We start from the raw sequence: 72,089 nt of genomic DNA on the forward strand, positions 1-72,089 counted from the left end.
TGCGTACCGCAAAAAAAAAAAAAAAAAAAAAGAATAGAGTGTAGATTACAAAGCATAGAATCATGAACTTAGAAGAGATCAATACAATGTACCAAATGTACAGAGAAAAATAGACTGAGGGGTAAAGATGGGGGAAAGAACAGGATCTCAAGAACCTGTGAACAGTAACAAAAGCACTAACATTCATGTCATCAAAGTTCCAGAATGAAAAAAGAGAGCAAGTAGGACTGACAAAGTATTCAAAGAAATCATGGCTAAAAAGTTCCCAATTTTTTAGAAGACATAAACACAAATTCAAGAATCTGAACAAACCCAAAGAGGAAAAACGCAAAGATATCCTTGCCAAGACGTGTCATAACTAAACTTCTGAAAAGTAGAGACTAAAAAAATCTCGAAAGTGGACAGGAAGAAACGATGCATTGCTTATTGAGAAACACCAATTCCAATGACAGCATATTTCTTGTCTAAAACTCTGGAGTCAGAAGCATTGACATAACATTTTTCAAGTGCTAAAAGAAAAGAACTCTCAGCCACAAATTCACACGTTTTATATCCACTTTCTTGTTTGACTTACGTTAATGGAGTACTAACTCATCCTTCTATATCCGGGACTGCCATCACCCTTCTCCAAAAATCTAGTCACAGTATTTCCAGAGTGATCTTTCTGAAAATGAAACAAATGTTTCTTATAAAAATACCTGATTGTGTTATGAAACTTTTCTCTCTTCTAAGTTACCAGTTAAAATCCTTCAATGGATTCCCATCTTTCTTGGAGTAAAACCTCACATCCCAACTCTCTTTGTCCTTTTGGGCTGCTGTAAGATTATACTGCAGGTTGGGTGGCTCATAAACAGCAGGAATTTTTTTCTCACAGTTCTGGAGGCTGCAAGTTCAAGAATAGGGTGCCAGTATGGTCAGATGAGGGCCCTCTTCTGAGTCACAGACTTCTCATTGTAACCTCACATGGCAGAAGAGCTTAGGGAGCTCTGTGGGGTCTCTTTTATAAGAGCACTAATACCTTTATCATTTCCCAAAGGCCCCACCTACTACTACTATGACCTCCGGAAATTAAGATTTCAACGTATAAATTTGGAGGGGAACACAAAGACTAGACCATAGCACTTAGTATACATACATGGACCATTCATGGTCTGGCTTCTACCACCCTCTCCATTGTCTTCTTTTCTTACACTCCAGTGAGCATTTCTTTTTTTTTTTTTTTTTTTTTTTTTTTGTGGTACGCGGGCCTCTCACTGCTGTGGCCTCTCCCGTTGTGGAGCACAGGCTCCGGACGTGCAGGCTCAGTGGCCATGGCTCACGGGCCCAGCCGCTCCGCGGCATGTGGGATCTTCCTGGACCGGGGCACGAACCTGTGTCCCCAGCATCGGCAGGCGGACTCTCAACCACCGCGCCATCAGGGAAGCCCCAGTGACATTTCTTATACTGATTATGAATGGAACTCCTTTCTGGACTGATCCTTAACCATTCATTTTCTGGCAAACATGAATTTATCTTCTCTTTTCCTCAAAAATTCACCCTTCCTTCATGTTACATATCCATTTCAATTGCCTTCTACAGGAAGCCCTACTGATATCCCCCATATACTACTGTCCACAGCATGAATTAAGGTCTTACCGTGTCTTTCTATATCACTCTGTAATAATTTTTACGGTAACTATGGATTTTCTTACTTGAGTGTCACAATACATTGACTTCTAGGTGGCACGATAATGATTTTAGTAACAGTAACACTGGTGCCTAGTTTAACCCACGGCATACTTTAGGTGTTCAATAAATGTTTGTTGAATGAGTGAATGAATGAATGAATGGATGGTCAGTTTGAAATCTTAATCATGTTACTTTTCAAAAATCTGTTAAAAAGATACCCACAGTTTTCCAGAAGATTAGGGACTTAGGATCTTCAACTTGATTTAATAGAGGAAATTTTTACTCATACATCATGCTTAAATACCTCAAAGTAAAACCATTAACCCAGGAATTTAAGGTTACCCATTTGGACTTGCAAGCCAATAATTAGTATCTCCTGCCCCGACTGTATTAGATGGTTTCAATGCTCCACTCATATCTCCCCAGCACTCATCATTCCAGTATATGCTGATAGACTCATGCTACCACCTGCAATTATCCACCTTAGGGCAGGCCAGAAATGTACAGGAGTTAATGTATCTGGGTGTAGCTTTCAACCAAGGACAGAGGGGACTGGAAGATAAGTACTTCAAGTTTCTCACCAATTCTTGGGATAACTCTGAGACATGTTCTATAGAGTTTCACAGAACTCCCCTGAAGTACTGGCAGCAGTTTCCTGCAGGAGTAATTTATTCAGTAATGCACCTCTGTTGGCTTCCTTCCATGCCTCCATTCTCAATTCCCACTCCACTTCTGAGTTTTCTGGAAGCACCTCCCAGATGAACAGTTTGCATTCAAATTATTGCCTCAGGTTCTGCTTCTAGGGGAATTCAATGTATAGCCTCCTAACAATCCAGTGCTCCTTACAGAGCCATCACTGGTACAAGTACCAAGGCATGGCACATTATGTATCACTCCTCCTAAATCCTAATATTTTTAAACAGATAGGAAAGAGCATGACCTTGAAGAGAAAAATCATTTATATGAGAATGGCCAATGGATAAAGGGAAGGAGAGACAGTGCCATTTGTTTTCCATTAATGATAGTGTGAAATTTATGGGCAGATGGTCTAACAGGTGTGACTATAATTTGAGGAGCCTGCTCCCTTGGCTACAGAAGACTGCTATTGTTATTATTATGGAAGCACAAACTCATGACTTTATTGCTTCACTTGATGTAGCCTTTTCCTTTACCCTTAAATCTTTCTACATCGCTGAATTGCAGCCAATAGATTTATTTTCTCCCTATGGCTCCATCACAAAAAAAAGACACACATGTGCACACACACACAGAGTTTTGTGTATGCCAGTGCTAGAAAAGACAAGCTCATGGTGCATGTATGCAATGGGTATTGTACATTACAGGTCTCTGTGAAATAGTCTTCTGCAGGTTCCTATGTTTATTTTATGAATAATTAACTTTAGTAAAGTTAATTTCCTGAAGATCTTGATGAAGACTGAAGAAAGGAAGTAAATTTTAAAGAAAAAGACTTAGAAACTTGCCCTTTTTGCCCTTTCTTTGTGTCTTAATGAACAAAGGATAACTGGGACTTTTTTGAAGTCTTTGCTTGAGTTGAAGACACAAAATGCAACCTGTACTCTTATCATAATATGTTCAGTTTATGAGTACACAAACTTATAAACTGTGAATTTCCCTAAAGTTATTATACCATTTAGAAGATGTTTGCTGGGACGTTTACTTAAAACCAAACAATTGAGGTCTATATGTCCAAATAATTTCCTTCTCTCTTTCTGTCTCCATTTCAGTTTCCTGAGTTTCTGGGAAGGCCTGGTTTCCCCAAAGGAACGATTTCTGGTAGAAGTCTGAAGGTCTGACCCAAGAAAAATAATCCAGTATAGCCAATGAATTGAGGACGAGAAGTTTTCCAATCAGGTAGGAACATTTAATCTCATACATTGCAATCACCTTAAGTAAGGTGTGCTGATAGCTGGATATGATTTAACTTCTTGGAAAATGATGCATATATAACCTGCCCCACAAGGAAGCTGTTCTCAATTCCCTTAGTGGTTGTGGTGTTTATCAGAGAGTGCCTTGGGGGAAGATGAATACAATAACAGTATGATGCTTTTCTTTTCATTTTTAGCTCATTGTTGCCAAGTCCCCTTGGTGACCTTGGTGCCTGTGGTTTAATCCCAGGAGGCTAGACATGTGGAACAGCACATTAACCCTTTTTAGTATTTTCTCCCAAGACAAATCATTTTTATAGGTTGTCTCCATGGTCTTCTAGTTGCTTATCAAACTTAAGCATCAAGTCTTCTAAGTGAGCAATAGCCCCTGTGAGTGTGAGGAAATCAGCTTGGTTCTTATTGGGGCACATCTTGGTCTTGGCACAAAGTGAGTTCACATAGGGAGTTAGAAGGAGGAGAATGGGGCATGCGAAAGGGGAGTTCTGTGTTCTCATTTACCTATGCATGTTGAAACTCCACTAACAGTTTTATTTTCATTAGCAATTTGTGATAAAAACTTAGGGTAGGGCTTCCCTGGTGGCGCAGTGGTTGAGAGTCTGCCTGCCGATGCAGGGGACACAGGTCCGTGCCCCCGTCTGGGAAGATCCCACATACCACGGAGCGGCTGGGCCCATGAGCCATGGCCGCTGAGCCTGCGCGTCCAGAGCCTGTGCTCCGCAACGGGAGAGGCCACAACAGTGAGAGGCCCGCGTAGCACAAAAAAACCAAAACTTACGGTAAAGGGAATAATGAAGCTGTCCCACTATATGGCACAACAAAAGATAGTAGTGACATCAAAATCAGGGCCTGTCCATCTCATTTGCAGTTATATACTCAGTGTTTAGCATAGCATTTGATCCCTCATCAGTATTCAATAAGAAGATGCGTGTTGAATGACTTAAGGATGAATGAATGAATGAAAAAAGTTAATATGGTAGAAAATGTGTTTTATCCTTGTATTTTCGTGTGTTGACTTCTGTATTTCAAGACCCAGCACTGTAACTGACACATAGAATATAAGCAGTAAAATTTGCTGAAAGAATGAATGAGTCCCCACAATTCTAAGAATAATTTTAAGACCAACACAGACCCCATATCTGCCAAGGTCTATGACAGAAGTATCCAGAGAAGAAAGCCTGATCTCAGCTAGTGGTAGAGCTGACAGAATTTATCTAGTTTTAATAATTTACAGCTCATCCCATTACATTTAGGCATAGTACTTACATGAGCCATACAATTAAATGTTGACTGAAAAAAAATGCACAACCTAAAAGTTGAGAATTATGTTTTATTTGGAGGACATACTGAGGACAAGTCAGGAGACAGCCTCTCAGATAGCTCTGAGGGACTGTTCTGAAGAGGTAAGGGAGGGCACAGGATATTTAGGGGTTTTTGCAAAAAAAAAAAAAAACCCGGTAGTTGGAACATCAACATCTAGCTCCCCCAAGGTAGACTGCAGTGTGTTACCCTTCCCTCGGCCTACCCTGGGGCACCCTGAAGGGCCTACGGGTCTGAGTGTGGCCCAGCAAGCCCAGGGGAGCCGGCGGGTCCTCAGAGTTCTTGTCCTGAAACTGGCGCTGACGCGACGGGGCCACGAGTCTCTAGACACTTACTGCTGTTAAACGAATGCAGAACTGCGACTAAGGCCTCAGGGAACCTGCTTCACGCCTACCCTTCTGGATGCCAAATCAAGACCTTACGTCGAGGCTAGGGCCCCCGTTGAGATTCCCCTTAGCTCTAGAGCAGGGCAGGAAGAGCTGCCACCCAGGACCTGGAAGCACCCTCTTTCTTTCGAGAAAACTCTTTTTTTTCTCAGAGCCATGCCTGCAGGGTCTAGAAACACGGCAACAACAGTGTTTTTCAGGTTTTTTCCGGCTGCAAGAATGGAGCTTTCAAAATGGGAAAACCAGGCTTTTCGCTATAGACGCCATGTGTAGATTGACACGCAGCCTAAATACGTGTGTTTTCTAACAAGTAAAAGAGACACAAGCTACCCACTGTGCCCTAAACTGAATCAACTTTTTAAAGCAGGGTGTTCTGCGACTAGCGAACGGCCTCAATGAAGGAACGCCTTCGGTCGGCCGAGGGGCCAGTGTATCTTCCAGTATCCGGCAGTGTTACACGAAGAACTGTTCTTTAGTTGAAGTTGCAGTGCAAGCTGAATTTCCCCTTGAGGTATGGTGACCTCAGGTATGAGGTCCGGGGAAGAATTGCCTTCCTCCCCTTTGAAGTCCCAAACCACTACACCCAACATGTTTGTCTTTAGTTGAAAGTGGTATTTAAGGTGAGGATTTCAGCCATTTGGGAGATTTACTGAGTTCTCCTGGGTCTCTTCCATGTATACATATTATTAAATTTTGTTTGATTTTCTCCTGTTAATCTTAATCTGTCTCATGTCAATTTAATTCCTAGACTAACCAGAAAAATCTAGAAGGGTACAGGAAACTTTCTTCCTGCCCAACAGGCATTATAGTGCAGGGCACATTGCCTGCCTTTGAAAGCATCTGAACTTCTACACATTGAGAACCCTCTCCTTTCCATGCCCCTTTACCATAGGCATAAAGATTTCTGTGCACATCGAGGCTGAGAAGAACTCCTGAGTCCATCATTGTTTCTCCAGGCAGTCATGAAGACTGTCAGAGAGGAAGAACTTTTCCTCTGCCCTTCTGTAGGCAAATGCAGTAGGGGGTCCCCAAAGAAAAAGAATCAAATATAACTTTTTGACATAAGAGAAGCCATTTTAAGCCTAAATCATTTGTGATCTCAGCCTGGTCATGATGCTTGCTCTTGAACAGGTCTCAGTAATTAATGATCTTGTGAAATAAAATGGTCCCTTACCATCTGGTTCTATAAGAATGAAGTCACTAGCCACTGTAGTCTCTGACCTTGACAAAAAAGTAATCACTTGATCTAAAAGAGAACTGGAAATTTTTCTTTGAGCCAAATTTGAGGATTATAACCTGGGAAGAGCATCTCAGAAAACTCTGAAAACTGTTCTGCCCATTAGAAACCCAGGGAGGTGTATAAGTTTTTTTTGAGACAGAGGGCTGTACATCAAATGACATGTTATTGAACGTTTACATAATTCAGATCTAAGTGCCATCCTGCTGGTCATGTAACCCCTTACAAGGTCAAGAAGAAATGTTATCTCTTAAGGAGGGAGTTGTCTTGTTGATGTTAGGAGAATGTTGCTCTTTATGGTTGAGCAAGTGTCCCTGCCTATGGGGGAGGTTTGGTCAATGTATAATGCAGATGCACAATGCACAGTGTGGGGAGAGAGGAGACCAAAGGGCAGAGCAGAGTTTATGTTTAAATTTCTCTTGTCTTGCCATAAAATATAAATTTTGTTTCACAACCTTCAACACACCCTGAATGAAATTCAGGACAGAGATCAGGAATGAGGCAGTCTATGCTCTGGGAAAACCCGGCAGAACAGGCCTTCAGATAGTTAGATATTTTCAGAAGATTTTATGAGCCCAGTTTCTTTTATCTTCTCATATCTAGAAAAGCACTAAAATCATTCATGGAGACATCTGCTCCTTGTGACTAGCAGCCACCATTTCGTGACTAGCAGCAAATTTCTGCCAAAATGTGTCCCTGATTCCATGTGTCCCCCTTCACCAAAATCACATACATGCTGACCTTCCCCCTAACTCTTTCGAGCAGTTCCTCAGAGCTATCTGAGAGGCTGTTTCCTTGGCTATAGTCCTCATTTTGCCCCAAATAAAACTTAACTCACAACTCTCAGTTTGTGCTTTTTTTTTTTCAGTTGACAGTTTAAAACTTTCCCAATTTGGCTGTTCAAGGAGCCACCGTTTTGGGAAAATCCCTGGTGTTCTCCTTACTTGCTGCAAGTAATAAAGCCTTCCTTCTCCTGCCCTTTGGCTTGGTTGTGTCTTTTGGCTCAACAAAAGAAGTGTTTCAGGTAACACTTTTAGCTGGTCTAAGAATTAAATTGACGTAAGACTGATTAACAGGAGAAAATAAAACAAAAGTTTAATAATATGTATATCTAGGAGTCATTTTTGGCCTAAGCCATTTTGCAATGTAAGCCTGGCCAGGATGCTTGCCGTTGAAAGGGTCTCAGTAATTAATGATCTTAAGGGAACAAAATAATGCAGAATCAAAGGACTGTTTTCAGGTAAAAGAAGTAACAATAACAAAGATAATTGTAAAGACTCCCAGTTCTCTTTCAATGGTAAAGATTAGCCTGATCAACTGGGAACATAAGGAATGATGATATTGACCTTTTCTGACCCTCGTGACTTCAGTCCACTAAAGCTTGGACTCTGTGGACCACCCAAACCCCTTCATGAATATGCATATACCCTTAGCTTAAAAATTCCCCAATTTTGCTGTTCAGGAAGACACCGCTTTGGGAAAGACCCCCGGTGTTCTCTTTACTTGCTGCAAGTAACAAATCCTTTCTTCTCCCAATCTTTGTTTATGTTGTGCCTTTCAGCTTGACACCCACCAAGAGGCAAACCCAGGTTTTTGGGTAACATTAGCTCTTTGGCTGGCAATGAAAATGACATAAGGCAGATTAACAAGAGACAATTAAATTATTATGTGCACATGGGGAATTCACATAAGTATGAAGAATTCCAAAGACAGCAAGACAAGGTGACATATATATATTCTTGACTAAAGAGAAGTGAAACTGAGCAGGACCCTGTGGGGCTCCTGGGCACTAAAGTCTTTCTGTGTCCCCCATTTCTTGTTTGCAGGGACTAGGCTTCAGCCTCCACAACCTTCCCTGAATTCCAAAGGGTAGGGTCAAATAGTTGCTAATCAGGGAAGGGAGGGGCTGCAGAGACAAGGGAGGAACTGTCAAGAAACAATAGTGCAGCTTTTGGGACAAGATCCTGGTTCTGCCTCAAGGGAAACATATACCAATAACTGAGCTCTTCTACAGAACTAAAATCCCCAACAAATGGAAGATGTTAACTACTTGATGAAGCATCCTTCATTCTAGAGAGAAGGTCACGGTTTGATAACCTTGAGAAGCATAGAAGCTCATCAGGAGACCACCTGAGGGCAGATTAAAGGATTGCAGGCCCTGAACACACCATAATCCTTATCAGCAACCCTGACCTTGAACCATTGCTATAAAACTCCTCACCAAATCCCCCCAGGTTGGGACACATAGTTTTGAGGGCATTAGCCTGCTGTGTCCCCCTTTGCCTGGCAACACAATAAACCTATTCTTTTCTACTTCACCCAAACTCTGCCCCCGAATTCGATTCCATACCAGTGCACAGAGGCCAAATTTCGGCATCAGAAGGAGGTATGGGTCTGAAATTTCAAGGGGAAGTAAGGTAATTCACAGGAAGTTAAAAAGAGTTAATGTTTGGTAAGCAAATGTTTGCTGATCCATCCAAAGACAATGAGACACAGAGAGAATTTTTTTTTTGTGGTACACGTGCCTCTCACTGTTGTGGCCTCTCCCGTTGCGGAGCACAGGCTCCGAACGCACAGGCCCAGCAGCCATGGCTCATGGGCCCAGCCGCTCCGCGGCACGTGGGATCTTCCCGGACCGGGACACAAACCCGTGTCCCCGGCATCGGCAGGCGGGCTCTCAACCACTGCGCCACCAGGGAAGCCCCACAGAGAGGATTTTGATCAAATGGGCTTTTCAATGTTCCTCCTGTTCTACCACACCTAGTATTATACTACATTTATCTCTAGTGATAGCTTCTTCTTGGGACAGGCCTCCTGTCTTAAATTATTTTAGGCAGTAAGGGGGAATTTCAAAGGCTCTTCCTGAGTCTTGGGCCTTGATTGTTTTCAGCTCAAAATAATCCACATGCCATAGTGGCACGTCTTGTGGTGGCCTGCACTTAGACCCATTGGCTCCCACGTGCAAATGAGAACCATGCAATGACTCAGGGAGAGCCCTGAGCACATTATTCAGATAGACACCAACATGATGCAATTTTTCTTCGGTGTGTTCAGTGAGAGAAAGCAATCCAAGAGGCACTGCCCTTTTACTTTGGGGGAGGTTGAAAGTCCCTTCTTGGAAAGGAAAAATAAGTACTTTTAGAGCATTGAGAAAACCTAAAACCTGTGAGTCAGTTTTTTTAAGTGCAGAGTTAATTTTACCCAAATGTGTTTTCTTAAAAATTGCAACCAGTCAAGATCAGTCTCTTCGAGGGGTGTACCAGCTGTGATATTTGCTGACTTTACACTGTTCTGAAGTTGAGGACACCTTCCCTCTACTCAGTTAGTGTTTATTTTTATTAACTTTCAAAACTGTTTTAAGTAGGAGATCTTTTACTGGAGCCTGAGGATTGATAACGTTAACCCCTGTGACACTGCTCTGTTACCTCACATCAACCAAAGAATTGTGCAGGAGCTGATCACATACCCTGTGATTCCCCTCTCTCACCTGGTATTTAAAAATGCTTTCATGAAACCCATCAGGAAAGGGGGTTCAGGTGTTTTGAGCACTAGCTGACCTGAACTCCCTGCCTGGCACCTGCAATAAACGCTGCACTTTCCTTCGCCATAACCTGGTGTCAGTAGATTTGCTTTACTGCACATGGGAGAGCAGACCCACGTTTTTGTCATCAACATATTTTTATATATTATTATATATCGTAGGCAATGGAGATATTTTACTTCTTTCCTATTGTGCTGTTTTATTTTTTAACTGAGTTAACCATGAAAGTCAATTTTTGTTGATAGAGGAGAAAAGGTACAAATTTATGAGCTATAGTTAAAAATTTAAAGCTTTTAAAATGCTTGTTATTTTTTTTTTAATTTAATTTTATTTTTTTGCTTTATAACAAATTTAATCAGTTATACATATACATATGTTTCCATATCCCCTCCCTTTTGCGTCTCCCTCCCACCCTCCCTATCCCACCCCTCCAGGCGGTCACAAAGTACCGAGCTGATCTCCCTGTGCTATGCGGCTGCTTCCCACTAGCTATCTACCTCACGTTTGGTAGTGTATATATGTCCATGCCTCTCTTTCGCTTTGTCACAGCTTACCCTTTCCCCTCCCCATATCCTCAAGTCCATTCTCAGTAGGTCTGTGTCTTTATTCCTGTTTTACCCCTAGGTTCTTCATGACATTGTTTTTCTTAAATTCCATATATATGTGTTAGCATACAGTATTTGTCTTTCTCTTTCTGATTTACTTCACTCTGTATGACAGACTCTAGGTCTATCCACCTCATTACAAATAGCTCAGTTTCGTTTCTTTTTATGGCTGAGTAATATTCCATTGTATATATGTGCCACATCTTCTTTATCCATTCATCCGATGATGGACACTTAGGTTGTTTCCATCTCCGGGCTATTGTGAATAGAGCTGCAATGAACATTTTGGTACATGTCTCTTTTTGATTAATGGTTTTCTCAGGGTATATGCCCAGTAGTGGGATTGCTGGGTCATATGGTAGCTCTATTTGTAGTTTTTTAAGGAACCTCCATACTGTTCTCCATAGCGGCTGTACCAATTCACATTCCCACCAGCAGTGCAAGAGTGTTCCCTGTTCTCCACACCCTCTCCAGCATTTATTGTTTCTAGATTTCTTGATGATGTCCATTCTGACTGGTGTGAGATGATATCTCATTGTAGTTCTGATTTGCATTTCTCTAATGATTAATGATGTTGAGCATTCTTTCATGTGTTTGTTGGCAGTCTGTATATCTTCTTTGGAGAAATGTCTATTTAGGTCTTCTGCCCATTTTTGGATTGGGTTGTTTGTTTTTTTGCTGTTGAGCTGCATGAGCTGCTTATAAATTTTGGAGATTAATCCTCTGTCAGTTGCTTCATTTGCAAATATTTTCTCCTATTCTGAGGGTTCTCTTTTGGTCTTGTTTATGGTTTCCTTTGCTGTGCAAAAGCTTTGAAGTTTCATTAGGTCCCATGTGTTTATTTTTGTTTTTATTTCCATTTCTGTAGGAGGTGGGTCCAAAAGGATCTTGCTGTGATTTATGTCATAGAGTGTTCTGCCTCTGTTTTCCTCTAAGAGTTTGATAGTTTCTGGCCTTACATTTAGGTCTTTAATCCATTTTGAGCTTATTTTTGTGTATGGTGTTAGGGAATGATCTAATCTCATACTTTTACATGTCCCTGTCCAGTTTTCCCAGCACCACTTATTGAAGAGGCTGTCCTTTCTCCACTGTACTTTCCTGCCTCCTTTATCAAAGATAAGTTGACCATATGTGCGTGGGTTTATCTCTGGGTTTTCTATCTTGTTCCATTGATCTATCTTTCTGTTTTTGTGCCAGTACCACACTGTCTTGATTACTGTAGCTTTGTAGTATAGTCTGAAGTCAGGGAGCCTGATTCCTCCAGCTCCGTTTTTTGTTCTCAAGATTGCTTTGGCTATTCGGGGTCTTTTGTTTTTCCAAACAAATTTTGAAATTTTTTGTTCTAGTTCTGTGAAAAATGCCAGTGGTAGTTTGATAGGGATTGCATTGAATCTGTAGATTGCTTTGGGTAGTAGAGTCATTTTCACAATATTGATTCTTCCAATCGAGGCGCATGGTATATCTCTCCATCTGTTTGTATCTTCTTTAATTCCTTTCATCAGTGCCTTATAATTTTCTGCATACAGGTCTTTTGTCTCCTTAGGTAGGTTTATTCCTAGATATTTTATTCTTTTTGTTGCAATGGTAAATGGGAGTGTTTTCTTGATTTCACTTTCAGATTTTTCATCATTAATGTACAGGAATGCCAGAGATTTCTGTGCATTAATTTTGTATCCTGCTACTTTACCAAATTCATTGATTAGCTCTAGTAATTTTCTGGTGGCCTCTTCAGGATTCTCTATGTATAGTATCATGTCATCTGCAAACAATGACAGCTTTACTTCTTCTTTTCCAATTTGGATTCCTTTTATTTCCTTTTCTTCTCTGATTGCTGTGGCTAAAACTTCCAAAACGAAGTTGAATAAGAGTGGTGAGAGTGGGCAGCCTTGTCTTGTTCCTGATCTTAGTGGAAATGGTTTCAGTTTTTCACCATTGAGGACGATGTTGGCTGTGGGTTTGTCATATATGGCCTTTATTATGTTGAGGAAAGTTCCCTCTATGCCTACTTTCTGCAGGGTTTTTATCATAAATGGGTGTTGAATTTTGTCAAAAGCTTTCTCTGCATCTATTGAGATGATCATGTGGTTTTTCTTCTTCAATTTGTTAATATGGTGTATCACATTGATTGATTTGCATATATTGAAGAATCCTTGCATTCCTGGAATAAATCCCACTTGATCATGGTGTATGATCCTTTTAATGTGCTGTTGGATTCTGTTTGCTAGTATTTTGTGGAGGATTTTTGCATCTATGTTCATCAGTGATATTGGCCTGTAGTTTTCTTTCTTTGTGACATCCTTGTCTGGTTTTGGTATCAGGGTGATGGTGGCCTCATAAAATGAGTTTGGGAGTGTTCCTCCCTCTGCTATATTTTGGAAGAGTTTGAGAAGGATAGGTGTTAGCTCTTCTCTAAATGCTTGATAGAATTCACCTGTGAAGCCATCTGGTCCTGGGCTTTTGTTTGTTGGAAGATTTTTAATCACAGTTTCAATTTCAGTGCTTGTGATTGTTCTATTCATATTTTCTATTTCTTCCTGATTCAGTTTTGGCAGGTTGTGCATTTCTAAGAATTTGTCCATTTCTTCCAGGTTGTCCATTTTATTGGCATAGAGTTTCTTGTAGTAATCTCTCCTGATCTTTTGTATTTCTGCAGTGTCAGTTGTTACTTCTCCTTTTTCATTTCTAATTCTATTGATTTGAGTCTTCTCCCTTTTTTTCTTGATGAGTCTGGCTAATGGTTTATCAATTTTGTTTATCTTCTCAAAGAACCAGCTTTTAGTTTTATTGATCTTTGCTATCGTTTCCTTCATTTCCTTCATAGACCTAGAGTCTGTCATACAGAGTGAAGTAAGTCAGAAAGAGAAAGACAAATACTGTATGCTAACACATATATATGGAATTTAAGAAAAATGCTTGTTATTTATAATGAGATTTATATAATAGAGAATTAGGAAATAATTCTGTATTTAAATGGTTCGATTGTGATTGTGGAACATGAAATTGGTAGTCCACAGGACATATACTAAATTTTCACCCTTAGTGATACTGTATTTCTACTGTCCATGTCAAGCTAAAATGTTGTTTTTCAACAATCTTTAGCAAACATATCTTAGTTTTATTATTCAGAGGGAATATAGGAGCTCAATTTGATATAGGGAACTTGAGCATTCCATCAACATGAATTTGAAGAATACACTAAGAATATCTTCTACATTACATTGGAGTAGTGAATTCCTGGTAATTATTTAGGGAATTCTTTTGAAAAATATAGTCACCAGGGGCCGATAATTGAATTCTATTGAAATATAGAGATAGATATTAATAAGAATGGAAAATCATATTTTCATTTTATATTGCCCATATCTTCATTTTATTTGTAGGTTTTGAAAGTTTGCAAGAGAAAGATATCAGAATTTATACTTCATTCAGCAGAATCCCTTGGACCAAATGATCACACACTCAGAATACATAAGTGGAGACATTACTGACTGTGGCCCAGGAGACAAGGACAAGACCTAGAAAAGACACAGTAAATAATGGAGGGAAAGAAAGATTGGAATAGACAGGCATTTCTCTTAATGAAAAATGTTAACAGTAGAATCCTTGAGGGAGAATCTTTGAAAACATTGGATTTCTATAACAATAAAAAATTGAGTCCCAAAGTACAATGATGATACAATGATAACAATAATGAATAAATAGGATAAAGAAATTATATGTTAACTGGCATACATTCCAGGCGATTATCAAACTCCTGCAGAAACCAGGGCTTTCTGGCCTTTAATTCCCCTTGGGCAGAACCGCAGTGCCCCTGTCCCCAGCCCTCAGCCATCACCTCCAGGACTACAGAGGCAGAGTCCTGGCCCTCAAGTCAGGCTGCCTCACTGACTTGAATGCCCATGGAAAAGGGAACATTGATCCTGACCTGAGACACAGCCCTCAGATGTTTGTAAGCTGGAAAGTCTGCATCAGACTTCCTCCTTGCATCTCTCTAGGGTGAACTAGGGAAAACAAAACGTCCCAAAACCCTTTCCCACAGAAGAAGTCTGGGAAAAAACACATGACGATCTTGGCCTTGGTGCCAGGTGAGGCTGATATAACTAGAGCACACCTTCTCCTGGGTTTGGTACCAGAATCCAGGGCCCTGGTGGGAGGACCTGGGCTCTGCCCTGGGTTCCATGGACACAGACAAGCAAGTGTGATCTCAGCAACCTTCAAGGACCCAGATGTGAGAAAGAGGCAATGAAGACACGATGGCTGCTTCAGGGTGGCTTGGTGTCAGCCTAGAACAGCTGGACTCCATAAGGAATAACACACTGTGGAGGGAAATAATAAAGAATTTATAATAGGAACAGAAAATAGTTTTATTTGAGCCAAGCTGAGGGCTATAATCTGGGAGGCAGCCCCTCAAAAGGCTCTAAGGAGCTTCTCCACTGAAGCATGGTAGTCTTGTACTTTATCAGAACAAAGAACATACATCCAACATGACAGGGGTCTATTCCTTGAAGATTTCAAAAGAGACAGATTGAGGACATGTCTAGTGAGACAGTGGGATCCTGGCACGTGGGAAAGGAGCCTCGTCTTCGAGAGGGTGTGAACACGGGCATCGTAAGAAGGGAGTCACTTATCCTTCTTTTTGAATCAGGCATTTCTTTTCCTTAATGGTTAAAGCAGATGTGCTCTGTGTGCTTGACAGGCTCTTTCAGTTCACACAGAGTTTACACTGAACCATGTATAAGCCTAAATGACTTCCCCATACCCCATTACGTGAAAAATTTCTCCCTCAACACTATAATTTGGGGCTTGACTGATCTTGGCGATAAACCAGACACATAATACCCTCAGCTCTCCAAGCCTCTCCACCTGCAGATCCTGCTGTATCCTCCCCCCAGGGCACAGCACCACAAGAGGGTGTCGGGTGAGGGGTTTGGGACTCAGAGAACTGACTCCCGAAAGTGTTTCTGTTTTCCAAGATAAATAACAATACAGTTTGGATTCTAAAAATCATCCAAATAAGTGAAAAAAAAAATGCTAGACCAACAGTGAATCACAGCGTTTTTCATAAGATAAATGAATGTTATATAATGAAAGAGTAAATAGAGCCCAGAGGCTTTACTATGTAAAATTAAAATGGAGTTCAGTAGTGTTTAAAACACATCCAAAGGTCACATTTATGAGCTGCAAGTCCAGCTGTATTCCACAAGAATTTAGGCAAATGCATGAAAGATGAGTTATGAGTAAAGCACTATCCCCAAACTGTGGGTGTGGGGAAACTCATCCTAGCACTTTGTGCAGAACTAATACATGGCAACCATATCTGGTTTCAAAACTGATATTTTCTGCAACTAAAAAGGCAGAAATAAGCTAAATAAGCTACCTATCCCCCCTTTGTCCTTCAGTTATTAATTAAGACTCCTATTTCTTCCTCTCTTATCTATTTTTTAAATTCCAATTTCAAATGCCAAAATATTCAGCTATTATATATGATATTGTTCTCTTAATTTAGTCTCTACACAGCCTGAAATTTCTTTTTAATTTCCCTATTATATAATTAGTTTTATATTCATCAATTATGTGATATTTCCAGCAGGTACTGAGCTTTTATGCTCCAAATGTATGCCCTTCCATACTTTAATGCACATAAATATACTTTATACTTTTACATCAATTTAAAAGGTAATCTATTGAGTGCAAATTCTGTCTTCAGCATTTTGTTGGGGTCAGCAGTGGGGAGAGAAAATGTAGAAGAAGGAAAAGACATGGCTTATTGTTCTCAGAAGAAGTTACAGAGAAACCTCTGACTTCCTTATCAAAAGGAGGCCCATTTCTTTTTCAATGTCTTTTCTTTTTTTTTTTAATTTATTATTTATTTATTTATTTATTTATGGCTGCATTGGGTTTTCGTTGCTGCGCGTGGGCTTTCTCTAGTTGCGGCAAGCAGGGGATTCTGTTCGTTGCGGTGTGAGGGCTTCTCATTGTGGTGGCTCCTCTTGTTGCGCAGCACGGGCTCTAGGCTCATGGGCTTCAGTAGTTGCAACATGCGGGCTCAGTAGTTGTGGCTCGCGGACTTAGTTGCTCCATGACATGTGGGATCTTCCTGGACCAGGGCTTGAACCCGTGTCCCCTGCACTGGCAGGCGGATTCTTAACCACTGTGCCACCAGGGAAGCCCTCAATGTCTTTTCTATTGACTTCAAATCTATCGGGCTTTAAAATTATTTGTGTGTGTGTGTGCTCATATTCTGACTGTCTCTCACAGCAGATTGTGAGTTCTGTGAAAGTGAGGCAGGAGATAGATGGGCCCCAGGGTAAGCAGCAGGAGTTCATTCCCTCTGGACAGAAACTCCAAAATATCAATAACAGGGCAATCGAGAAAGGAGGCTGTGCCCTGCCCAGATAAGAGATAAAAGACTAGATGTTCCTCATTCTCGTAGTCAAGGAGACCTTCCCAGCTACACATGTGCAGAAGGGTTCCTTGGAGGTCAAAAAGGGAGAGGGCACCACCCCATAGTAAGTGATGTCAACTACCCATAGGCCTCTTCGCTAGAATCCATCTTGGCTAAGAGATGCACATGAACACGGGAGGACCCTGAGGTATACCAAATATGGACTCAGAACCAGGCAAAGCAAGATGATTGGTCAAAGGAAACCTGGAAGAAATTCCCCATAAAAGTGATTCAAACTACCATGTGAGCGCAACTCTCTCTCTGAGCCCGCCCATGTGTCTATCCACATGTATTCTTTGTCCTCCTAATAAACACTTTACTTGTTTCACTACTTTCCATCTCTGTGGAAATTCATTTCTACACAGCAGACAGGCCAGGACCTTGTCACTGGCCACTAGTCCCTGGTGGTCTAGTGGCTAGGATTTAGTGCTTTCACTGCCCCGGCCTGACTTCAATCTCTGGCCAGGAACCAAAATCCTGCTTCAAGCAGCTGCAGGCTGAGGCCACCTGAGATGAAAACAGGGCCAATGTTTATCTTGTTTAAGGTCATGTCTTGTTAAAAAACAAAATTCAACTGAGTAAATTTGAAAATCTGATTGGCCTTATTTGATGCTTTATGAATTGGGCAGCATCTCATCTAGTAAATAGAAGAGCACTTTGAGAAGTTACACAGAGTGGAAGGTTTTTATAGAAAGGAGGGTGGGCAAGAAAGTCTTAGCAAAAGAAAAAAAGGTTATTTGGGACCAGTACTATCTTCTCTTTGTAGGGAAGGGAAGCCTTGAGTTTTATCTTGCAGATTGCCTCTTCTTCTTGGGTTGGGGGAGATGGAGAGGGCCCCTGTGATAGATTACCACATTGGTGCTGACCAGAAGATTCCAGATTTCAGAATTAAGATAACATTTCTGGTGAAGGTCGAAATTGCAAGTAGGTTAGGTATTAAATATATGCATGGTATCGTGGGCTTCAGCACAAATGAAACCATTTTGTGTCAGTGGTTTTCCTCCTTAATAGTCCCTAATGCAGAACTAGCAGAAACACAGCAAAGATTTGTGAAAAAGTAAATGAGTGCCTAACTCAATTGGTCAACTGGTGTAAAGAATGTGGCATAAGAATAAAAAGATCTAGAGAGCAGATGAAAGAAGCTTTTGTTTATATTTTTAAAAGGAATGTCTTCTGTGTTTTCAAATTACTGCAAATCTAATCAGCAATGTTGATGTGACTATTAAAAATGATGCTTTTTGAAAGGTTAGAGAAAGGAAAAACAAGAAAAAAATAAGGATGTTTGGCATTCTGGATGTTGGCTAAATGGCAATTTAATCACTAAGAACATGTTTTATTCTATTGTCATGATGTATATGTAATATATGTAAACATATATTTATATGTCATACATAATATATATTTCCTTTTAATCACCCCTACTGGGGTACAATTTACATACAACTGATAGCACTCATGTAAAGTGTATAGCACAGTTAGATAAATTTTGACAAATATATACAGTTGTGTAATCACTACCACAATCATGATACAGAAAATTTCCATTACCCAGAAAGTTTCCTTAGGCTCCTTTGTGGTCAATCCTCACCTTCCTACAAAAGTGATATGATGATTTGCTTTCAGTGACTATAGTTTTCCCATTCTCAAATTTACATAAATAGAATCTAACAGTGTGTATTTGGTTCCTGCTTTCTTTCACTCAGCATGTTTTGAGATTCATCCATGTATGTATATTAATATTTCATTCCCCTTTATTGCTGATGTGAATTACTCATTCACTTGATGATGAACATTTGAGCTGTTTACAGTTTGCAGCCTTAACCTTTATGAAACCATCGGGATTTCCATTAGAATTCTTTAATTTCTTACCCAATTCAATGGTATGATTTGAAAGTTATCAGAAACCTGCACTTGTCAGAAAGTCTTTAGTATGAATCTTCCTGAAGATGAAGCTTTTTTTTTTTTTTTTTTTTTTTTTTTTTGCGGTATGCGGGCCTCTCACTGTTGTGGCCTCTCCCGTTGCGGAGCACAGGCTCCGGACGCGCAGGCCCAGCGGCCATGGCTCACGGGCCCAGCCGCTCCGCGGTGTATGGGATCCTCCCAGACCGGGGCACGAACCCGTATCCCCTGCATCGGCAGGCGGACTCTCAACCACTGCGCCACCAGGGAGGCCCAAGATGAAGCATTTTTGCAAAAGCATCTATGAATGATAAAAAGACTTAAAAAGACACAGTTAAAGAGCTGGTTAAAATGCAATTGACAAAAAAATTTTTGTTTACTTCTGTAACATACAAATTTGACATATTCAAATTTTAGAAATTTTATTTAATTTCATATAACATAAGAATATCTATATTAATGATATTTAGTATAATCTAAATGTATAACCTAAGAAGGTTGGAGATACATTTATCTCTAATCAATTGACAGTGCCTCCCATAATATACCAAATAATCCTAATTAGTTTAATATCTCTCTTTGAGATGACTTAGGGGTCCTCTGAAACATCCCAAAGCTATCCAGAGGTCAAAATATCTTTAATTAGGATTCTATCCTTGAGAAGTTTATCCAAAATGTTAAAAAGTTTCAAGACACTTGGTCAAATAGGATTACAGATCACTGTGAAACAATGCTTATCCATTTAACCAAAGTTACAATGAAAGATTTTAAAAGCAAGTACAGAAAGTTATAACAGATTATTTAAAAGGTAAAGAAAATTTACCATCTGTAATCAAAAGCAAATCAATATTCCAAGAAAACTTTTTTCTCTTAACAGAGAGAGAAAAAATTTTTAAGTTTTTGTACCACTTTACTTTTAATCTTAAAATTCATTTACTCAATTAAATTCATTCTAATCTTAGTGAGTCCTGACAACACATAGAATTTCTTTCTAAAGATTACTTTTTCCCCAGAAATCTACAACTTTCTATATTCATATTAACTTGCCCTTTATTTTATTTCCTATTTAGAAATACCCAGCTTTAAGACAAAATTACTTCCTTTTTCTTTAACAAAATAAATTCCTATTCTTCATACCTTCTTTTAATGAAAACACACATCCTATTACCCTGTATACTAAAATGTTCTCCTTATTTCTAGTGGCTTTAATTACATATTTAATTAGAATTCTCAAGTCTTAAAAACCTAAATTCCTAGTGAAAATTAAGAAGTAAGCAATTATGAGCTGTTCTTTACATTAGCATTCTGTAGATTGGCAAATTTATAAATAAATGCTATTTATAATTTCTAAAAATATGTGCTTTCTTATGGAAAATGTCTCAGTGTGACACCAAACATATTTATTAATAGTCTTAAATATCTTTACTTTCTCTGTAAAAGGAAGCCAATGTTTAGTAATTAATATTTCAGTATATTATTTTATTTGGAAAAGACTTCGATATTCAATGAATTCTCATCATTTAGCTTAATTTAGTTAAACTCTAAAATTTCAAGTTACTAAAACGTCCAGAAAAGCTATTTTTAAGTAGACATTCCTAAAACATAATTATTCCCAGAGTTCACCTAACAACTCTTGTCTCATTTACCTCTATTTTATTCACTTGTTCTCAAAAATTATGTTTAGATTACCCAAGAAAACTTTATGAGACATTAGACCAAGTCAGCCATTATCCCAAATTTAATATTGAATATTTTTCAGATCACATGAATCTGAAATTCATTCAAGTTAGTTTCTTTTATATTTCTGAGAATTTCTGTAAGTGCTTAATTTCCTTTAAGTCAATTAAATAGAGCTCATTTACAAACTAACTTTGATAATACCATCCAAAGGAAAAGAGATATATTTATAATGTACACATGGACATACATACATTCCAGACAAACAGAGATCTCACAGTTTTCCTGCCTGAGTTTAAAAAGGACTCTTTTCCCTTTTTTCCCCCCTCAGTCTCAGGAATTGGCGATGGTATAGACAAGACAAGAGTGAGTGAGAGTACATTAGAGCCCAGGGTAGAACATTTACATTTCAAAGGCACAGGGGGAAAAATGTAAGTTCCTCCTAGTAAGATTTGTTTCCTTCTGGTCAGAATAGTGAAGAGATACTTTTAACAAGCCAGCTTTTTCATTCGCAAAAACAAGTTTTAGAATGTCAAAAAGTGCCCCATCTGGGTCATTATTCTCCAGAGCCTAAAGAATACTGTGACCACATGGTTTTAGAAAAATATCACCTTCTCCTTTTCATGGGTACGAGCCCATGAAACTAAGAGCTAAGAATTTCCCGATTCTGCAAAATACACCGTAGGGAATATAAGATGAAACAGAGCTCTGATTACCCATTCTCAGTTGTTTATGGCTGGTAATCTTAAAATCTCAAACAAACAAACAAATGTAGTGTCTCAGGGTTTCAAACTCCTCAGCCCAAAAGGGAAAATCCCACCAAATGGTTAGCCACTGACAGACCCAAATGGCTAAGAGAATGAATACCCTGGTATTATCACACACAAGTTCCACTACTTACTAGAGAAATCTCAACCAGCAAAGCATGTGTCTTTTTCCCTTTACCACAGAAATCAAAAGTGCCATGGGCCAATGATGCCTGGTCAGTGGCAAGTGTTCAGGGGCATCTCTGAGACAAAGGTGCTCAAGCAGCTGCTGAGTAGTATCCATGAGCTGCCACTGGTCAGGGGCCAGTGTGCTATGGTTGAGATGCCCACTAGGGATGGTGGCCCCTTCATGGTTGCCCAAATTATTGCCAAACCAAACACAGATTCACTCACCCAATGCAGAGCAAAGCCAATCTACTGATACCAGTTGTGGTGAAGGAAAGTACAGTGTTTATTTGCAGGATGCGAAGCAAGGATAACAAGCAGCTAATGCTCAAAAGACCCAAACTCCCTGAAGACTTTTGGGCAAGTGTTTCTAAAGACAACATTAGGAGTGAGGGTCTCAGGGTGAATTATCAGTTCATGGACATTCTTTTGATTAGTTGGTGGAGAGGTGACAGGGTGATATTTTGGGAACCTTAATCATCAGCCTTCTTGTTCCAACCAGTCTGGGACCTACATGCTTGTGATCAGCATGTAGTCAAATCCTCCATCAGGTGGAGAGCCTTAGTGTCTACAAAAAACGCTCAAGTGTCGTGGTCCATACGTGGGTTGGAAAAGAATTTCCAGGCACAAGGCAGAATGTAAAGAAGATAGAATTTATTAGAGGAAAGTGTCTCTGCCAGAACAGCAGGCTGACTTCCTAGTAGTCTGGGGGAGTGGATCCCAAACATGTGCTATTGATCAGTTTTTATAGCCAGAAAACAAAGGAATGCTCCAAGGTGAAAATTTCGTTTACTAATTGGTCGAGGCACATATACTTTCCTTCTATAGGGTGGCAGTGGGACAGGGAAGATGCCTTTTCTTATTTGGGACAGGTCTCATGGCCCAGCTGGGCTCAGGAATTTCATAAGCATCACAACATGGTGGGGAGGGCAATTAAGGGTCTGATAAGGGGTGTAACGCTGACACTTTTTCAGAGAGGGTTGTCCTTTGTCCTTGAAGCACCATTGTCCTTGGAGCACCACATCAAGGATATGTGTCAGACTGTTATCTATACCCCTTGAGGAGAAAGGGATATAGACAACACTGTTTTTCAATCTATTGTTACTTTTCTTGCTTGACTGCTTTTCCTTTGTTTCTGAATTTTGTCAGTTCTGTAATCATTAACTGCTCTCTGGAAATCAAGGGAGGCCTAGGAGACTAAAGCTTTGTTCTACAAACAAGAAGCAGGGAACACTGGGAGTCTGTCACTGGGAAGGCCCCACAGGATCCTACTCAGTTTCACAATCATGAATAAAGTTGTTTCTATGAACGTTCATGTACAAATTTTGTGTGGACATATTTTTCTAATTTAAATTCCTAGGGGGTGAAATTAGGGGGTTGTATTAATGCCGAACTGTTTTCCAAAGTAGTACATCATTTCACATCTTCTTCAGGAATGTATGAGACTTCTGGTTGTTCTCCATCCTTACTAACATTTGATGCTATCAATCTTTTTAATTTTAGTCATTCTAGTAGATGTGAAGTTATTTGCATTGTGGTTTTAATTTTTCTTTGATGACTGATAATGCTGAACATTTTTAAATGTTGCTTATTTACCATTCATGTATCTTCTTTGGTTAAGTGTCTTATTAAATTTTTTGCCCAATTTAAATTAAATTGTTTGTCTACTAAGTAGTGTTTTAGTAAAAGCTGGAGAAGAAGCAAGTTTGGCTGGATTACAGAAAACAAGGGGGAGAGTGGTAGGAATGAGGCCAAGAGAGACATGGGAGAAGGGGAGAACAGATCAAAAAGGACTTTGAGGCCTTGGTGAGAACTTTGGATTTATTGTAATTAAATTGAATTCACTGGATGATTTTGAGTATAGAGTGGCACAATCAGGCTTAAATTTTAAGGGACCACTTTGGCAGCTCTGTGAACAGGCCAGAGGAATGGGAGTAAACACAGGATAGACCAGGAGGTTATTGCAGCAGTCAGAAAGAGAGAAACTGGTTAGTTGCAGTTCTGAATGACCTTTCCCCTCACTCTTGTTCCTGACATTCCAAACTGCATAATTTCAGATATGGAAGACTGAGAAATGTCCTGGATTTTCTCAACAGAATAGTGACTTACTCAAGGCCTTTAAGTGGAACACACTCTACTGAGGGTTGAGAGAAAGCTGACAATAGTGGCTTGCTTAGCTTAACTCAGTGGTTATGGTTGTTCGTTGTGGTTGCAATATTATGGTTGTGTGACTCTTTGGTTAGTATTCACTTTCTCCATCTTGGAATATACGTTTGATGAGGATGGAAAAATTATCTCTGTTTTTAACTCACCACTGTAGCCTCAGTTTGAGCACAGTGTCTGCCAATTAGCATTTAGTCAATGGGTTTTTTTGTAGGGGAGTGAATGTGTGTATGTGTGAGGGAGAGAGAGAAGAGGGGCAGAAACAGAGAGGGGAAGAGACAGACATAGGGACAGGGGAACAAGTCCATATTGCAAAAGAACAGGACAATATTTTCTGTGAGTAGAATGCTCAGAGCCTGTGTACTGTGTTCTTTTCTACTTTCTCAGGTTAGATTTATCACTTCATAAATTTTCTTTATCTTATCCAAAATGAATCTACATTTTTTTTTCTTATAAGTATAAAGAAAAAGATTTTTTGGGGGGGGAATTTTTAATGTCTCACTACAATTCAAGTGCCATACATGTCTCTTTCTATTATTTGTATATCTTGAAAATATACCAGCATTATTGTCTAACACAAAGGAGGCACTAAATAAAATTTTTTCTTTGAAACATTGGTACTATAAATTATAAGAGACAGGAGCCATGTTTTCACAGCTCTGTTTCTTGAGCACCCAGCCCAATGGTATTGTGGAGATGGAATAACAATCACCATGAGCACAGGTCAGTGCTGACAAAGGGACTTGCTTTCTCTCTAAACCATTTGACTTTGTTGGTGCCCAGGGCAGGATGCTCCAAAATATGCCTCAGTGGAATATTACTTTGAATTAAAGTTACTGAAGAAATGACTGATGCAAGAGAGACACACTGACCTTCCTATCTGTCTCCATGAAAGCAGGAAATTAGTATCTCATGTGAATGGTGCCCTCCCTGTACCAGGAGGTAGAAAGACATCATTAGCACCAGAGATAGGGAATGCAGGGTCAAGAAGGCTGTATAAACCTTGTTACTTCTTTAACTCAAGAAGGTTGGCAGGGACATTTCTTCCTCCTCAACAGCTGACAAGACAACCAGGAGGCTGGCTAAACCCTGCTTCCCACCACAAGACTGCTGCAGCTGAGAGATCCTAGGACACATGACAAAGGCCAGCAGAAGGTAAAATTTCTTCTCTCCTCAACTTCCCAGGCCTGTAAGGTCTGGTGGGAGGGAAAGTGCTTAAGAGTCTCCTTTTCTCTATCTCTAAATTTAGATTAGCAGAAGAAAATACTTATGGAGCAAGATCCTTGTGACATAGAAAATCTGGTTTATGGAAATGAGTAATCTCGTCTCAGTTTTTCTTAATCCTTTCCTCCCAGAGACAGTCACTGTTTTTCTTTGTCTCTGTCTCCTGAGTCGTGTTTCATAAGAAGAAAGAACCATAGGGCAGAATACAGGCATAGGCCCTATAAGCCTGCTGTTTGAGACAGCCTCACAGACTGGTGAGTTACCAGTTCTCTCTAGTCCAGTGCCTATTAAGACAAACTTTGCTGTCAGTCCTCTATATAAAAACTGGATGAGATTTTTCCTTCTGTATTTTTCTGTGTCCTGAGAGTTTGACTTTTTGTCCAGTGAGAATATTCTCTCTGGTCTCCACCATCTGGATGGTGTATTTACTGGGGTGCATCTGGTAACCAGTTGAATTGACTGGGGTTCTGAGACACAAAGTCATAAACAGCACACTCTAGTCTTGTTGTGCCAGCTGTCAGAGGAGTTTGTCCTAAGGGGACCCAGTCCATAAGGGGCCTTTGTTGTTTCAACCTTCATTGCCTTGTTAGTGTTGGAAAAGTCCCATTCCAGCAGCATGTGCCTGATGTCACAGATTAGTAGGTTTGGGATCAGAGGTGCCTCAACTTCCCAGGAGAGACCAGGGACACAGTTTGCATTATACCACCCTTACTGCCTGTGCAATGAAGGCCTTTGCTTTCTTAGATTATCCTTGGAAATGAATTTTCACATTATAGGGGCTATATCATCCGTGCCCTCTCCATCTGAAAGTATGCTTATTTCATCCATGGTAAGGATTTATTCTAAGCCTGAAAAGTTACCTCTGGGTCGTTCCATAAAAAGGCTTACTGATTTGAGTCACTATTTGAAATTAATGAAAGGTCTTACTCCTCAATGGCCAGATGATGGATCCTTTAAATTTGCTGTATTTAAAAGATTCCCTTTTTGAGAGCTCTCATCATAAACAGCTGTCATATTGGTATTTATGGAAGGATCAAATTGAAAGGAAAAATCATGTATAACAGCTAGCCTTAGGGAATCGTTATTAAGATGAAATAACAGAAATTAAAGATCCAACATGAATTCCCCTTTTTAAGAAAAATTTTAAAAATTGCCCCATCTCCTCAACAATTCCTTAGGCCCTCCTACAAATAATTAGGAAAAGATCAGTTGGAAGCCAATATTCAAGAGCTAATAGAAACAATTATCTTTGTCTTCCAAATCTCTACAAAACCAGAAATGCAACTTAGGAACAAGTCAAGGCCCATTTATCTTCACCAACCCTGAAACCTATTCCTCTCAAATTCTTGTAGATATTATAAAAGTTGAGGATAATTGGAGCAAAATTGTCCTGTACTTAAGAAGAAAAAGTTTTTAAAATAATAATTACCCTGAGACTTATGATAATAGATAAATACACTCCAAAACTCACAGAAGAAAATTTACACTTTTTTCTCTGTCCCTTAAACTTATAAATCTTACCATGTCTTTGAAATGTAAACACAGCCACATTGCCTGAGACTGAGCCCAGATTATCTCAATTGTTAGAACCTGAAACTAAAATTTAAAGAAAAAAAGGAAAGAGGGTTTTTTTTAAACAAAAACCACCAGAAAAACCCTCTCTTGCTCAAACTCTAAATCACAGTCTCCTTAGAATTGTTTATCAAGGGCAAGTACACTTAAAGGGCAAGAAGACTTAAAAGTCTTCTCCATAAATAATAAAAGACTGTAGCTATCTGAGTGAGTAAACTTAATTTATTCCAACAAGCAATATAAAAATTCTCAAAAATATAACAAAAACGAATACAAATATTTTTCAAATTCACATGATCTAGGATAATTTTTGGTAAGTAAAATCTAGTTCAGGTTTAATGGTTTAATTAATACAGACATATCTTAAGAGTTATCAGCATTAAGTATAATAGCTTTATGCTATGTAGTTTTACTAAAAGTCAAATAAGCTCATGTTATCTCTTACAAAATTTCTCAGAAAAAAGTAATAATAATAATAATTTAAGATGATGGCTAACACTACTTTAACATCTTATGAAATTGTCATGAGTAATCTGAGGGATTGTTAAGAACAAATTAAGTAAATAGACATAAGATAAGAATTCTTTTAGGTAAACTTTTTTTAGCAATAATTGTTTTTGCTATGTCAACTTAAATAGTTTTCTAAATGTCTTTGATAAATTGTACCCTTAGAGTTTTGCTAAGTTAAATTAAATGAATTGAATGTCTAGATCATTTCCAACTAAGACAAAATACTGAAATATTAATTGCTGAACGAGTCTAAGTTTACCTACTTTTGACCTCGTATTACACACTAAATATGTTTGGTTCTATTAGTAAACATGTCTTGTGCTTCATTAAAAGCTTGTACTATGAAGTAGAATATGTTTCTAGAAATTATGAAATGTATTTATAAGTTTGCCAAGCCACAAAATACTTACACAGTTCATAATTTTTAACTTTATCTTTACAAAAAAATTAAAGCTTCAAAGGATTAAGAATTGTAAATAATAGATGTGGTTAAAGCTACTAGGAATTATAAGGAAATTAGAATATATTTTGGGGTAAGAAAAAGTGTAAGGTATGGAGATGTTTTTGTTAATGTAAAAACTTTGTTAAGTGATTTTTGTCCTAAAGCTGATAACTTCTAAATGGGAAAGAGAACAAGGGACAAATCCAAATGGACAGAGAAAGTTGTAAGAGGTTTGTTAAAAAGGAATCTTTAGAAAGGAATTTTATGTGTAGTCAGATCTAAAATTGGAATGAATTTAATAAAGTGATTGAGTTTTAATATCCAAAGTAAGCTGGTAGAAAATTAAAATTTGTTTTTTCTCTCTTTTTGCAAAATTTTCTTAATTATTGGTCTGCTCTTAATGAGAAATTGTAAACAAAGACTTTTTTTTACATTCAATGTAATCTGTCTAGCAAAACAAATATTGTACATTTCGTCTTTATGAATCTTTGATAATTTTGAAGAAAAACTGAGTGCTTTCAATATTAAAAGAGCTAAGTCTTTTTACACTATTTAACTATCTGTATTTACATGTGAATCTTTGTCACTTTGATTAAATTGATAACTAAATATTAATTCACAGTGACATATGATCATATTTGACAAAGTGTTTTAAAACATTTTTATTTTTGAAAAAGTAGATTCTCCCCCAAGTCAAATTCTAAATGAAGTTTTATTGACCTGGAAATAACGTTCAGGTTTTCCAGAGGCCCCTTGGAACACCTTAAAAGATTTGTTTTATCTTATTAGAAAAGAGAGCTATGAAACTCATTAGGCTTATTTGGTATGTTACTTACATGGGAAGCATTGCTAAATAAATGATCATAAACTCTAGGTTATATCATAAGGGTGAATGTTATTAATATAAATGTTCTCAAAAGTATATGAAATTCCTAAAATTGGATATGTCCTAGTATAATGTTATCAGTCATAATTCTAGTTATTATCTTAAATGTTTTGTGTCACAGAGATAAATTTTCTTGTCAATTCCATTAGAATGAATCAAATTTTTAGTAATGGATATTTGTCTTTTATTACTTAGACAATGGTTTTACTCAGATGCTTTTACAAAAGCTTCCTGGAAATGTGTTTCATGTTCAGAGAAATTCATGGAAAAGGATCTAACAAGTATTCTAGAACACAAGTTTCTGATGAATTTCAAATCATTACACTGAACTGAGTAAGAATTTACAAAACCCTAATGGAGAAATTGATGGTTTCATAAAACTTCTAACAAAAGATCAAACAAAACAAGAATTAATTACATGGGACTAAGTAAACTGAAGAAGATGGTTATGATATTTTATGATTTTAAAAATAAATTTATTTATTTTATTTATTTTTGGCTGCATTGGGTCTTTGTTGCTGTGTGTGGGCTTTCTCTAGTTGCAGCGAATGGCAGCTACTCTTTGTTGTGGTGCGTGGGCTTCTCATTGCAGTGGCTTCTCTTGTTGTAGAGCATGGGCTCTAGGTGCATGGGCTTCAGTAGTTGTGGCTCGTGGGCTTTAGTAGTTGTGGCTCAATGGCTCTAGAACGCAGGCTCAGTAGTTGTGGCACGTGGGCTTAGTTGCTCTGCGGCATGTGGGATCTTCCTGGACCAGGGCTTGAACCCATGTCCCCTGCACTGGCAGGCAGATTCTTAAACACTGTGCCACCAGGAAAGCCCCATTTTATGATTTTTTTTTCGTGGTATGCGGGCCTCTCACTGTTGTGGCCTCTCCCGTTGCGGAGCACAGGCTCCGGACGCGCAGGCTCAGCGGCCATGGCTCACAGGCTCATATCAATCAGTGTGATACACCACATCGATGAATTCAGTAGAGTCACAGAATACAAAATTAATACACAGAAATCTCTTTCGTTCCTATACACTAAAAACAAAAGATCAGAAAGAAAAATTATGGAAGGAATCCCATTTACCATCACATCAAAAAGAAAAAATACCTATGAATAAATCTACCTAAGGAGACAAAAGACCTGTACTCTGAAAACTCTAAGATGCTGATGAAAGAAATTGAAAGTGACACAAACAGATGGAGAGATAGACCATGTGCTTGGATTGGAAGAATCAATACTGTCAAAATGACTATACTACTTAAGGCAATCTACAGATTCAATGCAATCCCTATTAAATTACCAGTGGAATTTTTTTTTTAAGATTTTTTTCATGTGGACCATTTTTAAAGTCTTTATTGAATTTGTTACAATATTGCTTCTGTTTTATGTTTTTGTTTTTGTTTTTTTTGTTTTTGTTTTTTTTGGTTGCATTGCATGTGGGATCCCAACTCCCTGACCAGGGATCGAACCTGCATCCTCCTCATTGGAAGGTGAAGTCCCAGCCACCGGACCACCAGGGAAGCCCCCACCAATGGCATTTTTCACAGAACTGGAACAGAAAAATTTAAAATTTGTATAGAAACACAAACCCCCAAATAGCCAAAGCATACTATGAAAGCAAAAATGGAGTTGGAGGAATCAGGCTCACTGTCTTCAGACTATATTACAAAGCTACAGTAATCAGTATGGTACTTGCACAAAAACAGAAATATAGATCAATGGAACAGAATAGAAAGCCCAGAAATAAACCCACACAACTATGGTCAATTAATCTATGACAAAGGAGGCAGGACTGTACAATGGAGAAAAGACAGTCTCTCCAATAAGTGGTACTGGGAAAACTGGACAGCTACATGTAAAAAAATGAAATTAGAACAATTTTCTAACACCACAGACAAAAATAAACTCAAAATACATTAAAGACCTAAATGTAAGACTGGATATTATAAAACTCTTAGAGGAAAATCCAGGCAGAACACTCTTTCACAGCAGCAATATCTTTTTGGATCCACCTCCTAGAGGAAAGAAAACAAAAACTAAAATAAACAAATGGGACCTAATAAAACTTAAAAGCTTTTGCACAGCAAAGAAAACCATAAACAAAACAAAAAGACAACCTACAGAATGGGAGAAAATATTTGCAAATGATGAGACTGACAATGGAATAATCTCCAAAGTATACAAATAGCTCATGCAGCTCAATATCAAAAAAGCAAACAACCCAATCAAAAAATGGACAGAAGATCTAAACAGACATTTCTCCAAAGAAGACATACTGATGGGCAAAAAGCACATGAAAATCTGCTCAACCTCGCTAATTATTAGAGAAATGCAAATCAAAACTACAATGAGGTATCACCTCACACCGGTCAGAGTAACCATCATCAAAACGTCTACAAACTGTAGACTACAAAAATGTTGGAGAGGGTGTGGAGAAAAGGAGTCCTCCTACACTGTTGGTGGGAATGTAAATTGGTTCAACCACTATGGAGAATATTATGGGATTCCTTAAAAAACTAAAAATAGAACTACCATATGATCCAGCAGTCCTACTCTTAGGCATGTATCTGGAGAAAATTATCCTTCCAAAAGATACATGCACCCCAGTGTTCAGTGCAGCACTATTCACAATAACCAGGATATGAAAGCAATTTAAATGTCCATTGACAGATGAATGGATAAAGAAGATGTGGTACATATATACAATGGAATATTACTCAGCCATAAAAATGAATGAAATAATGCCATTTGCAGTAACATGAATTGACATAGAGATTATCATACTAAGTGAAGTCATTCAGAGAAAGACAAATATCATATGATATCACTTATCTGTGGAATCTGAAAAAATGATACAAATGAACTTAATTACAAAAGAGAAACAGACTCACAGACTTAAAAAACAAACTTATGGTTACTAAAGGGAAAAGGTATGGGGAGGGATAAATTAGGAGTTTGGATTCACATATACACACTACTATATATAAAATAGATAATCAACAAGACCCTACTGTATAGCAAAGGGAACTCTACTCAATATTCTGTAATAACCTATATGGCAAAAGAATCTGAAAAAGAATGGATATATGTATATGTATAACTGAATCATTTTGCTGTACACCTGAAACTAATTCAACATTGTAAATCAACTATACTTCAATATAAAATTAAAATTAAATTTAAAAAAAGAGATTAAAAAAAGAAGTGTCTTCCAATGCAAGGATCAGATCAAAGAACATGAATGGAATATTCCTACTGGGACGATTAGGAGGATAACACATCCTTGGTAGGTGCAGAGCCTGTTCACTTACCCTCTGACTTTCCTTGTTCCCTTTCTCTACTACATCCAATTAAGCAGATAAAAACTTTGAGAAAGCTGCCTCTTCCTTCACCAGTGCCAAGCAGGACAAACTCAAAGAGCCATTTGTCTGTCTGTCTTCCTCTGATGTTGCTTCTTCATGTCTGAGCTATTGGGAGGAGAGAGAGGCAATAAATTCTCTTAATAAAAGCAAAAAATAAAAATAAAAAATAAGCCTATATGGTCAGTCACAATCCTTGCTATACTTATATAAATAAGACCAAGTTTTTTGAATCTAGACTTATTTTGCAAACAAATTTGTCTTAATTTGGCTATCTTTGATAGAAATGAGGGTGATTTTAGAGAGAAAAATTATCTTTCGATAGAAACCAAAATACATATTGTGGATATTAGATTCTAGTGCTATTAATTTTCCTTGAAGTTTTGTTAATTACCTGAAAACTGGACTATATCCTGAATTTTTCTAGTTTCCTCCACTACCTGACTACAACTCTCCAAACTAGTGTTTCCAAATTTTCTCCCACCCTTTTGACTTGGAATAATTGAAACTAAAACTGCCTTTTTTTCTGAAGTCCTGCATACTGAAGGTAGATATCTTAATATAAACTTCAGAGAAATCTCCACAGCAGCTCATGTTTAGACAGTCTTCTTCGTTCCTGTTGCTATATGGACCACTCAGAAAGTTTACCTGAACATCTGATGGACATTCAAACTACAAAAGATGCTTTAACCCCGACATTTAGAGATCTTCTCAACTGTCTACCCTCAGAACTCAAAAACTGATATGAAATTTGCCTCAATTATTAACCTTTTTTTTTTTTTGTCTCCATAGCAATGCCTCTTATTAAATACCTGATTGCTTGTACCGTAAGCTTAACTTCTACTTGGAAATACTGCTTTGGAAGAGAAAATTAAGGTAAAATGATCATATGGATGGACTCTAATCCAATATGACTTGTATCTTTATAAGGGGGGAATATTAGAACACAGACATGCACAGACTGAGGGGCAACCATGTGAGGACACAGCGAGAAGGTAGCCATCAAAGGAGAGAGACCTCAAAGAAACTAAACTTGATACTTTGATCTTGGACTTCTAGCCTCTAGATCTATGAGAAAATATATTTTTGTTGTTTAAGCCACCTAGTAGCCAGTGTGGTCTTTTGTTATGGCAGCCCTAGCAAACAAATACAATCACTATTAGGGAAAAAAAATCATGTGCTTTGTTATTCCAGTAGAATGATTTTAACACTGATTACTTCTTACCTTGAGATTATAAAAGACAGTGATAAACATTACTGTAGAGTATATATGAGTTGTGTCCTATGAAACAAAGGTAGTTAACAAACACCTCTCAGCTGTAGATGATGCCATGTGTTCATCTGATCAGCAAGAGGACATGAGTGGAAGGGAGAACCTTTTCTGCTTCAGACAAGCAACTTCCTGGGTTACCCTGAGTATGACAAAGAGGGCCATTGCTTGGGGACCAGGTCTCCAAGCAGTCACAACAGGCCTCAGGAACCCACAAGAAAATTGTGAAGGAAGAATATTACTAGCCAGGCCCATATGAATCTTTTCCTCCCATCACTGCTCTTTTGTGAAAAATTCTTCCAAATACACATTTTTGTCCCAAAATATCATGTTGGACGCTCGCTACTAGGAGCAAATTTTTCTAGCATCTCTGTTGGATGAATTTTCACACTTGCAAAATCACTCAGAAAAGAGTTCATCCTCCCAACACCTCCCCTGCGCCAGTGTCCCCCTAAACAGCATCTGACCACAATATGAAGGAACTTACCTCCCAGGTAAACAGGTGCTTGAATGTGATTTAATTATCTCTGCATCCTCTCCCTGGTCTCCCTGTGAAATCCAGTCACCTCTTTGCATTAAAGCATTTCTGTGAGAAGCCCTGTAAGGTGCTGGCTATTCTCAATTCTGTCCTGCTGGTTTCTCTGAAGTGCCTAGAAGCTGTCCTCTCCACACACAAACTGTTCTGACAAACTTCATTTGAACGATTTGGATTTTAATTCTCAATTTGCTTCTGTTCCTAAGCCTTAAGGCTTTTTTTTTTTTTTTTTTTAACCAATTCAGAAAAAAGCATCATTAAAAAAAAGACAAGGTTGGGCTTCCCTGGTGGCGCAGTGGTTCAGAGTCCGCCTGCCGATGCAGGGGACACGGGTTCGTGCCCCGGTCCGGGAAGATCCCACATGCCACGGAGCGGCTGGAGCCGTGAGCCATGACCGCTGAGCCTGCGTGTCCGGAGCCTGTGCTCTGCAACGGGAGAGGCCACAACAGTGAGAGGTCTGCGTACCGAAAAAAAAAAAAAAAAAAGACAAGGCTACTCGGAGATCTAACATGCTAAGCTTTAACTTAGTACGTTCTTAGGACTGATGTTTTCCAAGGAACAAACTTTCTTGTTTCCTGTGCAATAATAAAGGTTTGTTATAAAAGTTAAGTACAAAAAGTGAGAAAAAATAAAAATAGTGGTATCTTCACAGTTGAGTTCTTAACATATTTTCTGATATATGTAAAAAGAAAAATTGGCAAAATGAGTACCAACATTTTAAAAAATAATAATTAAGCCTAAATCCCTGGATTTACCAATTTTATAAATAAGAAATAAGAAAGTAACATTTTATAAAATACAATTTTATGAAATATGATTTTATAAAATTTGTTTAGCTAAGTAACAAATGATTTGCCCACAAAACAGATTTAGCAGGTGGAGTCCAGGGGGCATATTCTACAAAATAAATTTATTGACACGGTAAAGGGTTACTAGCATAAACTTGTGGTGGGAATAAAAAGGGCAGTGACCTTCGTCCTGAAGTTTAGGAGTGACCCCTGAATTCAGAGATATCTGAGTTGAAGTGGTCACTGGAAACAAATGGTAGAGACAAATCAGAGAGAGCAGACTGTATCAATTCCAGCTTCTGGACTCAGAGAAGGAAGGAAGAGCTTCAGATTTCACTGCAGAGAATGAGGCTGAGAAACTTTAAAATCAGATGCTTTTTCCCAGATCCCGGGGGCCAGCTAATGCACAAAAATGCTTAAAGCCACATAGGTATGTCACCTTTATTTCCTAGAGAAGATGTTAGCATTTTCTGAATCCTCATCTACCGTGCCTGGCACGCATTATTTTATAGCTTTCTGGAAGTTTCATCAGCACCACTGGTATATCTGTGGTACGATGTGTGTGTGGAGAGTACAGAATGCAGGTCCGGGCTGGGGGCAACGGACTCTTCTAGCTACCACAGTGAGTGGTGCCCCTGCAAACCTGAGTAAGGAAGACAACTTGCCTTTGGGTGGGTAGTGTTACAATCTGCATGTCTCGGGGCACAAATGTAAAGACCGACCCTGTTCTGGGAATGATTATGATTCTGACTGACCTCAAAGGGGTAATTATGAAACCCCTGGATCATCAGGATCTGGATGTTCCCTACTTTTTCCATGGTGTGATCATGACCGAAAGTGTGGCTGTAGATATCTGGGAACATTTCCAGAAATGTCCTCCTGTAGGAGTTAATTATAAAGTCAATGTGTATAAAAGAGAAAATAATATTGAAACCTATCAAGGGGAGTAGATCTTAAGGGTTAATATTGTAGATGGACTACTTTGGAAAACATCTTTTTCCCTTGGAGTATTAAGAAGTCATCTCATAATTGCCATCTCTCCACATTTTGTTCTAGAGTGCCTGGTTTATTGATATCAGTGTGAGACCTGTTTTAAATAAAAATCTATTTGTAAAAATCCGGATCTGTAATATGTTCTAAATATCATTATAGTGTCTTTTAACTATAGATTAAAAATCACTTCATTTTCAACAAAATATTTTGATGTAAACATCAAATGTTTTGAAAACAAAGGGGATCTGTTTTTGTTGTTTTCTCTTTTATCTAATTTTTGTATCCATTTTGTCTGGGCATATTAAATGGTAAAAATATTTATAAGATTTGCACTAGGTGAATCTTCTTAAAAAAAAATACTGAAGGCCACAGAGTCTAGGAATATTAATATCTTTTTAATAGATTGATCCCCCTTGATTTCTTATTCTGGAGTAAAGGTACAAGTTTTTCCATGAAAATTAGACACACAAATCATCTGACAGAATGTATGACAGGGCCTCCCTGGTGGCGCAGTGGTTGAGAGTCCGCCTGCCGATGCAGGGGATACGGGTTCGTGCCCCGGTCTGGGAGGATCCCATATGCCGCGGAGCGGCTGGGCCCGTGAGCCATGGCCGCTGGGCCTGCGCGTCCGGAGCCTGTGCTCCGCAACGGGAGAGGCCACAACAGTGAGAGGCCCGCATACAGAAAAAAAAAAAAAAAAAAGAATGTATGACAGATGGAAAATGATTGATGGGAATTTTGCTTTAATGCACATTGTTCGTTGTAATTTTGCCCAGCTTAATGAACTGTGAATTAATAATGAGGAGCAACACATTCAATGTATTATAGTAATAAAGTGCTTTTATGGACATTTTTCATGTTTCCAGACTTTCTTGGCCACCCTGAACAATTTTAACTCAAAGGATTAAAAAATAATCGCTTATTTAACTGTGTTAAAATAGTCAACTTTGAAAAGGATATTTTCCTGTATGAACTTTTTCCTAATTGATTCCATTTTGTTCTGATCAGTAAACTTACCTGAGTAAGCTGCACTATTTAAAAAAAAGTGATCTGATAGAGTATTAGATGACATACATGACCATAGTCCATTGTTTTCTGATTCAATGACATAAGAAAGTGAAAAATTAATAATTATACATTTTTTAATTAGGAGAATAGAAAAACTAAACTTCTTGTAGAAATAAGCCCAAAGAGTCCTCGTGTCAGCCCTGCTCCTCTTAAAAGACCGTGACGCTGTAATACCAATGGATAATCTGGGAGAGAACCAGCTGTCATTAAAATAGATTTTACCAAGGCAAGGACAATAGGTTGCTTATTAGCAATGAGAAATCAGTAGTCTTTTAGAAGTGTACCCTTTGGAAAGTGTGAGATATATAATAAATGAAAGCCTTTCATTATTCATTGTTATAAGCCAAATGTAGATTAAATGTACACTACCTTCAATTCAGATATTAAGATATCCTTCCCTCAGTAATTTTATGAGGTAACATGTATAATGTCAAGCATAGGCTAAGTCATATATTTTATAATCTTTCAAAAATTTTTAAAGCAATGTGTTAACCCTATAATGAATATAAAATGGATCCTAACTGCATGTCTTAGAAAATGTGCATTTCATAGAATTATTGAAGAATGAATCCTTAATAGCCCATCTTTTTAAGTATGTTAGCTGAACGTTATGATTGTGTAATATCATTTTAGGGCATTACCACATTTTAAGAAATAAAATAATATTCAGAAGCATAATTTTGCCAGAATGTAAAATTTAAAACCAGAAATTTGACTTGTGAAAAATCCTCACATGATTATTGGCCTGTTAAAAACTAAAGCAAACCCCACAAACCTGATACAAGCTATTATGTGCAAAATAACGTGCTAGTTACACAGCCCTCTGGGAAGTGAATGTGAGTCCGGATGCTTCTTTCTTGGTTTATTTCATTCCTAGAGTACCTTTGTTGCAGGTTTTTCTTATGTTTCCAAAGGAAACAAGTAAGCCATCTCAAGTTTAAGTTCTGTCCTCAATAAAGTAAAAAATGTGCCAGATACCATTTGACTGGATGATAACTAAACTGGACAAATATTTTCTCTCACTGGAGACTGACAGTGTTTTAGCTGTGCTTACAATTTGTGATTCTCCTAAAAAAAGAGTACAAATGAAAACTTATGGTTACCAGGAGATGATAAGGGGGGAAGGATAAATTGGGAGATTGGGATTGACATATACACACTACTATATACAAAATAGGTAATAATAACCTACTGTATAGCACGGGGAACTCTACTCAATACTCTGTAATGGCCTCTGTGGGAAAAGAATCTTTAAAAAAAGTGGACATATGTACATGTATAACTGGCTCCCTTTGCTGTACACCTGAAACTAACACAAATTTGTAACTCAACTATACTCCAATAAAAATCTTTTAAAATAAAAAAATAGAGTACTACATGCATTTCTAAGAAATAAACATTATTTTCTTCATTCTTCTAAAATAAATAAAAATAAAATAATGTAATATGTGATCTTCAAGCCAATGAACACCTAAGAATGAAATTTGAAAATCTACATTTGGAATGTATAATTCTTTTGTTCAGAGGCAGTGACATTCCAAAAGAACAAAACTTCTCCAACATTTCCCCATTTAGAGTAATGCTGACAGTGAGTGTCTGGTGGATCTCAGAGGGGCACAACTGATAATATATTTATCATGCTGCCAGTTTGCTAAGTGGTTTCATATTCACTAAGAAAGACTTGTCAATGGATACTGAAGAATAGATGTGAGGTCTCTGTGTGTTGTCTCTGGGTGAGATCTCTGTGTGAAGTCTCTGTATGAGGTCCCTTTGGAAGGTATCTCTGGGAAATCTGTTAAATCTGTGCTAGGTTTCTGTCTGAGGGTCTGTGAAGCAACATGAGGTCCCTGTGTGAGGTCTCAGTATGTGATCTCTGAGAAAGGTGTTTGCGTGAGAAGTCTCTCGAGAGGTGTGTCCGTGAAGTCTTTGTGTATTGTCTCTGGGTCTCTCCATTTCTTTTTTTCTTTTGGTCTCTCAATTTCTTGTCTTACTGTACCTTATGGAAGACGGAGCAGCAAGAGAAGGGCAAAGGGACTTGCTTCTTTCTGTTTTCTTGCTGTTCCATCAGCATCACCTGTCTGTGGCACTCTCCCAGCAGGAGCCAGGGGGGTCCAAGTCCAGCTTCCCCATATTCCCAGAACTCACTTCTGGGTGCCCCTGAGAGGACCCAGCAGCAGCCAGGCTCAGGTCCCAGCCCTGTCAACTCTCTCCTCTGGGTACCGACCCCTCCCACAAGTCCTGGCTTCACTCTCACTGCTCTGCCCATTCTGGAGGCTGCCTTGGGAATCGGGGCCCAGAGGTAGGGCCTGGCTCCAGGGAGAAACCAGGGGTGTGAGCAGTCCTGTGCTCACTCTGCCCCCTCCACCCCAGGTCACAGCATTTCCACGTGTTGAGGGGCCTGACAGGTATGGGGGATGGGGTCCATTTCTGTTGTCATCTGGATCAGGGGCATCAGCTGGAACCGAAATCTCCACAATGAGAAAGACACCACCTAGAGCTGTGTCCACCATGCGCCCTGCACATGGCAGAAAATACCAAATCACTAGAGAAATTCTTCCTCATCTCCCTGCTTTTCCATATGGACAGGGGTCAGGAGACAAGAAAAGCTGTGCCAGAAGCAGATCAGTGGAACACTCCTGGATTGCACCCTGCCCCATCCACTTTGCACAGGTCACCTCCACACCACCACGAATCCTGTCTGATTGCTTCTTCACCTGCCAGGCTCTGGGGTGATCAAGGACTGGGAGACAGGCAAGGCTTACTACACAATCACAAGCCAGTCCCCACCTCTCCCCTGGAGCAGTCCTTGGGCCATGTGTTTATGTGAAGGTCACCAGACTAGGAGTCACATCCCAAGTTCCCTAGTCCTGGCTTTTACACCTATTGTTAAGTTATCCTTTCTAAAAGTCAAGAGGTGATGATGTGTAAGCTTATTAAATATAGTATTAAGAGATTCACCTTCCCTGATTTGCTTTACTTCTATAAGTTTGACCTTCTGTTTTGACCTAAAGGTGGTTTCTCTAGGTCTGTGATCTTAGAGTTGGAATAGAGTAGAGACCCTGGCGTGGGGCCATGGTGAGCTACTGGACCCTTAACTTTTCCTCCCCTTTAGGCCTTTAGATGGTGGTTGTATGTCAGGGGGCTGTACTTTCAGAACTGCAATTTATGGGAATCTGGTACCACTTTGCCTCCTTCCTTGGATCCAATGATTTTTCTACACCTACATCCCACCCTAAATTCACAGTGTTTGACCATCAGATAGTTACTACCCACAGTCACACCCCTATTCCATTCATCCAAAACTCCTTCTCTGGGGTTAACATAGAGTGGAAGGTAGGTGACCCATGAACGCAGCCATTCATTTATATGGGACTGGACTCAACACAGCCCTCAGCAGCCTCCCTGATATTCCCCCCACCTACACACACAGAGCTGGAAATGCCATCCTTGCTGCTGCTCTAAAGTGTAGGAAAAACAGAGGTGGGGGAGGGTGATGCTGTACATTTTATTATGGCTAAGCTAAAAGGGGTTCATAGGGCATACCTCAATCCCAACCTTCATCAGAGAGAGAAGGAACTCTTAAGAGCAGATGTTGTATATTCCCTACCAAGAGATCCAGGGGCAAGATTTCTCCTGTTTCTGAACTCAGAGCCCATACTCTATTCCCCCCAAACTTCCATCCACTTGGCTCTGACACTTCCTGGAGCCTGAATTGGAATGTCCGGCCCTATCGTGTAAACCTATCCACTACAGTTGCATAAAGTTCAAAGTAGCATAGAAGGAGGAGAAAGACTGGTTGAACCAGATCCTTGGGTGTGGGTTTCATAGGTTTTTCCCGTCTCATTGTTAGAGTAATTTTGGTCTGTGTAATGACAGTATCATAAGGTGCAATGAAGGGACACGAGACAAGGAGCAAGCTTGTGATGCTACTGTCCACCTCCCTCCATGCCCCCCCCTTCTAGAAGACAAAGTGCACGGCACAGACAGCAGCCATTACACTATGCTTTTATTAGGGGAAAAAAAAAATATATCTATATATATATATATATATACATGTATTGGAGAACATTAAATACCTTGGACGTGCTAAGGAGAAAATCATTTTCTCTACATGGACTGAATGTTGACTTGGAGACATGTCTTCCTACTAAAGGGAAGACTAAAGAAGGATTTTACTGTCGACCAGGCAAGACACCTCCCCAAAGATGACAATGCCTTGGACAGTGTTGATGGCGGGCTGGGGCACCTGGAATCCTTGGCCCATACTGGCAGGTACTAACTGGAAACAAACTCTTCTTGGGGGGCAAGGATGGGAGGCACCTTAGGCCCAGCTGCTCATCGTCGAACCTTACACTTTTCAAACTATGTTGGTGTCTGACTTCCCTTTCCCTGATAGAACAACTCTGGCCCTTGGAGGTGGCTTTATGACTGCAGGCTGTATAACCCATCATTCTCCGTTGCTCTGGGTAGGAGGTAAGCCTATGGCAGCAGAAACACCCACATACTGGGACTTGGAATTCCAGTTTGTGTTCATTTAACTTTGTGGCATGAAGTCCATGGTGAATTGCTCTTTTTTCTTCTGGGATCTGTCCAACAGCTGTCATGAGTGCCTGACCCTCAGCAGTCTCACTCTTCAAGACTGATCTGCTTTTGACTGATCCGGGACTCTGGGCAGTGGCTGATATGGGCTTGAATTTTTGCAGAGCATCTCGACCACTGACTTTTTTATTGGGGAAAATCCACTTTAAAAATAGCCTCATCCTTTTTCTGAAGAGGCTTTCTGGAGGGCTATGTTTCTTCTCTGGCATGAGCTGGAGACATCTGCTCCCAATAGAGTCTGTTATTCCCCTGACCTGGGCAGGGTGGCTCATACTTCCAGCTTGAGAGGTCCCTAATTCTTTAAACCTTTCTTCATGCTCGCCTGGTTTATGCCTCCTACAGTCCTCTCTTTTGTAAGTAGGGGCAATCATCTTGCTCTGGCTCTTCCATGAGTCTTGGAGTTTTGAAGTTTTGGGCTCCTGCTGCCCTAGGTTGCTCCTTTGGGCTTCCATAAGGCCACTTGGCTCCTGGGAAGCTAACCTGTCTCTGGTGGGGACTCTCTGGGGATGGCACTGAGGCACCTGAGAAGCCAAGTTGTCTGCAGCAAGGAACATGTGTTTGGGAAAGTCCTGAAGCTGGTTGTCTGACTGTACCTTTACTTTGGAGTTAAACTCACTGGCAACCCCCATGTTAAGGCATGGCTCACCTGGATGTTGGAAAACAGACATTCTAGGTAGTAGGAAATGTTTACTGGCCCCTGGCACCTCTAAACTCCTCATATGTACATTTGTGGTTTGGGATTTTGTCAACACTTTGGTTTCCAAGATAACACTAGACTGTGGTTGAAGAGCAGGAGACTCCTTGGCCTCCACAGCCTCCCTGGCCTCTTCACCTCTCAAAGATTGGGATCCTAAGTTCACCTCCATCACTGTTACCCTATGGCAGGGGTCTCCTGAGGCCTGACCACCACTCTCCTCCGTTGGCTCATTCCTGACCATTGCTGAACTTGGACCTGGCTCTAGGCTGTCCCTCTTGACCCATTCCACAGTCTCACTCTTCCAGGTTCTGCCCACAAGGCTGAGTGTGAGGGACTGAGAAGGTGGCCTGCCCTCCTGTCCAGTCAGAGAAGCCTTTGAGGGCCCATGGTAGTCAGCAGATGGAATCGCTCCCAGGGCACTCTGGATTTCCTTACACACAGTTGAGGGGACAAGGAGAGGCCTCTTCAGGGTAGGAACTGACTCTTCTGTTATCACCTTCTCTCCTGAATGAGCCTGAGGAGGTTTCTCCAGGAACTCAGCACACTTGACTGTTGAGTGGGACCCAGACACACAGGTGGCTGAAGGGGAAGAGGCAAACTGCAGAACGGTGGAGGGTTGGAGCTTTTTCCGCTTCAAGAGATTTATGGGCTTGAGGACCTTGAGGGGGAGGGTCCACCTGTGCTTTACCCAAAACCTTCTAATGTGTGCTTCCAGCACCTCTCGAGTGTCTGGATCAAGGAAGGAAACCCTACAGGAGGTGTTCATGCAGGGTTCCCAACCCTTCAAGCAGTATCTTCCACAGGCTCCAGCAGGCACTGCTTTGCACGTCTCACCAGGAGGGTCTTGACATGAGAGCTGATGAAAGTTGCCCTTGCCAGGAAGCCTCCCCAGGCAGCTGTAGGAGAGCAGATGGGGCCAGGATGGCTGGACAGGACAGGCAGGGGTGGGCACCTGCAGCCCAAGAACCCTCCTCTGCCCCCACACTGACTTCATAATGCTCCTGCTCTCCCTCACCCTAGGGCTTTAGCCACGCCCTCCCATGGCTCCCCCTCCCAGGGCTGGGGTCACATTATAGGCTCTGGGAGGAAGGACGACCCAGGAGAGAAGGGGAAAGATTCTTTACCTTTGCAGAAGTGAAACCAGGTTGTGAGTCCCCTCCAGTTCTTCCAGGCAATCTCTGCAAGCTGGAAATCAGGAGACTGGGTCATGGTGGTGAAGGCAGAGGCCTAAGAGTCTTTCAGGAGGCTGAGTGCAATGGCCCTTTAAGGGAAATCTTTGGAGGATTAGACTCTGGAGCCCAAGTATCAGTGTCCAAGGCCACATGTCCCTGACAGTGATGGTAAGTCTCACTTGAAAAGGGTTTGTCCTTTGCAAAGTGCCTTCACGTTAATTAACCCCTGTAGCCCTTACAACTGCCGTGTAGGGGAGAAAGGTCAGTGGTCATCACACAGAGGAATCTGAGCAAAGTTAAACAACTTGTCCACAGTTGGACTTGGAGGTCCCACTTCCCAACCCAGGCACCAATGGTCCACCACAGTCCACACACCCCATTTCTAGGTCCTCATGGCTTCATTCTAAGCACAAATTTCTGGGAAGTATCTGGGCTCTGATCTCCTTCCAACGAGCCTTCCCAAGGCTCTGTTTCCTGAAGAATAAGCTCTGCCACTGGCATCCTCAGAGACCGTGAAGCTGGGCCCTCAGGATTAGGAGAGATGGAAGCTAACTCTCGGGGGCACGCAGGACTGAATGGCAAAGGCTTACCTTTCAAAGATCCACTTTTCTTCCTACTCCTGCTCCTCCCCTTCAGCTCTACTTGATGCTGAGAGAGAAGAAGAAATGAGGGGCTAACACCCAACTCTCACTGTCATCTATCTAGGCAAGCTGTGTTCATGAACAACATGACTTTCTACATTTAACTAAAACTCTGTGGGGTTTTTTCCCCTTTTACTTATTTTTAAAGTGGATAAAAATATTTTCAGTTTTTCTTCTTTGAAGAGTGCAAAGAAGGATTTTTATTTATTTATTTATTTTTTGCGGTACGCGGGCCTCTCACTGTTGTGGCCTCTCCCGTTGCGGAGCACAGGCTCCGGACGCACAGGCCCAGCGGCCATGGCTCACGGGCCCAGCCGCGCCGCGGCATGTGGGATCCTCCCGGACCGGGGCACGAACCCACGTCCCCTGCATTGGCAGGCGGACTCTCAACCACTGCACCACCAGGGTAGCCCAAGAAGGATTTTTTAAGTTTTAATCACCATAGATTTCTTCTGTCACTGTTCCTCTGATCAAGAAACACACACATTCTCAGACCTAAATGCCCACGTGAGCTTTGTCAGATAGGATTCTGCTTCCCAAGGCCAGACCTCCACTCCAGCCTCTTCTCTCAGGCTCTCAGGGGCTCAGCATTGCCCTTAGATCAGCCCCAACACAGAGGAAGGTCTCACTTGAGACACCCGCTGTGGGAAGGTGGCTGGTGAACCAGGGCTCAGGGGTCAGCCTTCCTGCAGAGATTGAACTCTTAGTAATCCAGTCCTTAACCATTAGTCACTGCATTGGGGACTTGCCCTGGAGCCCTCTACCATACCTGAACTCCTGGTCTACGATCTTAGGCTAGAAATCCTCATGCCCACTCTAACCCCTCTCTGGCCTGGCTTTTCCCTAGAAGGATGATGTTCTCTACTTTTCTGAGAGTTCCCATCTCAGGAGTCTCTCTAGGTGGTTTAGAAAAGTGGAAATAAGAATAAGAAAAAAAGAGATAATCTCTGCTGGGATTAAGCCAAAGGTTTCTTACCTTCCTGATGTTTCTATGTTTCCTAGGTGGTGCTAAGAATGGATTACTCTGGAAGCAGGGGAGTAACATTAGGAAGAGCCCCAGTCCACACAGGAACCCAAGGATGATATCAATCACCCAGGAAGTTGGGCTGGATCTCAGCCAGATAGCAACCGTGTTTTTCAAAGAAAAGAGATTCTCCATCTTCTGAACTGCATTGCTGCCCTCAGGCAACAGAGCACTGGGAGTTCACTTGATGGCAGAACCCCAGGCCTGCATCACAGAGCTGTGGCCTTGTCACAGAGGGCTCCTGAGTGTGGGGGAGGGGCAATAAGAGAAAGAGGCTGAATCACTGCCCCTCCTTCCCATCCAGACCCACAGACACCTGCACCCTCCTGGGGCTTCCAGATCCCTCCTTCCAACTACTCTCATCCTGTCAGAGAGACCTTAGTCAATTTTCTGTTCATTCCATCTGGAACCTGGTTCCTTCATCCATTAGAGACCTTTACTTGAGGCCCACCAACTTGATAACTCTTGAACATCTTAAGCTGACCCTGGAAGACTGGCTGTTTCACAGACATTTTTACTCAGGATTTCCTTTGTCCTCAGCTCCAACTTTCCCACGTCATGTTTGTGTCTTGTGTAAACCCAGGGATAGAACTTGAATTTCTTTTACACTTATTTAGTTTTGTGAATTTTGAATAGTGTATGTTTTGCCTCATTTTCTATCAGAGGGAACTACACACAAAAATTAAAATAATTTATTTTTCAAAATTCATAAGTATGAAAGAATTATAAATAGTTATATAATAGGGAAGAACAAATCTGACTCCACATCAGATCTTTTTTACTTTAATCTTTATGCTTTGTTGCCTGAGCTAACTCTGTCCATCCCTGTGACCCAGGCTGGCTCTGCACTTTTTGTAAAACAATGTTGCCTAGAGCCTGAAATATACAAGATAGCCTATTTCTAAGGCTCTGACTTTTAAGAGCCCATTCCTGGAGATAAAAAGTTGCAGAACAGAAAATAATAATTGTTTTGTTGGAGGTTTACAGGAACACGTGACCTGACCAGGATCTGACCCATCTGGCCAGCTGCTAGAACAAAGGATCCAACACCAAGATATTTGCAACAATTAGCCATGCCCCTCCCTCACCTTGCCTTTAAAAAGGCTTTGCTGAAAGCCTTCAGGGAGTTTGGGGTTTTTCCTGGGCATGAGCCACGTGTCTTCTTGCATGGCACTGTGTAAACCTTTCTCTGCTCCAAACTCTGATGTTTCAGTATTTAGCCTCACTGTGCATCAGGCACACAGACTTGCATCTGGTAACAGTTAAACCTTCAAATGATATTTTTGTAAGTTTGTAGTGTTTATAACTCTGGAGTTAGTAAATCTTTAAACTGCACAAAAACTTTTGGGACACACTGCAAACACGCACACACACACGTACTCATTTTCCTTAACCAATCTAGTACTTTCAAATCCAATAATCCATAATTTTCTACTTAAAAAAATCTTTCATATGTTGTCTCAACCCAACTTCTTAGTTTGCAACGATAAGACAGTCCCCACTCTCCAGATAAATTTTGAATCCATTAGGGCTGCTATAACAATATACCATAGACTGGGTAGATTAAAGACAACAGACATTTATTATCACAGTTCTGGAGGCTGGGAAGCCCAAGATCAAGTCACCAGTATGGCCACCTCATAGTGAGAGCTCTCTTCTTGGTTCACAGCTGGAGCCTTCTCTCTGTATCCTCATATGATGGGAGGAGGCTAGAGATATCTCTGGAGTCTCTTTTATAAGGCACTAATCCCATTCATGAAAGCTCATAAGCACTTTTGCATGGCCCGGCCTCCTATCTTTAAGAGGTAGGATTTCAACATGTAAATTTTGAGAGAACACTAGCATTCAGATATGTGCACTCATTCTATACCCGGAAGCTAGGAATGGGTTAGGGTGAGCCAAGGTCCTGACCCTAAAGGGCTGTAGGGTGAAGAGTAGGACTAGGGGTCAAACCCTTGGGGCTGAGCCAGGTCTTGAGCAGCCTCTTCAGATATCCCTAGTGTGTTATGTATGTATTCTCTTTTCTGAGTGTGCCTTGCCTTTCCTGCCCCATCCTCCCAGGCCCCTGAAGCTTCAAGTCCAGCCTGAACCATATAGAAAGGGAGCTTTGAGTCTTACACAAAACTCCCTTATGACACCACTTCCTACCCCTTAGCAGTAACACAAGATTCACTGAAGGATTCACATGGTAAATATGTCTTAATGCCCCATGAGGGCTTTAAAATAATGTGTATTCTCTGCTTGTTGGTCATAATTTTATACAGTTTTAGTGGGAACGTGGGCATGTGAGTTTATTTGGCTATATTGCCATGAATGTGCACTTTCACAAACATATCTCCTACATCTACTATTTTTCCTACAGTCTTTTCCTCCCATATGATAGTCTCACCTTAATTCCACCTTTTATCAAAATTTAGACTTAGGTCTGTCACCATGTGGACATGCTTTGTAACAAAATAGCTTCAACCGAGGAGGTCAGTGGAAGGCCTGGACCAGCTATCTTGGTTCCATGATAGTAAGCAAAGGATCGCAAACTCCCATGTTAAGCTTAAGCAGAAAGCAAAGTTTAGTTAAGCATAGGTACACTCTCAGAGAGGGAGAGAGAGAAGGAGAGAGAAAGAGCAGGCTGTTTCTGAGAACAGGCTATTTCAGCGAAGTGAAGCAAGCCCAAAGCAAAGTATATCGAAGCAAAGGTACACTCTCGGGGTGGGGGGGGATGGGTGTACTGTTTCTGCAAATTGAAAGCAGCATTCCTATAAAGGCTTACGAGCGCTTTTAAGGAGCATTTTGCAGAGAGGTGGGGGTGAGTGACAAGGATCATTATTTGATTGACAGTCCTGAGCTATGGAACAAGTTTTCTGCTGCGCATGCTCTCATCCTTGAATCCCCAAGAAATGCCTACTGGGTGGGGGGAGGGGCAAAACCACATGTAATTTATTGTAATTATGGTATAATGAGTTTGGATTTACTATAGGTTATACGCCTGTCTGGTCTGGGCATGCACAGCCTGGAGAAGTCCCCTTGTGTTACTGTGCCTCTCTTTAACAGGATAAGCTGCCCACCACCCGACCATAGTTTCTCCCGTTCTGGGTGGAGTCAAGGGAGAGTCCCCAGATGGCTGGGTGTGACTCAATTTCTTCTTCTTGTCTTTCTCACCACTGTCACCTCCTTGCTGCTAATGTCTGACTAACTACCTAACAGGTCTTCCTTGCATTCATATTTGCTCTCTAAATTTTCTCTATTACTTTATTTTCAATATGTTTTGTTTGATGGGGTTTTTTTTTTGAAATTTAAAAATCTTATGATAACATTTACCTTGATTTATTTAATTATTGTTCTACTGTTATTGATTTCTGCCATCTTATTTTATGCTTTATTTTCTACATTTTCTTTATTGTTTCTTTTTTTCCCTTCTTTGGCATCTTCCATTTTACAGGTCAAGGGTACTTATGTTTGTTTGACATTTGGGAATTTTTAGTATTGTAATGGTTTTATATCTTGAATTATGTTAATTTTCTCAATTTCTTACCCGTGGATGAAAAATGTTCCCTGCCATATCAGTAGACAAAGGATGTTGCAGTCATCAAGTCAGACGTCAAAGCGGGAACCCTCAACTGTGCACCTTGAGGGGATTCGGGATGGAGAAAAACAGGGTACTGGTTCTAGAGTTAAGGTGCATATCAAAGGAATGATTTCACGGAGCCCAGATTCTTTCATCTTCTCATACATAGAAAAATGCTAAAGTCCTTAACTTGAGAGGTCTAGTTTTCTTTAATTAATAGTAATCTTTTGATGTTCTGACTACCTGGTTTTTCTTGACTGCTCCCTTAGGTCTTCTGAGCAGTTCCTCAGAGTGATCTGACAGGCTGTGTTCTGGGCTTAAGTCCTCAGAAAATCTGCCAAATAAAACATAATTCTCCTTTTGGGTTGTGCATATTTTTCAGTCAGCAGTCTTGGCAACCAATGAAGGGGCCCAGAGCAGACTTTTCTTCTTTGCCTGAACTCTATGAGGATCCAGAGTCCTGGCACCAGCAGAGGCTTCTTGGGCCTGTCCGCTTTCTCCGAGAGTCCAGACGAATTTGGGTGAGTATCTCCTGGTTCTTGGATCTCCAGTTTTGGTTGATGATCCTAAGTTTTATTCAGTGGTGTTAAACTCTTCTCTTGAGTAGTAGGTTATCCTTGAAACTTGGTTTCAAGAAGAAGTACCTGGGTCATCCTCAGTGAAAGACACTGGGAAGATTTTTACTCAGTTTAAACACTGAGAGTTTAACCTCGGTAGAAAAACACTGGGAAGACTTTTGCTCAAGTGGGTTAGCCTCACTTAAAAGACACTGGGAAGATCTTGCTCAGTTTAGACACTGCGTGGTTTATCCTCAGTTGGAAGACTGGGGAGACTTTGCTCAGGTGAAAGACACTGAGTAAAAGTTGGACTGGGTAATTAGGTGGAAGACTAACCTGTCTTCCTTGAATTGGCTACTTTAATAGAGTTTGTCAAAATAAAAGTGATCTTCACAAATTGAACTCAGAATGGGGAACTTAGCTTTCAATACAAAAGGAAAAGGAACAACAACAGATTTCCAGCTTCCAACGGATATTCTGGCCAGGTTTATGTACATACAAAATTTACATTTACAAGTGCTTACTTTCTTGGTACTTAAAGAAAATCTTGCCCTAAAAATGACTAAGATAGGACTCTTTTATTGCATATGCAGTTAAGTTAGAAAAAGCTGGCTTGATAAAAACGTCTTTTCAGAATTCTGACTTCAGAAAAACAAAAGGCTTTCTAGGGGAAACTTGCATTTCTCTTCCTGTGTCTTTGAAATGTTAAGTGTTCTGATATTCTTCAGTGTGTGTGTGTGTGTGTGTGTGTGTGTGTGTGTCTTGAGATCTTGGTCACTACCATCCAAAAGTACTTATATGGTGTACATTTGCCAATTTCCTCACTTCCATTGTGAAAGGAGTTCCCTATTCCTAAGAAAATGGACCTATGTCTGACTGACACAGAAGATGGAGATTTATCCCAGTGCATTTATATATGTATATCTATTAAATTTATGTATATATATATAATGCCTAATGGAAACATCTCAGATGTTCTATTTGGTATTTTTCTTTAATTTTACTTATAAAATTGTGACCATTTTTTAACTCAAAAGAGGAGAATTTTAAAAATTAATTAAGAAGACATCCTCAGTAGTCTAAGGTTCAGAGTGACTTGGCAGAGAAAATTGCTGAATGTTAGATAATAGTGCTGGTGTGCTTGGCTATTGTAACACTTTACATTTGAGTTTCTCTTCCTTGAAATTACAAGAACTATATGACTCAAGACAAAGATTGATAATTAGGAATATTCTGCTTGCTTTATTTTATTTATTTTTTTTGTTGTTGCGGTACGCGGGCCTCTCACTGTTGCGGCCTCTCCCGTTGCGGAGCACAGGCTCCGGACGCGCGGGCCCAGCGGCCATGGCCCACGGGCCCAGCCGCTCTGCGGCATGTGGGATCCTCCCGGACTGGGGCACGAACCCGTGTCCCCTGCATCGGCAGGCGGACTCCCAACCACTGTGCCACCAGGGAAGCCCCTCTGCTTGCTTTTCATAGAGCCTATTGAAGAACATTTTCATTATTTGCAGGTCATAGGAAGGAACCTTCATGATCTAAGTTTTGAACAAGTAGTGTGGCAACACAAAGCTATGACTTAAAAAGGAAATGTGAAATGACCTATTTCTTTTGGCATCTCAATCCAGATATCTGTCAGTAAAATGCGTCACTTTTCAGTCAAATGGGGGGTCAGCAATATAATTTTTTATTGGGAAGCTGAAAGACACCATTGCCAAGCAGAGCACCTGCCGTGTTCACATCTATATTTGAGCATCTTTCGTTTTCCCAAGGGGTGCAAGTGAAGAGAAGGCAGGCCGAGAAATGCACTTGAATAAAGCTTTTCAAGATGGATAGAACAGAGAGCATTCCCAGAGGCAAGTCAAGTTCAACCCAAGAACAACTCAGTGCTTTCACAACTAGGTAAAATACAAGACCAGTAGTAACTCAGCTCTCAAATCAGTGCTGAAATCCAGCAGAAGGTTGTTAATATTGATACGGCTAACATACATCAAATAGGATTACTGAATTTTCTGAATCCAACTGAACTCCCAGGATTGTTTGGTTTCAAAGGCTGTTGGGCTCAAGACGCATTTGGTTTTTTGTTTTTTTTTTTTTTTGTGCGGTATGCGGGCCTCTCACTGTTGTGGTCTCTCCCATTGCTGAGCACAGGCTCCGGATGCGCAGGCTCAGCGGCCGTGGCTCACGGGCCCAGTCGCTCCGCGGCAGGTGGGATTTCCCGGGACTGGGGCACGAACCCGTGTCCCCTGCATCGGCAGGCGGACTCTCAACCACTGCGCCACCAGGGAAGCCCGCATTTGGTTTTAAATAATCCTTCATAAAATGTTCAGCTTTCAGTCTAATATGATTGAAACCCAGCTTGAGTGTGTCTTATAATACACTGGACTGGAAAGACTATGGGCATTGAATTATTCAAAACATGGCAGGCGAAGGAGTGATATGTGGGGAGGATGTGATCATAGAAATGAGTGAGACTTGATATGTCTTGTTATCTCATTTGATTTACCTGTTAGAACTCTTCCAAATATTAGAGGAAAGAATTCAATATCAATTTTCACCCGTCACGTTCCACACTTCGATGATGAATGAATGTCAAATTTGACCACAGTTTTCTGTACCACCTGCTCTGAAATATTATTTCTGGGCCTTTATTAAAAATGTAAAATTTTCATTGAATTTCCAAATATGATTCTGCAGTGGCTAATTCAGCTTGTTTTATTAGTAAGCAAGTTCTGATGAGTAATACTAATTTAATAAGCTTGCATGTGAGGTTAAAGTGTCAACTATTCCCGCCGAAGGTGATGAGATACGACTGTGATGTGGTGGTAGGGCACTCACCTTCCTGAACGAACCCTGTGAGCACACAGTTCTTGGGAGAAACCAGTACAAATCTGATATCATTTTGCATGTCTCCTGTAGCAGTGGAATGCGCACACATACAAACATGGTCATGGGTGAAAAAACACACATGCGCACCTTAGAGGCTTACATTAATTTCTGAATATAGTTCTCCGGAAAGAAAAAGTTTTACTGATGATTTGTATTTTTTTTTTTTTTTTTTTTTTTTGCGGTATGCGGGCCTCTCACTGCCGTGGCCTCTCCCGTCGCGGAGCACAGGCTCCGGACGCGCAGGCCCAGCGGCCATGGCTCACGGGCCCAGCTGCTCCGCGGCATATGGGATCCTCCCAGACCGGGGCACGAACCCGTATCCCCTGCATCGGCAGGCGGACCCCCAACCACTGCGCCACCAGGGAGGCCCCTGATGATTTGTATTTTTATAGTTTATTGTTTTATCCATACTAAAACACTTCATGAAATCACTTCCTGCTTTGTTGTCCATGGAATCCTTTCCATTTTGAGATGCTAAATATAAATCGAAATAATGATTATAGTCCTTGGCCATGAAAGACTAAGTTACAGAGAACCCGGTGACTGGAGGTCAGAGCTGCCACGGAATTATTCTCTGCTCCAGAGACCATCAGAATATCACTGTGTACCCACTTAAGGATAGAATGCTGCTATTGAGAAACGAGCTCTCTTTTATTTCTACTAAAAGGAGAGAACAGTAGGGGACCTTGGCTGCGCGAGTGTATGAGACTTTCTCTGTTTTGTACAATAAGCCAAAAACAATACATGAAATAGCCTCACGCCTTTTATCGTTTGTACCCAGCTCCTTCCTGTATTGCTCCTGATCCATTACACTTACATCAACAAGAGTTGCTTGAACATTTTGACAGTTATGTTCCCCATACCCTGAAAGGGTTACTGAGATAAAGCTATTTCAAAAATACTCCCTCCAAATTTTTTCAGGGTGGCATCAATGAAAGTAACTTAGAGGAAAAAAACTTGAGTTCCTGGCCTACCACTCTAAGGCCAGGCAAGCATAAACCTTCAGAGCAAAACCTAAGTTTGCTCCCAGTTGAGAATTTGGTTTCCACGGTCTTATATAAAAAGTATATGGAGACTTTAATTCCCTATAAGCCCTTTCCAAAGAGTGAATACAGTTCATCACTCGTAAGAGATGATGAAAGTTACAATTTTGTTGAATAGGTGGAATATATATTACATATAATATACATATTTATTTTATATATATATATATAATATATATATAAAGTTACTATTCAGAGTCCTAAAACATGGATTTTTCTTACTTACCAAGAATGAACAGTAACTTGATCTCTAAACAATAAAGCACCTGGTCATAACAGAATCATAACAAATATTTGATATCAGAATGAATTCACTGTTCAGGTGTAAAGAGGGAATAGCTTCAGTTTTCCTCTTTCGTGCACCCCATTATTGCATCCTGGACAGAGGGGATTTTCTTGATTTTAATCTAAAGGAGAAATGGTCACTTTTGTTGAGCTGGAAATTGACCACCTCAGTAGGCAGAGGCACTGTTTTTATTTGGCTGAATTCATGTTTCTAGTGATAATTCAAGGTGTAATAGGGTTTTCTCAGCCACTCCAAAATCTGAAAATGATAAGCATCTCACCAGAGTTTCAGGATGGCCCATTACCTATTCTGTGGAAAGGATATTCAAAATACCATGCTTCATCAATGTCTTCTTTGACTTATTAATGAATGGACAACTACTGAGTTAAGACAGTGTCTTATCCTTGCTTCAAAAAAATAAAAACAAAAAACCCCCACAAACACAAAAAAACTGTTAACAATGAAAACTTATTATGCCAGGCCTTAGTATGGCCTGACTTGGAAATTTAGTTTCAGAGGCTTTTGTGAATATACCAAGGAAAGAGGACCTAGGTGTATCTTATTCCCACAGACCGCCAATAAATATTTGCTTAACGGACAAAAAATTAATATATAGTATAGGAGAGAACCTGACAGATGCTTAACATGATTGAGTGATAGCAATGCCCAAACTCATCTGTGATCAAACACTATGAAAGTATCCTCCTAAGGATAAACTTATTACAAATAAGAAGTGAAAATTCAATTATGCAGATACTTTCAGTGTCAGCTCTGATATGCAAAAAGCATGGAAGTTGTCACTGTATCTTGTCCTTACAAGATAATGCTGTACAAAATGAAAATCAGTGACTTTTCTCAGACGTGATTAATAAAACATGTAACTATGAAAGAATTTTCAAACGGTAATTATGTATGTGTATATATGTGTCTGAAAAATCTGTGTCAAAGAAAACTGAGGCTATCAGTATAAACTTCTTTAACTTCTATCTCTTCTTACCTTTATTTCCTCCCAAACTTACCAGTATCCATCCAGCTCGAAGGATACAAGTGATTTTTATATACTGTGCAAGGGTTTTTTTTCTTATTCATATGTCCATGTTTCCCCAATTCTCTAAATTATTATCTACATCTTCAGGATCTCCTTTATTGGTTCCTTCATTTCAACATATAAAATAGAAGTCCTCATTCTAAAAAATTCTTTTTTGCTAATTATTTTCTCTTTTCATCCAAACTCCTTGAGAGTAGCCTATTCCCACTGTCCTCACTAGCCCCGCCTGGCCCCGACAGGCAGCCCTACACCCTCAGTTTATTGCCATCTGGCTTTTTGTCCACCACTTCACTGAACTGCTCTAAGGTCACTGGGGACCTAACTGCCCAAATCCAATGGACATTCACATTCTCTGAAGGATGACACTGTCATCTACTTCCTCCTTCTTGAAACTCTATCACCTCTCTCCTTCCCAGAATTCTTTCTCTGCTTATTACTTAAACGTTGTCAGTACTCACAATTCTCTGAAATCTCATCCATTTTCATGATTTTAATGACTGCTATGTGCTGGTGACATTCAAATTTTTATCTTTCCATGTCTTCACGTGCATGTCCAGTTATCTACCAGTTTGTCTTCTGAATTCTACAGGTGCTTTCAAATTCTACATGTCCAGAACTAAAGTCTTTTCCCCACTTCAGTTCTTTATCCCCTATTTCCAAACTCAATGATACCACCACCCAACCTTAGTCACACAGATGGGGGTTCAGCCTCCGCCTCCTACTTCTTCCTTACTTCCCAAGGTCAAGTCTTGCTGGTAATTTCCTAAATACAATTAGAACTTATTTCCTCCCTTCATCTATACCTTATTTCAGACCCCTTTCTTCTTGCTATTACCTGGTCTAGAAGTTACGAAATTGCTGTTTGGTGGAACCAGTTGTTAGACATTCTATTAAAAAAGGACTCTAGAGTCAAATAGCTTTGAGGATGGCTGTGTACCATACGCCTGCTGTGATGATCCAGAATGAACATTAGCCTACAGCAGCCCCGAAAAGCTGTACAGTAAAGAAACCTGATTAACTTTACTTAAGCCAGGTTTTCCCTTCTGCCGGCCTATAAACCTTTCAGTAGGGACAGGAGAGGAGGTGGCAGCGTGAAAATCCCACTTGAAAATATAAAGCACTGCTCCTCAGAAGAGTAGGGCATAATTATCTCCAGGCTTCTTCAGATTCCTCATCCATACTGACGTCAGTGGTCTAAAATGCCACCTGAACTTGTCCTTTCCATTCTTAGCTATTTTCTGAGGAAACCAGCTCCACGCACATGGATGGTTAAGACCTGCTCTCCTCCTCCTCGCTGCCTCCTTTAGGGGCACTTGCCGCTGCCTGGGGACACTGCACTGATCCTCCAGAGCCTGTGCCTGTACCTCTGTGACACACCCCGCGCACACTCACGGCTCTGGACTTCCGCTGTCCACTCTGCCTTGAGTATCCTTGCCTTTCACCGGCTGACTCACCAGTTTCTCACGAGTCCTTTAAGACTTAGCTTAGGGACTGCCTCTTTTGATGACTTTTCTTTGCCTCACGGCTCCCCCTCTTCTTCCACAAACACTGACTAAATGCCCTGAATATGCCCGTCACAGCAGGTCACGTGCAGGATGAGACATCTGCTGTGCGTCTTCCCCTCTCACTCCACTGCTAAAGGGCCAACACTACATCTTGCTCGTTGTTTCACTCCTCTAACACTCAACCCATGACTAAGGAACTAACTAGTACTGTAGTAGCCCTCTTAGTAACGATCAGGCAGGACCTTCTACCAGAAATCTGACACTCCAGCTTTTCTCTCATCTCACCTTTCACTCTGATTGAACTAAAGACTTATCTGTACATGTTTTACCAGGGAGACATCATTTAATCCAGAGATGTGTCATCACATACTCTTACATACTCTGCCATTTAAAAATTCTGCTCACGATGGGGGAAGGAGACAGGTGTGCTTTCTGACAGCCCCACTGTTTTTGCACTTCTACTGGTCACTGGCTTCTCTCAGTGCCTTCCTTAAACCCTTCTTCTCTTAACAAGGAAACAGGATAACAAAGTAATTAAGAGCCTGGTTACAGCCTATGTGTGAACAGAAACATAACCAAGGACATAGAGAATAGACTGGCGGTTGCCAAGGAGGAGGGGGTGGGAGAGGGTTGGATTGGGAGTTTGGGATTAGCAGATGCAAACTGGTGTATATACAGGATGGATAAACAAAAAGGTCCTACATGGGACTTCCCTGGTGGCGCAGTGGTTAAGAATATGCCTGCCAATGCAGGGGACATGGGTTCAAGCCCTGGTCCGGGAAGATCCCACATGCCAGAGAGCAACTAAGCCGGATGTCACAACTACTGAAGTCCAGGCACCTAGAGCCCGTGCTCTGCAACAAGAGAAGCCACCACAATGAGAAGCATGTGCACCTCAACTAGAGGAAGCCCGCGTGCAGCAACAAAGGCCAAACACAGCCAAAAATAAATAAATACATACATACATACATACATTTATTTTTAAAAAGTGCATGTATTTAAAAAAAACCCAAAAAGGTCCTACTGTAGAGCACAGGGAACTATATTCTATATCCTGTGATAAACCGTAATGGAAAAGAATATGAAAAAGAATGTACATAAATGTGTAACTGAGTCACTTTCCTGTATAGCAGTAATTAACACTGTAATTCAAGTGTATGTCAATAAAAAATAAAATTTAAAAAAATTGCCAGAAAAATAGTCACGTAAGGGGAACTTCCCTGGTCGTCCAGTGGTTAAGACTTTGCCTTCCAATGGAGGGGGTGAGGGTTCAATCCCTGGTCGGGGAGCTAAGATCCCACATGCCTTGAGGCCAAAAAACCAAAATATAAAACAGAAGCAATACTGTAACAAATGCAATAAACACTTTAAAAATGGTTGACATCAGAAAAAATCTTTAAAGAAAAAATTCACATAAATCAGAGACAAATGAAAGATAATAAAGTCCATACATTAAAAAAAACAAAAAAGAGCATGGGTTCGGGTCACATTGCAACTTCCCACTTACTTATAGCTGTGCAATTCTGGGCAACTCACATAATGTCTCCTCAGACTGTTCATCTATAAAATGGGGATGGTAAGAGTTCCCTACCTCAGAGCGTTGCTGTAATCCATAAACACGGTTAAGTGCCTTGGTAAATGTTTGAGGCTCTCTGGTTATTATGAATTAAAATATGTCAATGGCTTCTGGCCGTGTGATTTATAATAGTTTGATGTTTAACCAAATGGTAAAACTATTCCATTTATTATTCCCATCTCTTTTTAACCCTTAGCCTGCTTTGTTGTTTATGTTTTCTCCCACCACAGAGTGCTAGTTCCAGGAGAGTAAAGGCTTTATTTTGTTCACTGCTGAAAGCAACAGCACCCAGAAAAGTACTGTACATATGAAGCCCTCAGTAAACACTAGCTGAATGAATGGTGCAAAGTGTTACAAGGAAAAGTACACCCAAACTTTCATTATAATAAAAAAGTATAGATAAAAAAATCTTTCTCTAATGGCTTCCAGTCAAGTAACTGAAAACACCATATGCTATAATGAAAACATAAGTAATTTATGAAAATTTGAAGGCAAAAACATAATTTTAAAAGATTTAGACCTATGTTAGGCGTGATAGAGTATGGATGCTTTCTTGAAATTCACAATCAGATCCAAGAGTATCACTTTCAGACTGTTCTAGTAGACTGAGTTTACTTTTAGTTGTCTTTGATGAAACAGTCACTATTCTACTCTCTTTCTTAACAGAAATGTGTTTTTTCGAAGACTCACTTTTAATTGGTTTATTAACCAAAGAATTATTTTGCCCAATCCTTTGCTTTTCTGCTTTACAGGTGAGCCAGAGCAGGAATGCAGGTCCTTCCCAGGTTGTTTCCTAGCAGAGTAGTTTTTGGTCTATTCACCTGCTTTGCTCATTTTCTCTGAAGAAGACCTGCTATTTCTAGATAATTCCTCTTCTTTTTTTTGACTTCCAGTTCCAGAAATGACGTCTGCTGAAGGAGAACATGTTCTAGCAATGAAATTTTCGAAATACGCCTGCCGCTGCTCTGTGACTGGGACCCCCAGGTTGTCTTTGGAAGTTTCTAAGGCCTCCTGAGTAGACGCTGGGACACGGAAGGAGACGAGAGGCAAAGGAATCCTAGCATCACCTGTAATTTTTGGAAAGTGGAGGGGAAGACAAAAGACAAGACAAAAATTCAGAGATGAACAAAGCCAACCATTAAAAAGTAGAGTTCAAAACTTCAATGTTACTCTGTAATCTTATTATTAACACAGTCAATTGATTAATCAGAAGATTTCAGAGCCAGTTTTTTTTGTAATTATATCTTGCCAAGTGATTCTCAGCTTAACCTAGCTATATCCAAGGCTATGTCCGCTACATTTTCAGACTTTGGTGATTGGGGTAGTTATTACCCATTTCCTTTCCCTCACTAAAAATAAAACCCTATTCTGTAAGATAATTAATTTCTTTTCTATCCTCCAGGCACATGTAAACCGTATATAGTTTGTGACCAGACTGTGTTCTCAAGCTGTCAGTTCCCAAGACCACTCTGAGATTGGCTGATGGGGGCTCCAAGTAAGGCTAGAGGAAAAGCTGACAGGTTTTCCCCTCCCATTCCCATAACCAGGTGATTCACTCTAATATGTTACCTATTAGCTATGTCTGGATTACTTATTTTAAAAATTATATCAGTATGTGTACCTTCATTAGTGTTCCTTCATTGTAAGCTGACTGCATACAAATAGAAACCTAGATAAAATATGAACAGAACAGACATTTATACAATTTAAAATCTGGAATATTTTCTCTAATGTCTTCTTTCTTCATTAAGGATAGTTTGCTTTAACTCATAAATTTTCTCAAGAACTTCCAGTCTCCTTATTTACAAAAGTACAGTATCATGAAATGGGCACACATTTACTAATCTCAGATTTGGAAAGGACTCCAGAGTCTTCTAGCTCCCGAGCATGTGAACTATTCGAGACTGATCATTATTGTTTTCTCCCTGACTTGGTCATTTCCTTTTTGCTAATCACTCTTAGAATCATTAAGTGCTGTTCTGTCCATTTACTTGGATATTTTGCATTTGTTATGGGGCACCCTGTTTTGATTCTGATTTTCCTTCTTCAAGTGCCTTCTTTTCTTCTTTAGGTGGACTACTAACAGTAGAATTCACCTGGGGACGACCTAGTAAATGAAAATATGACTGATCTATACCAGCCATTGTGGCCAACTGCCCAAGCCTAGACGAGAGGAGGAACGGAGAAAAGACAAAGGTTATTATAATCACAGAAGAGCAGTTTAGATTTCCCCAGACCTACAATCATGAAATACTTCTAAAACCTTTTTTTTTTTTTTTTTTTTGCGGTATGCGGGCCTCTCACTCCTGTGGCCTCTCCCGTTGCGGAGCACAGGCTCCGGACACGCAGGCTCAGCGGCCATGGCTCACGGGCCCAGCCGCTCCGCGCCATGCGGGATCCTCCCAGACCGGGGCACGAACCCGTAGCCCCTGCATCGGCAGGCGGACTCTCAACCACCCCGCCACCAGGGAAGCCCTACTTCTAAAATCTTAAAAGCCAACATCCTACTCCAGACTACAAGCCTCTCTCTCCCCCAAATCCTCAGCCATTTCCAGATTCATCCTCTAGGAGACATCCCACTGTCTCACTAGCAGCTTCAATATGTTCCATGCACCCTGTCCACTGCCTGTCACACCTCCATTCCCACACTTCTTTACCACCTTTCCTCCAGTTTCCAAGAATGTGTTTGTTCCTTCCCTCCCAACACCAACACCAATTCATTCACTGACAAAACACCACTCCATCAACCAACTATCAATCTCCACTTCCCTCTTTCAGCAAAATTGCTCCCGGTTGAGAACCACTGACCTATATCTCCCCTGCAGATTAATAATCATTTTTATGTCTAAGGCAAAGATAACTTTAATTCAAACTTATCAAACAAGCAAAAGAAGTGAAAGATAGGAAAATTCTTATGCATTCCCGAATATTTTCAATGAAAACTGCCTTTAATTTAGTCTTTACAAAACAACTATACCTACTAATTACTCTGTATACAGGTTACTCTTTTATAATGGGCTCCCCACTCTACCAAAGCAGGCTTCCCTATTTGCATTTCTTAAAAAATTTAATTCCTCATTTTAAAACGTCAACTATATTACCTATAATTACACTAAATTTGGCTAAATATAGCCACGTAAGTGATGAAAATTGCTCCAGTTCCTCAGCAAACTACCATTAGAGTCGCAAAGAGAAGAATGCCAGGAAGAGAAATGAACTAACCCAGCATCTTTAAGGAGAACCAGGAAAGCATGGAACTTCTGAAGAGAATTCTCAGTGCTGCCCAAAACACCTTCATCATCCAGGATCATGCTTGTCAATGAGTGGGCATGAAGGGCTTCAGACAAAGAGAAAGTTGTGTTTCTTAACTGGGCATTTTCATGTTCCAGCTATACAAGAAGACTGAAAACGTCTGACACGATTTTTTCTCATTGTCATCAAAAGTAGTCTTGCCTTGGGCCTCCCTGGTGGCGCAGTGGTTGCGAGTCCGCCTGCCGATGCAGGGGACACGGGTTCGTGCCCCAGTCCGGGAAGATCCCACATGCTGCGTAGTGGCTGGGCCTGTGAGCCATGGCCGCTGAGCCTGTGCGTCCGGAGCCTGTGCTCCGCAACGGGAGAGGCCACAACAGTGAGAGGCTCACATACCGCAAAAAAAAACCCAAAACACAAAAAACAAACAAACAAAAAGTAGTCTTGCCTAGTTTCAAGGAACAAAACTAAAACACTCAAAATGTAATTAATTTATAATTAATGTAACCCTGCGCCAGTAAAGACAGAGACCATATCACATAATAACCAAAACCCACAGGCACCCAACAAAGTTTCCTATATAACACTTAGGTGGTATATAAATAAACCAAAGTTACCGTTTTATTAATGATCTTTCACAAAAGATCACATTTCTAACTGGTTCAATTCATAATGGAGCCTCATTCCACATTAGAAAATGACCTGCTTTAAGTTTCCCTTAAATTAGAAAGTGAATTATAGAATCTGATTTGAACAAAACATATTACAACTCTGCTGAATGTTAAGAATTAACTTTAGTGAGTAAACTATCTAATGCTTACGTTTAAAAGTCTTAAATCATACCCAACCCAATTTATTAAATGTACGATCACCAATATTTTCTTTGGCTTCTTGAAAATATTCACCCCCGTGCACTCTTCCCCTTCTGCTCATCATCTACGCACTTAAAACCCCCTGTAAGCTCAACTCTCATATTTCTCAGAAAGGCCGTTAATGTTCATGATGCCCCTTTTGCCTTACATGAGCAGGTGCTCAACGTTTATTGAATGAGTGTCTGCCAATCCAGTGGATGCACTTTCAAAAATTCCTCCCTACACTCACCCTGTGATAAATTATATTTAGATAGAACTTTTTAGATTATGCCCTGCTTTCATGCACATTACCTAATGTAATTCTCATAGTATATATTTTTATCTTTCATTGCATTCTTAGAAGTTTTCCAATATCTTAAATTTATTTCAATGATTCACTTTCCTAATTCATTGCCAGGAGAGTCTCATCATGTCTTTTATGTTACTGTATATACAATACATGCACAGAAAGTGCCTTCTTGAATCAAAGAATCATGAACAGGAAATAAGCTAATGTCATATAAAAGCACACACACATACACAAAACCAGATTTTCACATCTTTAAAAACATGCTTTCTGGAATATAGATCATATCATCACTAAATACCAGTAAATGCAAAAGTCCATATGATACAACCAATTTGCAACATATTACAGTTTTAAAGCTTACAAAATATGTGTATATGGCTTAAAATCAAATCAAAATAAAACCAAAACACTCTCAAAAGCAGATGAAACGTGTTTACCTCACTGACTCGTCTATCAGCCTTCAGTCTTATTACTCTTTCCTCCTTTAACTGCTTTAGGCACTCCTCCAGGGTTTCCTAAACAAACAGAGTCAATATTATAACTAATTCATAGTATAATATCCAAAAGCCTTTCCAGCTATTGGTCTCATCAGGATTTAGGGGCAGAGCCAGAAGTGAACTCAGATTTTAGTCTGCTACTGGTAATATCATACCATGCCAGTGAAATAAATGATCAAAATCTATCAAATTTGCAAAGATTTAATTAAATTCCACCCATTCCAACATAAATTTGTGGCAGCCCACCATAAAAGGCATATGCATATAACATAGTAAGTCAGAAATAAGAAGTTACGACCAAGAAAGAAAAATTCTATTTTTATTTGTGGGTCTCTTTATAGCAGGAAGTCCTATTAACGAACCTGCTTAGCATACCTGAATTGCATAATTGCAGATTCAAAAGCATGTTTTAAAAAAGTAATCACTTTTAAAGCAATTTACAGTCAAGCACTGTTCCTGGAGTTCCCTGGGTATTAAATAATCGAATCATCAAAACCCTAAGAGGGGGCTTCCCTACTGGCACAGTGGTTAAGAATCCGCCTGCCAGTGCAGGGGACACGGGTTTGAGCCCTAGTCCAGGAAGAACCCACATGCCGCAGAGCAACTAAGCCTGTGCGTCACGACTACTGAGCCTACGCTCTAGAACCCACGTGCCACAACTCCTGAAGCCTGCGCGCCTAGAGCCTGTGCTCCGCAATAAGAGAAGCCACCGCACCGCAACGAAGAGTAGCCCCCCGCTCGACGCAACTGGAGAAAGCTGGCGAGCAGCAACGAAGACCCAATGCGGCCAAAAATAAATTTATAAAACAAAAAACCCTACGAGGAAAGAACGATCACTAACTCCATGTTATTTTACAGATGAGGGAAGCAGAGGCAGAGAAGTAGAGTAAGTAGAGCAGCACAGCCAAGGTCACACCACTAAGTAGCAGAGCCACACTGTGGACTCAGGAAGCTGGCTGCCATTCCTGCTCACGGAGGTGGTAGTCCTCCCTTCACCAAGGTCACTGAAATAAAATGAACACTGATAAACTATCTTAGGAGTTTTAGGAACTAAGACACTTCGGTCCTTGAAGTGGGGACACTGCTTGCAATAGGCAGAATTCTGACAGAGCCCCCAAGATGACCACTTACTGAAGTACACAAACCTTCCACTTATCCAATCAAACTCTAAATGTAGGTGCTGTAGTGAAGGGATTTTGCACATGGAATTAAGATTCAACATCAGTTGATCTTTTAAGATAGGGAGATTATTTTAGGTGGATGTGGCCTACTCAGGCACCCCATGAAAAGGACCTGAACTCTTCCTGAATTGAAGTACAAAAGGGACAAGAGGGAGACTCTCCATTGCTGGCTCTGAAGAGGTCCAGTGCTGCGGCAGGGAAGGCAAGCGAGAGGCCTCTAGGAGCTGAAACTCTCCCCCGACTGACAGCCAGCAAGGAAATGGGGACCTCTGTCCTGCAACTGCAGAATCTGAATTATGCCAACAAGCCGGAAGAAGCCTGTAGGCATTCTTTCCCAGAGCCTCTGGACACTAACACAGCCAGACTGACATCTTCATTTCAGCTCTGTGGCCCACACAAACTATGGTGAACATCCAACGTTTGGGGCTCAATATCTTACACTTAAATTTCACGTGCTTTAACACTCTCAGGAGGGAACCCACATGTTCCCATGTGTATCTGAGCAGGAAGCCCAGTCACGCTGTGCCTGGACTTCTGACCTACAGAACTCTGAGCTAGTCAAATAGGTATTGTTTTCAGTCAGTAAGAGTGTAGTAAAAGAATTAATATTCTACTCAACCTTCAGGTTTGTGAGCAAAATAAATGATTGTCATTGTTTTAGGCCACTGTTTTGGGGTGGTTTCTTATGCAGTGATAAACAATCATAATACCTATACTTATGAAAACAGTAAGGTATATTTATACATGTTAACTGCTTTGAACAATCACTTAAAGAATGAGGAACTCTATTACCTGCCATCATTGGGAGAGGAGCTGGTATCACTTTCTGGACAGCAGCTTTTGGTACCTAACAACAATCCTACATCAGGAGTTTACCCTAAGGAAATCAAAGATGTGGGCAAAGATTTATCTACCAACATGATTTCATAAGATTGTTTATAACCAAACCCTAGAAGAAAGCTAAGAGCCTCCGAATTGGGACTGGTTTAAATAAAAACAGCTCATCGTCTGAAGGAATGCGCTATGAAGCCACTAAGGATGACAAGAGGTCTCAACCAGAGTTCATGAATGGGCTTCAGGAGTGCTACATTCAAAATATATCTGTGCGTTTTTCCTGGGAGATGATGCATAAGCTTAATCAAATTCTCTGATGTAGAAGAGTAGTTAGTGACATGGCAAAATATTTCGGATACTTTTTTAAGACAAAAGAGCAGATTAGGTGTGTGTACATGCAGAGGTGGCTTTTATTTCCTTCAAGAAGTTCACTGTTTTCAAACATTTGCTCAATGAACATATATTTTTATATTCAGAACATGTTTAAAAAATTGAGAGTCTAAGAACTTCAAATTCTTTAATGGTTCATTACTAAAGCCAGTCAAGTTTTCAATGGGGAAAAAGGGAAAAAAATTGCAAAATTCCTCTACTTTTAATATAATGGTTTAATCAATCTCCTAAAACTGATTTCAAAGAAATTCTAAACAAATAAGCAAACAAACAAAAAACCCTCAGCACGGTCAGAGGAAGGTAGATTAAAATTCCTGACTGGTTCTAAATAGCACATCAAAGTGCAATTACATGCAACAGTTTCTCCCTCTAATGGAGGGAATTAGAACACAGTGTTCAATTTTTGTGAAAAAGTGTACCCTCCTCCTACAAAGTATTCAGAATTCATGTCCCTTACATGGAAATATGGAACCAAAAAAGTTAGAAAGTAAAATTGCTTGATATTCTATTACTTAAGTAAGACTAATGATAAGGCTTTGGAATAATTTTCCTTCCTGCCATCTGCTCTCCATTCCACCCTTCTGTACACCGGCTAAGGTGATTTTTCTGGGACAAAGCTCCCATCATATTGGATATCAAATTTTATGTTCAACTTTTCTCCATTTAACATTGAAATCAAGCATTTCTCATATAATCAGGGGATTCATAACCTTGATTTTTTTGTGTGGGCTACAAAATATTCCACTGAGTGGGTTTACTGGTTAACCATTTTACACATTTAAATTCTTTCCAACTTTTCAGTATTATCAGACAAAATAACCGTTTTTATGCATGAAGGCCTTTTTCCATATTGAGAATAACATTCTTACAATAAATCCATAAAAATGAGTTTGAGATCAAAGCAAATGAACATTTTTAAGGCTCTGAGGTACCTACCTCCAGACTTCTTTCCAAAAGATTTCTGAGATTTTACACTGCCATCAGCGATGTATCACTTGGTATATAACCTCTACTATAACTGTTGGCTTACTTCCTCACTTAGAGTGCAAGTTATTTGAAGATAGGGGGTGTATTTTATTAAGTGTTTATCCCCAGCACCTGTGCCTAGCACAACGTAGACGGTCAATAAATAATTGCTTAATAAGGAAAATCCCTGCCACACACGTACATATAAGATGTACGTGTGTGAAAGACAGACTGTGTGTTTTTCTCTAACTGGATAGATGAAAACTTGTCATCTTCTTTAATGTGCAATTTTTTTGCTTATAATTAGTCATTAAATTTCTCTTTTAGATTATATTGTAAATATTCAGATTCTCTGAGGCAAATGGGCCTGGCACTACCCATTAGCTACATAACCTTGGACAAGTTCTATAACTCTAGGCCTCAACTTCCTCATCTATAAAATGGAGATAAGCTCACATATTACAGAGCTCTTGTGAGAATTACATGAGTTAAAACACATATAAAATTAGAAGAGTGCTTGGTACATAGAATATGTGCAATTAATGCTGAATGAATGAACATGCGAATGCAAACAGTAGTGAAGGGCTTAAAATGAAACGGTCTCATCCCACTCCCACATCCAGCACTCAAGAAGCGACCGATTCTTTATGCAGTTTTTAATTGTAAAATACGATATGGGTACTGAGAAGTGCACAGAACAAAACTGTCAATGTGACAAATAAAAAGAGAATACTTACATAAGCACTACTCGAAGCTGAAAGTATTGATACTTGTCAGCATCGCAAAAACCTCCCCATATCCTTCTCTCATCACAAGCTCCTTCCCTCTTCTTGGTTAAACACCAACCTCACTTCTTGATAGTCATTTCCTTTAACCTGCATGCATCCCTAACAAAAGAGTTTAGTTGTGTCAACATCTAACTTTATGTACAGGATCATAGTATATGAAGTCTTTTCTATCTTATTTCTTTCTCTCAACGTTGGTTTAAAAAATTCATCCACATTGCTGCCTGTAGCTCTAGTTCATTCAATTTTATTGCTGGATAGTTTTCCCACTGTACAAATACACATCATTTATTTAATTTTTGACTCTTAATGGACATTTGGTTTGTTTTCAGTTTGTGGTAATGCAAATCATGGACAGGAATCCTGCTGTACCCCTTATTCTGGTGCATTTACACAGAGCGGGGGTGAGGGCTGCTGGCTCACAGGCTATTTATATACCTTCAGTTGATGGAGAGGGCTAAATGCTTTCCAAAGTAGTTGTGTCGATTTATACTCCAGTATAAACAGGGTAGGGGATTCCCATAGTACTTCAGGTCTACAATACCTGATACTACCAGACTTTTTATTTATGTATTTGTCAATCTGATTGGCATGTAGTTTCCTTGGTTTTGACTCACTTTTCACTTATTACTTTACGAAGTCGTACACTTTTCTGTGTTTACTGGCTGTATGGATTTTCCTTTTTTATGAGGTTTACGTCAAATATTGTTATTTTTTATTATTTTATTATTATTATTTACTTTTGGCTGTATTGGGTCTTCGTTGCTGCGTGCAGGTTTTCTCTAGTTGCGGCGAGCGGGGGCTACTCTTCATTGCGGTGGCTTCTCTTGTTATGAAGCACAGGATCTAGGCGTGCAGGCTTCAGTAGTTGTGGCACATGGGCTCAGTAGTTGTGGCTCACGGGCTCTAGAGCACAGGCTCCGTAGTTCTGGTGCACGGGCTTCGCTGCTCCGTGGCATGTGGGATCTTCCGGACCAGGGCTCGAACCCGTGTCCCCTGCCTTGGGAAGCAGTTTCTTAACCACTGCGCCATCAGGGAGGTCCAACTATTGTTATTTTGAATTCTTCTCCATTTCCAAGTAATACTCTTACATGACTATTTTCTCACTAAATTGGAGGCATTATCTGTTCACTTTCTAACTTACTAATAAGTAACGGTTTAGTTCCTCTACACTCTTTCCTATGTCCACACTGCTCAGTAAAGTTATGTCATCATGAGTTATTCCACTGCTCATGATCTCTTTGACTTGTAGTCATATACTTAGAAACCTACATTGTTGATCAACTAGAAACTCTCTCAACGTCACGCTTTGTAAAATGAGGACATTCATACCATCTTCCCTTTTTTCTACCTCCTGTCTACCTTCCAAACCTAGCTGTTACGTTGTCAAAGTTGAAATTTATATTCTATGTGCAGTTAAGTCTTCTGTTATTTGAGAGTCAGTACGGAGTAAGGTTTAAGAGAACAGGCAGAGAGCCTAAACTCAAAGCCTCGATCCAACCTTAAATTAGGTACAGCCAGGGCAAGTTCCTTCCCTGTCTTAGCTTCCTGTTCTCAAAAGTGGGAATGATATTAGCACCAACCTCATAAGGCTATTCAGAGGATTAAATGAGTTAATATATGCAAAAACACTTAGAGCCTAATATATACTAAGTACATACTAGTACACAATACATTTCAGTACATACCAAGTTAATACTCCTACATACTAAGTATAGTTTACTTTAGTTATTTGTGATTACATGCACGTTGACAATAAAAGCTGCAAACCAAGACAGTATTGCCATTATTACAATGAAATTAATATTGCCCACTGCAGATGTACTGTGTCTCTGTGTATAGACTACACCTCGTTCCATACTGTGCCAGTGTCACTGCCCTTGTGCAGGGTGACCACATACCCCAAGCCGCCTTGGGCTGTTCCAGTTTATACCTGTTGTCCTGATGTTACAGCATTAGAGTGCCTCCTTACACTATTGAAGTGTAAGGAGTTTGGACAAGTTCCGGTTTGGACAACAAATTAGATAGGTGGTCATTACCCCTGTGTGTCGCTGAAAAGGGGGACATCTATAGTGTCAAGTTGAAGTGGATTCTTCCCTTCCTCACCAATAGTAGGTTAAAAATCAACCATAGTTTAGTGTGCTTCAGGTTTATGTCCGTATAGCCTTTTCTCCTCTGGAGTTCAAGTTCCTTCTCCTCTTCCTCTCCCTCCTCCCTTCCAACAGTGCCTAACACCTAGTAAGTACAATATGCCTCAAGGTGTTTCTAAGCTCTCAATCACACAATCAATAGAAGCCTCTCCATTCTAGACTAGCTTCAATCTGCACTGAATCCCCTATTACCTTCCTTCTTGGTTTATTGCCTCATTTTGCTGGATTATGTCTATAAATAGCTTAAGGTGTAGCACAGGAGGTCAATTTTTCAAATTTCTTTGGGTACAAAATATCTTCTTCAGCCTCCACGTATGACTGATAGTTTGGCTGGATACAAACCCCTAGGGTGAAAATTATGTGCCTGAAAAACTTTGGAGGTATCTTTCTAATGCCTTCCAGGATCCATGGTGCTCATGACAAGTATGATAAAGTCAGATTGTAACCTTTTTTTTTAGGTGACCAGTATTTTTCTCTCTGGAATGGATGTATCCTCTCAGTATTTTATTCTATTTTAATTTATTTTTTCAGTATTTTAAAGTTTCACAATGAAGGGTGCCTAGGTATGAGTCTATTCTTGCTCATCTTGCATAACTATTTTCAATCTGAGGCCTGATGTCTACTTTCAGCTGTGGGAAATTTTGTTGCCCTTTGACAGCTTCCCTCCATTGTTTTTCTGGGTCTGGAGTTTCTAATAGTAACATGTGGGATCTCCCAGATGCAGCCTCTCTAACATATTTCTATCACATTTTCCATTGGGTCTTTCTTTTTTATATACTGAGAAATTTTTAAAATTCCTACTGAATTTATTTCAGCAACCATATTTTCATTTCTAGGAGACCTCTCTTGCTTTCTGACCATTCTCCTTTTCATTAATACCCTAGTCTTATTTTATAGTTGCTAGCTCTTTTTAAAGCTCTCTCAGGATACTAATTAGGGTTTTTTCTTAAATTATTTTGTTCCCTAAATTGTCCCTGGTCCTACTAGGATACGTTTGCACTCTTTCCCCCTCTCTCATGTTGTAAGCTTTACTCAACTAAAAGGCAAATGACAGTTATTTTCTATTTAAGAATGAGCACAGAAAGCTCCCTGAAGTCAACGATTGATTGGCTTCTTATGCAGGAAGAAGCGGGGAGTAACTGTAACAGGATCTCCCCCAAACACAGTTTTCTAGGGTGTAAAAACTCATACGAGCTGCCCCAGTTCTCGCCAGTTTCACTGTTTTCAAAATGAAATCATCTCATTTCAGGAGGGTGAGGGCGGGGCTGGGAGTCCACTCCTCAAAACACATCCCTTCAATGAGCTCCCCTATTTGTCACACTTTTAACTAACTCCACCCTCTCTCCTACATGCGCACATGAGCATGGGGCTACTTTTTCAGGTGGGGTCAGAATCCTCCTCAGTTGCACGTGGTCCCTGTGCATATTCTAGGTGATGCTTTTCCTCTGTTCTACTGCTTCAGTTTCACACTCTTCCACCTGTCTTCTGTCTTTCAAAACTATGTTGAAATCTCTTGATTGTTGTGGGCATATATACTTAAACACCTTGATACCATCATTGTAGTGTCTTGTCAAAACAGAGAAGAGCTAAAAGGGTTCTCAGTGCATTCTGAATCTGCTATTCTGTGGTCCCAGTGTTTAAACTTCTTGGACTTCCCCAGTGTCTATTACTGCTTTTACAAATACAATCTCGTGGTTTATTCGTGAAGGAAATGAATACACCACATCTAAAATAACAAGGAATGCGGGTTAGATGCTCTAGGGTCTTGTCATACTCTGCCATTTACTAATAAACCACTTACGTTCTACAAATTGTAGGTGCTCATTTATAAAACGAAAGGGAGTAACTCTACATGAACTATAGATTTCTCCTACTCTAACATTTCATAATTTTCTAAGTTCTTTTCTTAAAATTTCTCTATATTACCATTAATTTTAATTAAAAAATAAAAATCTAACTTTCTCTTTTGAAAATCGAAGAGTAATTCCCATAGTCCTACAATAATGGGATAATCAGTTCTGAAACCTGTCAAGTGTCATGTTTCATATGAAGAGAAAGTCATATTAAATAATTTTTAAAAATTAAACATGGACTTTGTAGCACAAAGACAAGGTCCCCCCCAAATGTTGTTCCTTTATTTACTAGAAATGTTCAGCTCTGCATTAAAGTTGAAATAAAATAAATATATTAATTTTGAGGTGCAAAATTTTTTTATAAAAATCAATTTTTCTTTTCTGTCCATACAAACAAAAGTATGGAATGACATTAGAGGTCAGGTTTATTTGGTAATAGAATGTAGCTTCTTGATATTTTTGATTTTAGGAAAGGCGAATATCAACATCAAAACGTTTTTCAACTTTACTTTTATTTAAAATGAGGCCATATTTTCCTCTTATAAAAAGAGAGTTCAACTAGAACTGTCCATTTTCTCATCTGTAAAACAAAAGCACTGAATCAGCTGACTGTATTCATTCAGAACTCAATTTCCTTATCTTATGATCACTAAGCTTCTCCCTAAATCTAATATACTAAGGTTCTAAGGAAAGGAAAATATATTACTAACGACATGTTTTGATTTTCGTTTCTTAGAGTTCAAATGTCCACCATTCACCTTGGTCTAAGCTTAAGGAACCATTCAAGGGGATACAATGCAGGTGGGAGGAGAAAACAGAACCCTCACACAAGCTGTGCTGTGTTGCAATCAGCCTTCCGATTGAAAAATAATCTTCTCTATAGCTTTAAAGTGATAACTTTGTACCTGCAATGCTTCTTGTTTCAAACGGATTTTCTCTGGCTCCTCCTGAACACGTTCTGAGGAATCATCGACCTCTTCGATTTCTGAGGAGGAAGGACTCTCTACTGTCACAGTCACAGGAAATTCTGATGGACCTGAGTGGCACAAGAAGAAGATAGGAAACCACAGAGTTGTTACACTAAAGTGCAAAGAAAGAAGACAAGATTGTATAAAAGACAACACAAGCCAGATACCAAATATCCAAATATTAGAGGACATTTAACAAAAGTGATCTGAGGTATCATTATTTATAAATGTCTCTCACTGCTCTTTAGTGTAAAACAGGCAATGACTAAGTAAAAGTACAGGAACTTATTTTTGCTATGTTACTGTACAGACCTCTGTTGTACGTGGTTAGGATTAGTAATGGGAATTGCCCATATTATTTTATTAAGTTTCTTTCACAGAAGCCAAGTGAAGATCCAAGGTAAACATTTCTTCTCAGATCAACTTTATACTGCAAATGAAAAATTTATTCTTCACCATCAGACAAAAACAGTCTGGAAGAAAATGTAGTTTTTCAGAGGAAAATACATCAGTAAAGGGACTGATGAATAATCAGGAAGTCAACATATCTAAGCTGTGAATAACAGACATTAGAATTTTAAAAGATAAATCACATACACACACACAACTAAAACTGACCCATCAAAAACTTCATCTTCTCACCACCCTTAAGCCAAAACCAGGGCAACAATTCTCCCAGCAAGCTTCACTGCCACTGCAGTGTTGTTCAAGAGGACATTTCCAAACATTTAAAACTGACCTGGCCACAACCCCATAAAAGTCTACACATCATAAAGAACTGTGCTGGGATTATATAACCACGCAGAAGACAAGTCACTAGGACATCATGTTGACAACAAGCAGCAAACCCTGCAGCCTAGGAAAACCCTAACAGGAGAACGAGGTGCACACCCCTCTCTCCGGGAACGCAAGGCCAGGACTGACACCCAAGATGCTCTTCTCTCAACCTCAGCAGTGGTGCCTTTCACAGAGCAACTATGCAGTCTCCCAAGACCACTGGGAAGGAGAATCTGATACTGACAGTATTCGCTTGCCACGAGGCCATAAG

At 40.0% G+C, this 72,089-nt stretch overlaps 1 protein-coding gene, 1 long non-coding RNA gene and 1 pseudogene across 3 annotated transcripts; 1 reads left to right on the forward strand and 2 right to left on the reverse strand.

The window, feature by feature from the left end:
- The first annotated feature begins 3,259 nt into the window (after positions 1–3,259).
- Positions 3,260–36,418, forward strand: LOC309797716. Its single transcript, XR_014292782.1, has 3 exons — positions 3,260–3,540; positions 32,550–32,633; positions 33,808–36,418. It is a non-coding gene; the product is annotated as an uncharacterized lncRNA (long non-coding RNA).
- Positions 36,419–40,549: 4,131 nt separating this feature from the next.
- LOC309797717 (spermatogenesis-associated protein 31A6-like) lies at positions 40,550–42,701 on the reverse strand (the record flags this gene model as incomplete). Its single annotated transcript, XM_082646155.1, has 2 exons — positions 40,550–41,594; positions 41,871–42,701. The coding sequence occupies 2 exons, from the start codon at positions 42,699–42,701 to the stop codon at positions 40,584–40,586; spliced, it is 1,842 nt and encodes a 613-aa protein (XP_082502281.1). The 3' UTR covers positions 40,550–40,583.
- A 14,802-nt stretch (positions 42,702–57,503) lies between these two features.
- LOC309797718 (centrosomal protein of 78 kDa-like) lies at positions 57,504–58,156 on the reverse strand (annotated as a pseudogene). Its single transcript has one exon. The product of its transcript is annotated as a centrosomal protein of 78 kDa-like (transcript).
- Positions 58,157–72,089: the final 13,933 nt, after the last annotated feature.

The sequence above is a fragment of the Mesoplodon mirus genome (assembly GCF_964341445.2).
Source record: "Mesoplodon mirus genome assembly, contig: HAP1_SCAFFOLD_917, whole genome shotgun sequence".
In the NCBI taxonomy this organism is placed as follows: Eukaryota; Metazoa; Chordata; class Mammalia; order Artiodactyla; family Ziphiidae; genus Mesoplodon; species Mesoplodon mirus.